Here is a 72089-nt window from a genome sequence, read left to right on the forward strand (position 1 = left end):
GTACAGAAGTTGAACCAGTACTTCAACTTTTACAGCGTAGTTTTTAACACAAATACTTGTACTTCTACTTAAGAAAAGAATGCCAGTACTTTGGCTACCTCTGCATATATGACACACTAGACTGCCTTACAACAAAATACAGCAGATTCATTAATCACTAAAAGATTTGTTTTCTTCTTTTGTTTCATGAAGCTGCTTTTCAGACCCTTTGCTACCAAACATTGTTGCTGACAAACACAAAAACAAAATTTCTTAATTAAATAAAACAGATAATGTTGCTGAATTAAATTCAACTTACATGATACAGTCAGTGTGATGGTATCACTCCACCATGTTATCAAATAGTCCCTTCTGCCCCTGCATCTGTATCCTCCACTGTCAGACTCAGCAGCTCTGCTGATTCTGTGTTCATTGGATGTTGGAGGTGTGTTTAACTTGGCTGGACTCCATTCATACGTCCACTGAGTTCCTCCCTGAATCTCACATCTGACAGTGACTGTCTCACCGCTGAATATCTGAGTCCAGGATGGCTGCAGGATCACAGTGGGCTTAATGGGACCTGTTAACATAAAACACAATGAAAACAAATACAATCATAAACAAACTGTGATATTTATAACATTACAGCAGAATGACTGTAAAACATTTGATTCACAAACTGTTTGGCAGACTGAACACCAGCATCTGTACTCTGCACTGTCAGACTCAGTAACTCTGCTAAATACACACAAAGTCTCATTATGATGTAATCTGCTTCAACAGCTTTTCAACTGTAAATGTTTCAGATTTCCTTTGGCCAGTTATCATCTCTGATTTACTTTCAGCTGCAGCTTTATTCACGTGGAGTCGCCACAGCAGCTCTGCATGTTTGATTTGGCAGTTTTTACATCAGATGCTCTTCCTGACAACCCCAAAGGAATCTGTGTCTCCTCCCAGGATCAAACCTGGAACCTTTAGCTTGTTATGCAAATGTATAAACCAGCATCTACACCATAGAGCCACAGCTACCAGCTTTTATTTATAATCTATAAATCACACATTTTTCACGAGTTAAAGGTGAACAAGAAATTTAAAAAGACAAAGTTTTAAGTTATTAAATAATTATAATAATAATCATTAAAGAAAAGATGAAACTTTGGGCTGAAAAAGAGAAACTTTAGTTTTGTCTCAGGAACAACATGAAGAGCCTGCAGCAGGATTACTCACATATGTTCACTGTGCAGTTATTTATTTATTTTTGGATACACAACTAATTTAAATGGACTCTTCCAGTTGCTCACATCCAGTGTTGAGTCATTACTCAAAAAAAATTATTACACATTACAATACTTTACATATGTTACTTAATTAGTCATCAGAGAAAGTAACTTATGCTACTTTATTTTTGTGTTACTCTATAACATGAACATTGTCACATAATTACTGGTTAACAACACAAACCTGAGGCTACAGTTCTGCACCCTGACACAAACACTCATCCTAATGAGGACACACAAACGAGCTTTTAGTGTTTGAACACAACACAAAGTTGAAATCCAGCTCAAAGAGACTTCAAAGTGATGCTGCAGTGATTCTACTGTAGAAACCTGCACAGGTAGAAACGCTGCAGGCCTGACTGCTTGTTAACTGCTGAAGTTCAGGCTGTCTGCTGTACTGGGGTCAGCTGCACTCAGCTTTAACATCACTCTGCTGCCTTTGTGTTAGCATGCTGTCTGTGCAGATGCTCGCAAAGAGCCCATGTTGTGTTAGCAGCATAATGCTGTTGTTTCTGTCCTGGATGCAGTTTGTTCTTCACCATCGCGCTCCTGTCCTTTCTTACAATAAAAATTAAAGTAATGTCCAAATCTCCACTCCTCTAAAGTTGTAGACCGCTGCTCCTGTTTCCTCCTCCCTGCACAACAGCTGAAAGCAGCTGATTGCAGCAGCAGGAAGAAAAAAAGCAGGTTTAATGTTTCCTTTCTGTGCTGAAGGTAACTGAACCTTTGTAACACAAGTGATGACTGTTTTGACCTGTATGTGATTACTGCTGTAAATGTTGTACAATAAGGTGTTACATTACTGTGGTACTGAAAAATGTAATCTCATTACAATAACGCGTTACTTTGGAACGTATCACCAACGCTGCCCACATCTCCAAGTAATCTTGTGCACAGACAAACAGACAAAACAGCTAACTTGATCTGTCTCTGCTCCCTCTGGACAGAAATACTGTCATTAAACTCACCAGTTTCCTCCACAGTGACTTCATTGCTGTCCTCAGAGAAGAAAGCTGGATCTCCTCTCCGTCCTCTGCAGTGGTACAGACCTCCTTGTGAGACTCTAATATCTCTGTTTGCTTCATTTCCTCTCATGAGCTGAGCTTCAGAAGAGACTGAATCACGTCTGAACCAGTCAAACTTCCAGCCAGCAGAGCCCTCCACAGAGCAGCTCAGTGTCACGCTGCCCCCTGCTGGTATGACCTTTGACCTTTGTGCTGTCAGTGTGGCTCTGGGTTTACCTGCTGTTGATTTTAAAGGAAAAAGTCAAACATGAAATCATTTGCCTCAAGAGGAAATTTCTTACAGTTCTGATCACACATTTATCTACAAACACCAAACAGAAATTGTACACTGTCTACAAAACTACACTATAGATTTCCCTGACTGATCCTTCTCTGTTGTCAAATTATCTTCTCTTTGAACTGCTCATATTTTAAGACCCACCCCCCCGGTGTCTCTCCTTTCTGTTTGCACAGTGAGAAAAACTGCTGTCCTAATCTGCCTGGAGACAGCTGGATCATTGTTGGAGGCAGAAATATTTCTTGTTTCCTGTTCAGACAGATGCATACAGTAAAACATTAAAGTTCAGCATGAACTTTAAGTCCAACTTACCTGAAACTGTCAGAGTGAAGGCATCACTCCATCCTGTAAAGAGATAGTCACTGCTACCCCGACAGCTGTAGGCTCCTCTGTGGGACCCTGAAACTCTGCTGATCCTGTATTCACTGGATGCTGGAGGGCTGTTTGTGTTGGGTGCTCTCCATTCATATTTCCACACCTTTCCTTCACCTTCTTCAATCTCACATCTGAGGCTGATTTTCTCACCGCTGAATATCTGAGACCAGCTGGGATGCAGTTTCACAGCAGACAAAACTGTTCCCAACAAACACACAAAAAACACACACAAAGGAAAAACCTTCATAGTTATCAAGTCTTACTTTGATGTTGATCATAAATGTGTGTTTTATTTCACACACACACACAAAAATACTCACCTTGTTCCTTAATCATAACTGTATCACTGTCCTCAGAGGAGAAAGCTGGATCTCCTCTCCCTCCTCTGCAGTGGTACAGACCTCCTCCTCTAATATCTCTGTTTGCTTCATTTCCTCTCATGAGCTGAGCTTCAGAAGAGACTGAATCACGTCTGAACCAGTCAAACTTCCAGCCAGCAGAGCCCTCCACAGAGCAGCTCAGGGTCACGCTGCCCCCTGCTGGTATGACCTTTGAACTTTCTGCTGTCAGTGTGGCTCTGGGTTTACCTGCTGTTGAGGTTACAAAAGTAAGAAGTTCAAATATAATTTGCTTCAGGAAGGATTATTTTAGTAGTAATAATCAAACTTTAAACATTTACTGAGTAATTTAGTTGCTGGCATCAAAAAGAAAACTTCCTGCATATATGACACACTACACCAGGGGTCTCAAACTCCAGGCATCAAGAGCCCCTGTTCTGCAGGTTTTACATGTGTCTCTGCTTCAAAACACCTGAGTCAAATATAGAAGTCATTAGCAGGACTGGAGAACTTGACTGCGTACTGAGGAGGTAATTCAGCCATTTGACTCAGGCGTGTTGGATCAGGGACACATCTAAAACCTGCAGGACACCGGTTCGTGATGCCTGGAGTTTGAGACCCCTGGTCTAGACTGTCTTAACAACAAACTACAGCAGATTCATTAATCACTAAAATATCTGATTTTGTTTTGTTTCATGAAGCTGCTTTGTTTCAGTCAGTTTGCTACCAAACACTGTTCCTGACAAACACAATGAAGACAAAGTTGTAACAAAACCATTTTTTTGATTAAATAAAACAGATAATGTTGATGAAATTTGTCCAACTTACCTGAAACTGTCAGAGTGAAGGCATCACTCCATCCTGTAAAGAGATAGTCACTGCTACCCCGACAGCTGTAGGCTCCTCTGTGGGACCCTGAAACTCTGCTGATCCTGTATTCACTGGATGTTGGTGGGCTGATTATGTTGGGTGCGCTCCATTCATATTTCCACACCTTTCCTTCACCTCCCTCAATCTCACACCTGAGGCTGATTTTCTCACCAGTGAATATCTGAGACCAGCTGGGATGCAGTTTCACAGCAGACAAAACTGTTCCCAGACACAAAATATGGATAAAAACACAAGTATTTAGACAAACAAAAAAGGGTTAAAGAAGAGAAACATTCACATTCTGTCTCGCTGTCACTGCTTCACTCGATCGTCACACACACACAGCGCTGCCCCGCCCCCTTCTCCTCTCAGCCTGGGGTGCGAGTCGAGTGAAGCAGTGATGGCGTGAGAGTGAGACAGTCAGCCGGGTTCATTCATTCATGCCTGTACAGTTTTGGCCTGGTTACAGCCAACAGTAACCGCTGAATTATAAATAAAGGCGACTTTTGCTGGCAGTCTCTCGCCAAACTTTCATCCTCACTGACACTGCCATATCAAGATTAATGCGAAGTGTATGTACTAATATTGAAAAGTTTTGTGAGATCTCGCAAAACTGACTCTTTTTTTTTTTTTTGTCCTCCCATGTTCCACAGAATGAATCTGTGCATCTAATAAAATTAGATGCACACAACTGATAGAGCACAAAGCCCATTTCATTTATAATACTGTAAATATGGTCATTAATTCACAGTATTTGTGTGAACCCAAATCCTGATGAAAAAAAATAACACAAATACGAATCTAGACAGTTTGGACAAATGTTGGTGGATGGCGCAGTGTTGCCAGATTGGGCAGCTTGTGAACACATTGGGCTGGAAAATTATATAGATATATCTATATAATTGTAATATTATATAGATATATAATTTTACAATAAAAACTTCCTAAAAACCTACCAAATATGGTGAAAAGCAGCCAAAATTTTAGCAACTCACCCAAAGCTCTGTATATTTACGTCCGCCAAGGAGGTTATGTTTTCGGTCGCGTTGGTTTGTTTGTTTGTCTGTCTGTTTGTCAGTAGGATTACTCCAAAAGTTATGAACGGATTTCGCTGAAATTTTGTGGAGTGGTTGGAAATGACAAGAAGAAGAAGTGATCCAGGAATTTTTTTAAGGATTCTTCAGCATTGCGGGATACAGACAGAGCCTTCCCCTTTAAGAATGTAGCCTTATTAGGCTGAGAGACACCACCCACTTTTCTCTGCCCCGTGTGTGTGTGTGTGTGTATGCGGGCTAGTGCGGGAGACGAGCGCGAGGGGAAAAGTGTGTTCGGTGGTGGTGGAAAAAGGAATAAAAGTTCTGTTGCTAAAATCCTTCGACTTGCTGCATTTCTCCGCCTTGCTGAAGCTGACCCACATGGATGAGCAAGTTAGTTACCAGCCACAAGCCAAGCGAAGTAGAAACCAGAGGTCTCCCTACTATGGTTAGGAGCCGCGATCTGGTCGAGGTAACACACTATTGCGGGATAGGGCGTTATTGTTGTCTGGGAAAGATTACTTTACTTTACTTTATTACATTTAGCAGACGCCTTTATCCAAAGCGACTTACAATAGTATTAAAAGCAAAAACAAAACATTAAAAGAGTTAACCATTAAAAAAACAATGGCACATTAAAAATGTATGTCTATACATATCAAGAGTAAATGTCTAGTTAGTGCAGGTATTCTCCAAAAAGCTCAGTTTTTAGGAGTTTTTTAAAAACAGCGAGGGACTCAGCTGCTCTGGTAGAGGTAGGCAGTTTGTTCCACCATCTGGGAACTATGGAGCAGAACAGTCTGGATTGCTTTGGGTGGATGCTGGGTAAAGCAAGGTGACATTCAGTGGAGGAGCGCAAAGGCCGAGATGGAACATAGGCCTTTAGGAGCAAGTGCAAGTAGTGGGGCGCCTGTTCTGTCATTACGTTATAGGCAGTCGTGCAGGCTTTATATTTGATGTGAGCAGCAACCGGAAGCCAATGAAGCTCAATGAGCAGTGGGGTGACATGTGCCCATTTTGGAAGATCGAAGACCAGACGTGCTGCTGCATTCTGGATCATCTGTAATGGCTTAATAGCACAGGCTGGAAGGCCTGTTAGCACTGCATTACAATAATCAAGGCGCGAGATGACCACAGCCTGCACCAAGAGCTGAGCAGCATGTTGCGTTAGAAACGGTCTGATTTGTCTGATGTTATATAGCGCAAAGCGACAGGATCGAGCAACAGAGGCCACTTGGTGTGTAAATGATAACTGGTCGTCAAACATGACTCCCAGATTCCTGGCAACCTTCGCCGGAGAAAGTGAGAGAGAATCGATTGTTAAGGTGAAATTACGTTGGACCGACTGTTTTTCAGGAAACACCAGTATTTCAGTTTTAGAAAGATTAAGTTGAAGATGGTGTGACTTCATCCATGAGGATATATCTGAGAGACAATGAGATATCCTTGCTGAGATCGTAGAGTCATCCGGCGGGAATGAAAGGTAGAGCTGAGTATCATTGGCAAAGCAATGGTAGGAGAACCCATGAGAGGAAATAACTGGGCCCAAAGAGGTGGTATAGATGGAAAAGAGGAGGGGTCCCAGTACTGAGCCTAGGGGGCACTCCAGTGGACAGTGGACATGATGAAGACAACTGTCCTAGCCATGACACTTTGAAGGAGCGTTCAGCAAGGTAAGATTTGAACCATGATAGTGGTGTATCTGAGATACCCATATTGGAGAGTGTCATAGGAGTCGGTCATGATTGACTGTATCAAAGGCTGCTGACAAGTCCAGCAGAATGAGGGCTGAGGACTGTCCAGCAGCTCTGGCCGTTTTTAAGGCTTCGGTCACAGACAGCAGTGCCGTCTCAGTGGAGTGTCCCTTTTTAAAACCAGATTGGTTTTGGTCAAGGTAGTTATTCTGGGAGAGAAAGCCTAAGATCTGGTTATACACTGCCCTTTCTATGCATTTAGAAAGGAAAGTGAGACCGGTCGATAGTTGTCGACCAGGGCAGGGTCGAGAGAAGGTTTTTTAAGTAGAGGTGTCACCTGGGCCTGTTTGAAAGTAAGCGGAAATTCACCGGTGGATAGGGAAGTATTAATTACATGCGTGATGACTGGAAATATTGTAGGTGCGATGGTTTGTAGAAGGTCAGTGGGAATCGGATCCAGAGGACATGTAGTAGGACGGCTATGTGTTAGGACGGCCAGTGCTTCTTTCTCAGAGAGAGGAGTAAATGAAGTGAATGTACTTTCCTTGAATGATGAAGACGGAGGAGCAGAGACAATGGGTAGATCTGTGAACTGACTGCTGATGGCCGGCACTTTCCCAGAAAAGAAAGAGGCGAATTTTTCAGCTGTAAGACACGTAGGCAGAGGAGGAGTTGGATGATTCAACAGCGATCTGAAAGCTGTGAACAATCTTCGAGAATCTGTCAGCCAGCTGAATTTCTCCTTGTAAAATTCAGTTTTGGCAATTGTGAGGTGTTCTGAGAAGGAAGCCAAAAGAAGCTGATAGTTAGATAAATCGGACATGATGCCCTTTTTATGCCATTTCCTTTCAGCAGCCCGGAGTTTGGAACGTAGCTTCCGGAGGGACTCATTTTTTAGCCACGGCTTGCTAGTGTGGATGATACGAGATCTCAAAGGACAGAAACTGTCCAAACAGGAGCTCAGTGTGGAGCAGAGTGTATCTGTGGCAGTGTTAATGCTGAGAGAGGAGAGTGAGCCTAATGAAGGCATAGTAGTGGCAACAAGTGATGAGTACTAATCTACAGAGAGGTTTCTGAGATTGTGACGGAAAGTGACCATAGATGAAAGATTATTTCACAGTATTTAGATACACATATTACAGCGTCAGTGACCCTATGGCCTTGGCGGAGGTTTGCGCTCTCTGAGTGCTTCTAGTTAAATATATATCACACCTGGTGCTATTAACATGAGTTTCAGTGGAGGTTTTGTTGTGTTGGGCTGGCAACTGTCAGTCAGATCTGACAACCCTGGGGATGGGCGGTGGTGATAACCTATTCCGCTTCAGTGCAAATTACGGCAGATGGAAAGGAAAAGGTCAAAGCCATCAGGTGCGCAGTTTAGGAAAAAGAGAAAAGAAGAACAGGAGAAACAAGCAAAGATGAAGGTAAGCAGAAGCTGTGTAATATTTCAGTTTCTTCCATGTTTTTTCAAATAAATTGGCGCCCTGGTGCTAGCCCAGGGCGCCAAACAGGCTAGGACCGCCACTGATGATGTTTGTAATCATCTATTCATCTTTTGCCTTTTCTGCTTATCCAGTCCTTGGTAAACATTTAAAATATTGTGACCTTTCTTTGTTGTTTTAAGTATGTGATATCATATTCTCCAAATTTAATATGAAATGTTAGAATAATTAAAATTCAATGAACATTTGGACACAAGCAGTCTGTATCTGACAATGAGTTCTTAGAGAGAAAAAAATACATACAGACTTGCATTAGAACATAAAACATACATTATTATTATTGCTGTCACACCAATGTTTTGTTAATCTCATTATTCTGTGATTCTTGGGGTCTATTTGTAAGTATATTTGTATTCTCTGTTCTTGCACCTTAGTTTAGTTCTTCCTCTGTACAGTATCTTTCCTGGTATATTGTTCTCTCACTCTGCTGTTTTGTCTCATGTTATGTTTCTTCATGTGTTGATTTACTGCCCAGCCTCCTTTGTGTTGTGTTTCTGTCTGGTTGTGTCTCCAGCTATGTGTCCTCGTGTCTGTCTTGTCTCTCTGTCCTGTTCTTTGTGTCCTTATTTCTCTGTCTGTTATGCATTCAAGACATATCAGTATTTTACTTTACTGTTGCCTACCTGTATAAGGCAGAATGTGGAATATAAAGTATTTTTTCAGTTTTTAATTTTCCCAGTGATTTTACATTATAGTTTAGTTTTAGTTAGTTTTCAGAGTAGTTTTGCTTGTTTTTATTTTTGGTTTAAGTTTTTGTTAGTTTTAGTATTAGTTTTAGTTTTTCATACTTTGTCAGGTGCAAAAATAACTATTGTGTAATAAAAACTCAACAAAAGGTTACTGTTTAAAGAAATATATACAACAACCAACGGTTCACAAGACAGCAGCACTAGGTGCTAAATGTGTGTGATATTAAAGACACACATGAACATCAACAGGGAGAAACATAAAGAAAAACATGAACTCCAAAACTCAATAAAATCTACAGTAAAGTTCAGTGTCAGTGCAAAATAAACTGTTTGAAGGAGTCAAAGCTCAAATCCAGCTGCATCCTGATTTTATCCACCACATGAAGCTGGTCGAAGCTGCTCAGAGAGCTAGCTTGGTTAGATGCTTGCTAATTAGACTTAAGCTGGGTCTGTGCAGCCTCTGTACACAAACCACATTTATGTCTGCGTTTATTCTTGTGTAGCTGGATTATGTGCATTAATTACCTTGTGGTCCTGTGCCGGTGTTTTATATGCAGTGCAAGCTGGCACTTTTTCCTCTTTGAGTGCTGCCTTGTGTGCACTTCTTAGGTGGACTTTGATGTTGTTGGTTGTTTTCCTGACTGAGAAGTCATTTTTCATCATCCGCAACAAGACACTCGCTTCTGTGCTATCGTACTCAAAGAAACTCCACATGAGACCGCTGCCATTACTTTTTGGACCAGCGTGGTGAGCACACACACAGTTGCTCCCAGCTTAAACTACTGGAGCGGAAACAATGATTTAATGTAAAATAATGAAAACGAAGGTCATTTTATGCATAATTTCCGTTTGTTTTAGTTTTGCAAACTCACAATATAGTTTCAGTTAGTTATCATTTTTTCCTTTTAATTATCGTTATTTATTTCAGTTAAGGAAAATGTTTTTTCAGTTTCAGTTTTCATTATTTCGTTCATTTTCGTTAATAACCTTGTTGCACACGCTGTACACTTAACACAACTGATGACCACCTCCATGCATTCTGGCTCTGTCCACCAATACAAAACATCTGGAAAGAAATAATCACAATCAAAACTTTTTGTTTTGATTTCGTTTGAATTAAAAATTTCACAGTTCAGTTGTTTTCGCGGTTTTTATTTAAAAGTCTGTAGCTGATAAGTTATCTATTGTTCGTCCTGTCCCAATGCAAGTGGAGGTTTTTAACGTCTGTGCACCACCTGTCTAAAATGATCCAGTCCATTAAATCGAACGCACCTGTTTTGGAGGTGTTTTTGAGTTGTGCTGTGTTGTTGAATTTGAGCAGAATAACATGAAACACAATCTTTGCTTTAATTGGGATATTTTGTAATGAGCAGACAGACATTAAACGTAGCGGTGAACGTTTTAAAGGTTGACAAAAGCCTCGAGCTCTGAGGGGAGAGAAGTTAGAGAACTGAGGCTCCAGCACAGCACGGACAGTTCAGAAACAATTTGAAATGAGGAAAAAAAAAAAAAAAGCTATTTATTAACTGATTAAGTCATGGTCTAGACTGCTTAGTGCTAGCAGATCTATTGTGACCCAAAGTGCAGCTGTGACTGGTTCTGAATGACGGCTTTACAGCAGACAGCTGCTCCCCTCTTCCAGGTACTGCGTACCTGTGCAGAATCTTTTAGTGGTACGCAGTACCGGACTGTACCGGCTTACTTTCACCCCTGGAAGAACTAAACAGATCTAGCATGCCAGATGTTCCCAGAGTGCACCAGTAGCATCTGGGACCTGTGACGGAGCTTCGACAGCATTCTGAGGATTGGCTGGGGAGAGGGAGGTCTGGACATCTCTGGTTAGACTACATCCTGGACTCAGATAAACAGCAGAAAATGGGTGGAGTCAACTGAATCAGTGCTGGAAGGAGAAATGTTTCCTGTCTAGGCTGATAGGGGCTGACTAAAAAGAAGAGCCAGGAGCTGCTGTCTGTATCACCTAAAACCTTAATAAAAACTGAGGTAGCTTTCAGGAATTTGTTTACATTCCTGCAAAATCTGACATCCATAACATCTGTACAGCTGAATGAATTTTATTTATTATTATTTCTGATTTCATTTAGTTCATTATTATGTATCCAGTCTGTTTGTGTCACCTCGTGCTGCTTAAATTTCCAGCACTGAATAGTTTCCAGTCTAAGAGATTCTCCACCGTAGAGATAAAAGGAGCTGCTGGACTTATTCAAATATTATTTTTACGCATTTATTACTGTTTCAAATACTGGTCTGAAGAATGGATACCCTTCACACTTTGATTAATACAAAATGTTTTACTCAAAAAGAAATTTAAAAACTCACCCTTTTCATGAATGGTGACTGGATCACTTTCTGCTGTGATTAAATTTGTGTTTCTTCTCCATCCTCTGCAGGTGTAGGTGCCTCCTTTAGAGACACTGATCACATTACCTGATCTATCAGGTAATACAAGCTTCTTTTGAGATGAGGTTTCTCTGAACCACTGATATTCTAAGTCAGCAGAGTAGGCCACATAACAGGTCAGTGTCACACTGCCCCCTGCTGGCATGGTTTTGCTCCCAGGTATCAGAATAGTTATCACTTTAAGTTCTGTAATTTTCAAAAGTAAACAAGGAAACAAAAATTAAAATATGGCTCATCTTGCAGTCACAAGAGTACAACACATGTGGACACCTATGGAGGCGAAACATTAAACAGCAAAATAAAAACAACAGAAGTGAATAAAGTGAGATACTAACTACAAAAAGGAATATGATAACTGTCTGTACTGGTGGCTGTTTTTGTTGTGTCAGCAGTCGTTTCTGCTGGATAACATCTCAGTCTGTTAAGATGATCAGATCAGTGGACAAAAAAGAAAACTGTTCTGCATGAAGGCAACAAAATGTACAATAAACACACAATTAGCCTCATGGGTGAGTTAAAATCTACTAGTGTGATCACAATCTTACTATCAATCTTAAAATATTTGTAGATATATTAAATGTTACATACATTATAATATATAAAAATAGTACAGTTAAATCAAATGTAACCCCCACGCGCAAAAAAAAAAAAAAAAAAAAAAGAGGAGTCAGGAAAAGGTAAATTTACAAATATTACACAAATGGGAAGTCAAGAAAACAATTTCTTACCTTCTGTGTTTGCAGAGAGTGTACTGAGCACTGCTAAATATGCTGGAAATAAATAAAAAAAATATATTAACAAAGAATTACATTTGAAAAAGCATTACGATTGACTTTAGCTTGTATAACGGAGCGGCAGCAGAAGAATTTAAACTGAGTCAAAGAACCAGATAGTATTTTGCTTTAACAAACATCTTTAGGTAAAAACAAACAGTTAAATAAATACATAAAAAAAATCACCAGCTGGATCCAATCAAGTTCTCAGACAACCAGCACAAAAATATTTTCCTTAATGAGTGACAGTCAAACAGACAAAATCGATGTACTCACAGAATAACAGCAGCAAAGTGTGCCCCATCATCTCATCCAGCCCTGTGGCCTCTGACCTCCAGCTGATCTCAAAGTGTTCTACTTTGAAAAAACAGAAGTCACTCTTAATGAGAGATGAGGTTTTTCTCTCTCCCTCCTGGAGCTATTATCATGGTCCTGGGTCTCTGATCTACTGCGTCAGTTTTGTCAAGCTTATTGTTCTTTGAGTTTTTTATCTTAGGTTATCTTTTGGGGTTTTAGTCTTTAGTTCTGGTTATGTTTGTGTTTGGTTTACATCTTGAGTAGAGGGTTTTCTTTTTTGTGTTTCAGTTTTATATGGCCTCCCCAGTGTCAATTTGTTTCTTCTTAAGTCTTTGTCTCTGTTCCCCGTTTGTTACTTCCTGTTTTATTTTGGTACTCCCTTGCCTCTTGTGCTTTATGTTTAGTTTTATTTCTCCTTTGACTCTTTACCTAGATTTTCCCCCAACTATGTTCACTTGCTGTAATCACCCTCTTGTGTGTATATATGGTCGTGTTTTGTCCTCAGTAATTCTGCCAGCATAAGTTCTTGACCCTTTTGTCTTTTCTGCCTGAATTAATGGATTCATGACTGGATGTGTGTTTTCAATTCCTTCTGTTTCCTTAAGAGTCTGCACCTGGGTTCTCCTCCCATAAATCCATGACAGGGGTAGAAACAACTTCAGTGACATCAGCTATATGGTTTCAAATGTAAACAGTCATTTGGGCAGCAAAGAGAGGTGTTCTTGCAGAGTTGGTTCACAGCTATGCAAGAGCTACATCTGTTAATCCTGAGTAACACAGGACTGCAGCTTTGAGAAGAGTGATAGAGGAGAAGCAGCAGTGTTAGCTCTACCAACTGTGCACAAAAGAAAGTTGGCTGCATCTCCTGTGGACAAGTGTGAACAAGTTACTCTGTTGTCCAATAAACTTAGACTGCCATTGCTGACCCCTGTGCCAAGACTGGAGGAGCTGTCTGTTTTTCAGCAGTGAACTTTGATAGCAGTGTTCTCAGCATCATCTTAAGAGTACAGCTATGATTAGTAGTACTATGATTAGGAGTATGGTCTGTCTTCTGAATACTGCTGTCGTGTTTCAACTGACTTTTAGTTGGTGACTGATCTTCCCATATTCATTTCCCTCAGATGTACAGCTCGGATGCAGAAGCGGCTTCAACTGTGAAATAGTTTTTTTTATATGTGTATAGTCAGTTTTATGTTAATGATCATGGGTTTTCTATATGGTGTGTCAGCAATCATAGTTGTGTTCACTTTAGCTGCGTTGAGTTTCAACTTTGGTGCCTTTATTTTCAATAAAGTATTTTAAAAGTATTTAATTAATTCATAAGAATTTCATAGGATAAAGTTTTTTTTTCATGTTTTATAAAAATAAATTGTTTTATTTTGCAGCTCGCTCTTTGCACAGATCTGTAAATCATCTCATGTTATTGTGGAATTCTGGTTCAAGTTTTGTTGTGAGCTCAAACACAGGAAACAACTCTGTGTGGTTAAACTGAAACTAGAGAGTTCTTTGTTTCACAGACTAAAGCAATAAATCCGTCATTTAAATTTCTCATGTGATGAAATGCTGAACAATATGACTGTAGTTCATACAGTCATAAGAAACCACCATGATACAGGTGTATATAAAACAAATGAGGAAAATATAGCTGTGACATATATGTCACATCGGGACTTTACACAAAAAATCTTCATTAATAACCTCATGTTGCATATTTGTCACAAAAAGAAATAAAGTAATATTCTGCTGAGGTTATTTGGCTGATGTAAATTTAGAAACAATTGCTGCTCCCCAGTAAATAAAATACACTGCTCAAAAAAAAATAAAGGGATCACTTAAACAACACAATATAACTCCAAGTAAATCAAACTTCTGTGAAATCAAACTATCCACTTAGGACGCAACACTGATTGACAATCAATTTCACATGCTGTTGTGCAAATGGAATAGACAACAGGTGGAAATTATTGGCAATTAGCAAGACACTCAATAAAGGAGTGGTTCTGCAGGTGGGGACCACAGACCACTTCTCAGTACCTATGCTTTCTGGCTGATGTTTTGGTCACTTTTGAATGTTGGTGGTGCTTTCACACTTGTGGTGGCATGAAACAGACTCTACAACCCAAAATGACCTCCAGCAGGCCACAAATGTGCATGTGTCTGCACACACGGTTAGAAACCGACTCCATGAGGATGGTATGAGGGCCCGACATCCACAGGTGGATGTTGGGATTGGCAAATTCGCCACTGATGCCCTGTGCTCTTCACAGATGAAAGCAGGTTCACACTGAGCACATGTGACAGACGTGACAGAGTCTGGAGACGCCGTGGAGAGCGATCTGCTGCCTGCAACATCCTTCAGCATGACCGGTTTGGCAGTGGGTCAGTAATGGTGTGGGGTGGCATTTCTTTGGAGGGCCGCACAGCCCTCCATGTGCTCGCCAGAGGTAGCATGACTGCCATTAGGTACCGAGATGAGATCCTCAGACCCCTTGTGAGATCATATGCTGGTGCGGTTGGCCCTGGGTTCCTCCTAATGCAGGACAATGCTAGACCTCATGTGGCTGGAGTGTGTCGGCAGTTCCTGCAAGATGAAGGCATTGAAGCTATGGACTGGCCCGCCCGTTCCCCAGACCTGAATCCGATTGAGCACATCTGGGACATCATGTCTCGCTCCATCCACCAACGTCACGTTGCACCTAAGACTGTCCAGGAGTTGGCGGATGCTTTAGTCCAGGTCTGGGAGGAGATCCCTCAGGAGACCATCCGCCACCTCATCAGGAGCATGCCCAGGTGTTGTAGGGAGGTCATACAGGCACGTGGAGGCCACACACAATACTGAGCCTCATTTTGACTTGTTTTAAGGACATCAAAGGTGGATCAGCCTGTAGTGTGTTTTTCCACTTTAATTTTGTGTGACTCCAAATCCAGTAATAATAAATTTGATTTCCATTGATGATTTTTGTGTAATTTTTTTTTTTTTTTTGTAAGCAATTCAAATTTGTACAGAACAAAGTATTCATTGAGAATATTTCATTCATTCAGATCCAGGATGTTATTTGAGTTTTCCCTTTATTTTTTTTGAGCAGTGTATATTAATAAACAAGCTTCTACTGCAAAATATATTGACTATACTGTAACTCATTACCATTTTATTTGTTTCTGTAGCATGAATAGCAAAAAGTGGTACAGTGTCCATGATGTGCTAGAAATCATTCAAGGAGATGACAGTGAGTTTGAGGGATATGAAGATACCTCAGATGAAGACCCTGACTATACTCCCAGCAGCAAAGACATTGAAAATGATGAGTCTAGTGAGTCCTGTGATTCAGACGATAGTGAATTAAATGAGGAACCACAACCCAAGATGAATCCTGCCCAGCAAAATACTAGTGTTAAAGAAGGAACGCAGTTTTCTTGGAGAAGGAAACAATTTGAAGCCCCTTAAAGTACCTTCAAAGGTCAGAGTGTCACACCTCCAGATAATCCTTACACCCCTCTGGAGTATTTCTGGAAGTTCATCACACATATGCTTGAGTTACTGAAGGAACAAACAAATCAGTACAGTGTACAAAAATCTGAAAATCACAATAATGTAAACACCACTGTCAAGAAACTGGAAGTAGTGATTGGCCTCTACCTATGCATGGGTCTTTGTCAGCTGCCAGGGAATCATTGCTATTGGGAAAATGACACAAGATGCCCCATGGTGGCAGACAACATGTCACACAATTGCTTTCAGACACTGCTTACATCCCTACATTTCACTGACAACACTGATATATCAAACAGGCAAGCAGAAGATAAGTGTTGGAAGATTCGCCTCTGGCTCAAGATGTTTTGCAAACAATGCCTGGAAGTCACCCCAGAAGAGCACAACTCTATTGATGAGCAAATGGTGTTCTTTAGGGGTACTCACAGCCCAATAAGACAGTATGTGAAAGGCAAGCCCCACCCTTGGGGATTAAAAATTTGGGTGAGCTGCTCTTCATCTGGAATTCTCTTGTGATTTTCTGATCTATGAAGGTGGAACTGGGAAGAAAACCTTACTTGGCATGGGAGGTGATGTTATGGACAAGCTGTGTGAAACTCTGCCATCAAACCAAAACTACAAAGTGTTTGCAGACAACTTTTTCACTTCAGCGGCACTGGTTCTTGAGCTTCTACAGCAGCAGATCTACTTTGTAGGAACAATCAGAAGCAATCGCTTGGCTGGGTGTCAGCTTGAGGATGAGAAAAGTCTTGCCAAGAGAGGCAGAGGGGCTGTTTATGTCAGAGTAGAAAAAAAGGAAAGCATTGCCATTGTCAAGTGGTGTGACAGTGATGTTACCCTGATCTCTTCTTACTGTGCCACCGAACCTCAGGACAAAGCTCAACGCTGGAGCAAATCAGACAAAGCATTTGTGGAAGTCAACAGGCCACACATTGTGAAGGAGTACAACACATACATGGGAGGGGTAGACCTCCTAGATGCATGTGTTGGTAGACACAAGTACCACATGAGGTCACGGAGGTGGTACCTGTACCTGTTTTGGCAGACCATAATGCTGGCCATGGTAAATGCATGGCTGCTCTACCTTCACGACTGTAATCTACTTGGAGTCAACAAGCCAATGAAACAAAGGAGCTTCCAGGCAGAGGTGGCATCAAGCTTAATTCTCTTGCGCTCACAAAGGGTCGACCATCACTCGGCGCCACATCTCCACCTCCACGACCAGAGAGAGTTCGAGTTGGAGTTCCTGAAGATGTTCGCTTGGACCAGGTTTCACACTGGCCTGTGAAATTTGGCAAGCGTGGCCGCTGCAAATTACGCAAGATAAATGCAACCACGACCCTCTGTGAGAAATGTGATGTACGTCTTTGCTTCACGGAGGGAAAATATTGTTTCAAGTGTTACCATTCAGCCTAGGCTAAACTGCCATAAGTAGTGCTAACAACAGTTTGAACATGATGCAGCTGACATAAAAGTTAATGTTTTTGTGCTTTTAATGCACTTTGGTTTTGACCAAGAGTAGTTTATTGGTCACTTTTTCAGTTTTGTTAACAGTTCCACTTATTTGTGAAGAAGACTTCTAATATGTAGCTGTGCACAAATTTTTGTGTTGTAAAGCAACTCTAAGCAGGATTTTGTTGTTGAATCCAAGAGCTAAAGTTTTTATTTTGACACACTGTTGTGGAAATTATAATAAAAAGACAGTATGTGTTACAAAGCAAGAAAAGACTGTCAAGCAAATTCATTTTATATTGAGGATAATATTTACCTTTAATGCCTGATGTGACATATCAGTCACATTTCAGATCTTTGACACTGGGGAGTGGTATGTTGAAAAAAATTGTCAGAAATATTTCATTTGTGATCTGTTCATTCAGAATGATCACCCACATAATTTTCCTCCAAGGAGAAATGGGTGTGGGTTCTTAGACCTGATTTGGCACAACAATCAAACTGAATTTTCTCACAGATTTACTAAGAAACTAGAAAGTATTTCACTTTTTCATCAGTGCAGCTGTTTGAAAACATGTAAGGTGATTTCACAGCTATATTTCGTCTCTCTGTTGATCTCTGATCTTGATATCTGATTTTTTTTCCCCATCTATTTTCATGTTCTTCTGCTGGGGAAAACTGTCATGTGTGAGCATGTGGCAGGCAGAGTGGACCCAAATGCAGGAATGCGAAGGCACAACTGAGTTCGGAAAGAGGCTTTCTTACTAAATAATCCGAAACACAATGCAGAGGCAAGAAGCACGTTAACAAAATATAAGCTGACAGGCAGACAGTGAAAACTGGAACAAAAATCCAAACCTCCATGAGGAAAGATGCAACAAAGAACAGAGGGAAATGCAGACAGTATATATACACAGGGAATGATGAGGAACACCAGGAAACAGCTGGAGAGAACAGGTGGACAGAATCATAGTACTGAAAACACAGGAAGCAAAACTCAACACAACACACAGAGAACAGGACACGAGGAAAATAAAACAAGAAGTGAACAAACAGGAACACAGAAACGCAGACTTGACACATGAGGAGGCACACAGTGAAGACAGGGAGACAGGAACCAAATACTAAAACTATGACACAGAACACGTAACAAAGGAATCACTAAAAAGGAAAACAAAACACAAACTCCAACCTAAAACGCCTGGGTCTATGGACCCAAGATCATCACAAACTCTGGCCAGTGGCTAATTCCTCCAAAACTAACCAGTCCAGCTGTTGAACTTTATGAGAATCAGATTATATGTAACAGATGTTAATACCAACCCCACGCCCCATGTTAGCAGATGATGTGAACGGTCTTGCAGTAACTGGACTACTGCAGGATTTCTGTACTTCTGAACTAATTGACATAATAACATTAACAACATAGATAAGCAGTCCAAAGCTATGAGGGAAAAAGCAGGTTATAATTCATTCTATTGTACTTGAATATTAAGAAGTTTCTACAGAAATTAATTCCTCAGTATTAACTACAGATATATTTCAAAGAATACTCAAAACTCACTCACAGTATTCTGCTCCAATGTGCACAAACTGCAGTTTCACATGTCTCTAGTTCTTCACTACAAAATGGTGCTGCTATTAGTGTTCATTTTTTCCCCTGTGGTCACAGTGTAGGAGAGACAAGAGTGCAACAGTGTGCACGCCTGGCAGAATAACAAGAATTAGACAAACTGTAGAAGTATGTGTAATATTAACAATCAAAAATAAAGCAGTGAAAATGAATGACTGGGCTGGTCTGTTTTGGAGGAATTAGCCAGTGTCCATCATCTAGAGTTTATCATGATCCTGTGTCTGCTGACCCAGCGTTTTAGGGGCGACAGCATAAAATTAAATGTGGAATGACCCACAGCTGTTTGGTGGTGGGGATCTGAAATAGTTATGGTGTCTGATGACAGTAAACTGCACAGAAAGAAGAAAATGTTACAATAATATTTAAAGCAGAGAATTTAAAAACAAATCAGCGTCTCATCTGCAGAAGGATTTGGAGCATTTCACTCATAAATAATATTAATCTAACCAAACATTTCCTCAACATCATGCAATCAAAATAAAAGACTGGAGCGTCCTACCATGTGATCATGTTTCGGTGAAAAGTCACAAAATGAATTATAAACATGATTAAAATCTACTCACGTTCAGTTTCTGTTCACGTCTGCTGAAGCTGTACGACTGAAACAGCTCAAAGAAACACCTGCTGTTCACTTCTGATCAGAGAGGAAACAGCTGCCCACAGCTGTAAGCATCCGGTGGGCAGGCAGACCCAGGGAGGTCAAAGTTCATTCACTACTTTTCAGTATTGCAAAATGCATATAAATCAGATTTTTATATGGTTATAAAACATATTTAATATATTTATTTTTTTATCAAAACAAATGAAAAGCATCATGGGAGAAGCAGCATCAAGTCTCTGACCTGCGGACAGCAGCTAACATCACACGTATGAGATGAATTAAATAAACAGGAACCAGAATTCAAATATTTACTAAAACTCAACACAATGACACATGAAAGTATAAAAATCTAATAGATAGTGATATAAAAGTATACTCATGGTAGTTTATCAGGGTTGTGAGTACAAACTACTCAGCAGACCTGCACTATGATCTTAACTGACAGTGACAATAATGAGGAGACTCAACAACCTGAGCTGCTGCCACTATAGTACAGAGTGTCATCAGCAGCACCTCTGTGGTTTCACTGGCTTCATGTTGTGCGAATATAAAGGAAGGGAGAGAACAGCAGTGATAACTGAAACTCTGCTGTGTTTCTGAGCCTGTGAACTAAATATATATGCACTATATACACAGTAATGCTTTTCTTTTTCATTTCTTATGAACTTCAAGGAAAAGAGTTTTCTCTGTAAATAAACAGTCATGAAACAACAAAGTCACAGTTTCTGCTAATATTGGAAATGTCTGTAAAATACATGCATACTTTCACAAGCAATACAGAAACAAAACATATTTACTAACACAAAGTTGCTGTCCACATTGTACTGCATAGATTAAATGATCTCTTGCATACACTCACAGAAGCAGCTACAATAGTATTTGAGGCCAACAAACCACCAGACAGAAAGTACCTGAAAGGAAACCACAGAGAACCAGAAAGCTAAAATAAACCCTGCAGCCATTAGAAAGTGAGACCAGTGCTTCCCTTAATTACTTTTTGCTGCTTTTAGCACTGACTATTGTTATTGCATCAATAGCCGGGGATCAGTCCACCAAAGCCTCTGCCTTTGGCCACCACCCGATCCCTACGACACTTCATGTGGGTGGTAGGCCTACAGTAGTGTGGGCCCATGTCTTATATTCGGGCTAATGCCCAGCCACCAGGGACTCTCCCTGAAGCCCCGGTAGCCCTTTTCCGGGCAGGTTAAACAGTTCTCTTGGTGATGCTTCCATATGGGAATTATTTGTCATTGTAAAATTGTTCATAATTTTGATGGACAGAATTTCTAGGCGTAACCAAGTGGCAGAAGGCTGCCATGAGAATCAGCACCTCCAAGCCTGAGGCCATGGTCTTCAGCTGGAAGATGGTGGAGTGCCCTTTCTGGCTCAGGGATGAGTTGCTGCCCAGGTGGAGGAGTTTAAGTATCTCGGGGTCTATTTCATGAGTGACGGGAAAAGGGAGCGTGAGATCAACAGATGGACTGGGGTGTGATGGGGACGCTGCACCAGACTTTCGTGGTGAAGAGGAAGCTGAGCATAAAAGCGAAGCTGTCGATTTACCGGTAAATCTACGTCCCTACCCTCACCTATGGTCATGAGCTTTGGGTAGTGACTGAAAGAATATGATTGCGAATACAATTCCTGGCCTCTCCCTTAGAGACAGGGTGAGAAGTGCAGCCATTTGGGAGGGGCTCAGAGTAGAACCGCTGCTCCTCCACATCAAAAGGACCCAGCTGGGGTCATCTGAATAGGATGCCTCCTGGGAACCTCTTGAGTGAGGTGTTCTGGGTACGTCATTGGGGTATCCCTGGATGAGCTGCTGGAGGTGGCTGGAGAGACGGTGGTCTGGGTGTCTCTGTCTAGGGTGCTGCTCCTCCGACCCAGATAAAGCAGAAGATGGATGGATATTTGTTATTGTATGGGTGTACAACAAGACTGGGAGCATCTCTCTGAGCGCTGCATACAGTTAAGATAGAATATAAATACATTTAAAAAATGAATATAACTTAAAATATGCACACAGGTAAAAATGAAAAAAAAATTCAACCGTTTTTTTTTTTTTTTTCTGATTTATTTACTTCAACACTACAGCAGCATACACTGATTGGATTATCACTGAGGGAAATAATCAATGAACCAGGAAGAATAACACTGCCACATATACTGACACCTCTTCCAAAGGATTGCATCATTCCCCTCAAAGAACACAATAAATCATCTATCCATCTATTTTCAGGGGATGGAGGGTGGAATTTATCCTACCTGCCATATTCTTTATAATGTGAAGATCAATTTAAAATGTGGCAAGTTCATTTCAGTAGGATTTAGAGACTGTCTTTTGCTTCATGAATGCTCTCACCAATGCTACTGCAAATACACATGACCACAGGAACTGAAACTAAGGCTGCACCATCAACAGGCCCACAATGTAAATCTGGAGGCATGAGAAAATTGTACTCGCAGCATAACAGAAATCATACTTACAGCATCACTAAAAGATGAATTCTTCTTGCTGCGTACAGTTTATGCATGAGATATATTTGATAAATGAAAGTCCTACATTTAAATAAAAAGGCAGATTAATTTGTCATAAAAGTGACTCTCTGTACTCTGGCTAAATCTCCATGGTAACTCATGCTAAACACATAACATGATGGGGAGCAGGTTGTGTGTTCAGAGTTTAGCTTTAAAACAGAACAGACACCCTTCAACTGATTCTTTTATTTATAGCATGTTTTAGATGTGAGATTTATGCTGTTTTATATGTGCAACTTGTTACATTGTAGCTTACTAAATCACAAATGAAGCGCAGCTATAAAGTGACTGCAGCACAAAGTGTGCATTGTTTCATTTATAGAATTCTAATCTGTCACTGCTGTGATTGCAGCTACTAGAACACACAGCAAGAAAACCTGTTCAATCAATAAAATTCATTTCACTTTGATCTGGTGTCAAATTAAAGCAATTTCTGTGTGTTCTTTATTAGGCTGTACGACAGTCAGCTTTAATGTATCCAATTTAAAGTGTCACAGGTCTAACGTTCACCCATCATGTTAGAAGTAATCATATATTTTACATCTTTATAGACTTTTTATCACCATTTTATCAACATAATCATCCAATAGCACATATATTTCCATGTATATTTGCACGTTTCAATAACTGACTACATCTATTTCTCACTTTCCAAGCAAAATATAAAGAAACGAGTGCTGGCACAGTGCTGTATATCTACAGAGCGATGACTAATGCTCACTCAACAAGAAACAGGAGGGAGCAGAACACAGGTGAAAGTAATTAATACAGGTGAGAAGAATCAGGGAATCAGGAGAAGACAGAGACAGGAAGTCAAACTAACATCCATCCATTCTCTTCCGCTTATCCTGCTCAGGGTCAGGGTCGGGGGGCTGGAGCCTATCCTAGCTGATATAGGGCGAGAGACAGGGTACAACCTGTACAGGTCGCCGGCCTTTCACAGCACTAACACAGAATATGAAAGAAAATTAACCCTCAGAGTGTAACACAAAGTAACCAAGAAAAAAAAAAAAACACAGACACACGAGGACTCAGACTGAAGATGATGGAGCAAAGGGAACACGAGAGATCAAAGGGACTAACACTGAAATATGACAGAGAGGGATACGGTTACTGTAAGGTGCTGGAAACAAGAGAGGAAAGCAATGAAATCAATGCAGGACCTAAAGTTAAAAAAGAAAAGTTATAATGAAGAAATTAAAACAGGAATACAACAAACAAAAATCCAAACTTAGAAATATCAATAAAACCCAAACAAAGCTGAAACTGAAGTATATTAACTAAGAATTTAAGACTCTAAATCTTACTGTCATGACACTAAGATCACCAACACTGAGGAGCAATGGATGAAAACATCATTAATAAAGATTAATTTCAAACCACAATCTTAAGCACTGTTCATTTCTGTTTGTTTTTACTTATTTTTTAATATATCTTCCTCATTTTATTCACATACAGTATAAACACAGATGTTGCCTCCTATAGTTCATAATAGTGTGTTAGATTGTTAATGCTGTGGTTGTGTTGGATTCTAGATGCTGTGTTAACTATTGAACCCAACTCGTCCAGTTTTTTCATTGGAGAGTTTGTTACCTTCATGTGTGACATGAATGAAAGAGCAGACACTGACTGGGAATACAAACTCTACAAGGATGGTCAAGAATTTGTCTGCTATGATGCAGGCACAGACTACAGATTGCAAATTACATCTACAGGTGACAGTGGTGAATATCAGTGCTTTGGTTGCAGGAAGAGATCACGTTATACAAAGAACAGTAACACTGTCTCTGTAACTGTATCAGGTGAGTCTTCAGTGAAAAAGCATAAATTTATGATCTCTGTTCAAATACTCATTCAAGTGTACACAGCACTAAGATATTCACTAGATATACTTTGTAGATAAAATTAAATGAGAAAAAAGAAGCGATATCAGAAATATGTCGCTTCTTTTTTCTCATTTAAGAGCCCTCTTAACCCATCATTGTGTGTCCTTCATTGAACTGTATTAGTCACAACAAAATAAGAGAAATAACTGAAAACAAGATGAAATCACTGCTGAACACCTGAAATGCATTTTTTAAATAACTTTAAGCTTTTATTCAGTTTTATAGCATTTTTTCATCAAATTGTGGCAATATTACTGCATTATATTTTTGTACACTTTGTGAATGGTTATTACTAAATAAAAAGAAAGAAATGAAAAAGTGAAAGTGTTCAGTCACCTTGAGCGTGTCCAGTGCAGAGGAGCGTACAGAGCACTACAATAAAGGCAGAAACTTCAGACATCATCAAACTAAAGACACACTCAAAGATGGCAGAAATAAAACACTTGGGCTTTTAGCAGTGGCTGCTGTGATTGGCTGCATTTTAGATTAAGATGTAAAATGCATCAAATGATCACAGATGAAGAAACAAACCTTTCTTAGATAAACTAAAGCAGCTCCACTCTAATCTGAGTCAGTGCACTAAAATCTAATCCAGGCTACAAACAACCATGTTGATAACAAACATGAGAGTCCTCTGTTCAAATGAACTGAAATGCTCCAAATGACTGATACTCTGTTCTTCTCACTGAAACATGTTTATCAGTCAGTATGAATCAAACTATAGAAGTCAGTGATGTACTCACAGAATAGGCCCAAGTGACCAAAGCACTGCTGGAGAGAGGTTACTGAAACTTGGAGAGAATGGGGCTGGCTTCCTGTTTTGCAGATCACACCGACACTGCAGTGGCTCATCCCCTTGTCCCAGTTTGACTTTTTCATATTAAATTATATATTTTAAATATCACAACAAGTACTCTATTCTACATCAAAAAATATGAGCACAACAAATTTGGGGTAAAAAACTCCAATTCTTAGTAAGCCGTTGTTTTTTTTGTTTGTTTTTTTTTTTTTTCCTTAAATGAAAACCTGCATATGTTGTCAATACAAACAGTGGCAGTAAGAAACATCATTTTAAATAGTTATATAGCATTACTATCACTTTGACCTTCAGCTCAATCTATTGACCTTAAAAGAGGTCAGAGGTCAAAAGTGACATGATATATATTTTAAATCTTTATATGGTGCTTTCTATATGTTGACAATACACACAGCACTTGTAAGAATAATGGTTTCTACGTTATAAGGCTTTTTGTCAATTGTGGACCAATAAATCATTAAGTTGACCTTGAAGACCTCTGTGAACGTAAAACAAATTTTAATGGATTGTTAGAATGACCCCACTTTACACTCCTAAAAGGATTCATTCAAAACTATTTGAGTCGTGAGAATGACACGCACACACACATGTAGACACTATAAAAGATATAACTTCCTTTGTGGATGAACACAGTAACCCGAACAGGGTGCACACCGCTGGTCACCTGGGATAGACTCCAACCCACACTAAGTTTTATGAGCAGATAGGAAAATGAATTAATAGATGAACAAAGTATCAAATGATACTGATAAATAGAGATGTCCTAATTACTTAAGGTAAATCTTCATAGCACGTCATCCTTCCACTGCCTCACACAACATGTGTGTAAAAAACGCTTCATTTTTCATCTTAACTGAAAAATCTGAGCTTCATTGATGTGAAGTATCCCATTACACCAACAAAGAGTCTTTCATCATGTCATGTCCTGGGCCGTTTGCCCAGCGCTTTGTGTTTGGTTCATGTTTTCCGAGTCTGTCTTCCCAGCATGTTTTGATCCTTGTTCCCTTTGTCCCTGTCTTCCCCTGTATTTTAAGGTCTGCGTCTCTGTCCTGAGTCTGTGTGCCAGTTCCCCATGTTAAGTCGTCATGTACCTTGGTTTGTTACTTCCTGTGTTATTTTGGCAGTCTAGTTTCCCTGTGCTTTGTGTTTAGCTTTGCTTCCCCTGTGTAATTAGTTTCATTTGCCTCACCTGTTGTTCCCTGCTGTTTTCTCTTGCCCTGATTACCCAGTGTGTATTTAAGCCCTCAATTTCCATCTGTTCTTTGTCGTGTCGTTGACGTTGTGTGCCCGTGTGTTCCTGTGCTCCCTGTGGTTTCCCTTCGTCTCCCTTCTGAAAGGTTTTTGTATTCTTTCCCCCCATCTTTAATAAACCTTTTGAGTTATGTATGTCTCCGGAGTCCTTCGTGTTTGCCCTTCCTCGCCCGTCTCCTCCCCGGTCATGACACATCACTTTTTCCCATATGGTGAAATACTGGTTTAGTCATAAATTCACCCACAGGAAGTGAGTGAAACAGAAGTGTCACGAAACAGAACTGAGCGTGAGCAAAGATGAAGTCCTGCCCCCATTCTTGGCTTTTTTCTGCTGCTTTAAAGCTAGATGTAACTACTGTATTTATAGAGACTCAGTAGTTGTTGGTGTTTTGTTTTGTTTTTTTGGGGATCAATTGCTGCACAACTGCAAACACAGCAGAATGCTGTAAGCACATTTGTGCTTCTTGTTTTGTTTCTTGATGCATTTTTTTTTTTTTTATAGATATTGAACCGCAGCCCAACAAAGCCACAGAAGTGGAAGTGTGCCATGCTATGTTCCAGCTAGTTTCTTATATAATGAGTGCTGCACATATCGCATACAGCACAGCGTTGCCTGGGGCAACATTACGTTTTTTTCATCTAAACTGAAAAAGCTGAACTTCATTAATGTGAAGTATCCCAGACTCTTACAACAAGTTTTCCCTTATGGTGAAACTGTGGTTTAGACAAATTCACCCACAGGCAGTGAATGAAACAGAAGTGTCACAAAACAGAAATGAGCACAAAGCAAGATGAAGTCCCGCCCCCATTATTAGCCATAAATGCAGCTATAACTGCAGTAATCATTTTTTAGAAGTCAGTGGCTACAAATTGGGCCAAAGAAAATCCAGATTTTATATCTCTTTTGGTTGATTGCATAAAATAACTGTCAGTCTCTGATATTTGAAAACAGAGCACAACTGCAAACACAACAGATTGGTGTAAGCACATTTTTATTTCTTGTTTGCACGTCTTTATAGACATTAAACCACAGCTCAACAAAGCAACAGAAGTGTAAGTGTGCCATGCTGGTTTCTTACAAGATCAGTGTTGCATGTATCACATTTAATTAAATAAAGCAAGCCTTTCCCAACAGTTGCTGTGGCAATCAGATCATTAATATTAGTGAAATACAGCTGTGCTCACTGCATCACGCCTCGGTGGCCAAATGCCACAAAATGTTTTATGGTTCCTCAAAATGAGGTCAAACAACAGCTGCTGTTTTGTGCCCACTTGTTACACTTGTTAATTTAGCAGATTTAAACAAAAATATTTACTGTAATAGTATTTAAATGAATCAATAAATTACTGTAATCCTCAGTGTTTGTATTCCATATTTATTCATATTTAGATAAAAGACAGAATACATTTTTTTTATTTGACTTTTTTATAACACGATGATACAACAAAAGATTGACCACAAAAATTTTTATACATTTATACATTCAACCCATACAGTGTGGATTCTGAATGATCATATCATTCCTTTTACTTAATTTAGAAGATATATAGTATTTTGTGATAAAGTTAAAATATTATTTAATATTTCATACATACTAATTGTACAATGTAACAAATATTTGAAATGAACTTACTGACACAAACACTGCAAGACAATGTAATTAATAAACATTAAGTGTACAAATAAGCATTTGCAGTTACTTCACTTTTATTAATGATGTTTGAGTGATTAAACCATGTCTCTACTGATTATTTACTATTTAAAAACTTTTACATCAAATTGCGTTCATTGCAGTCATTCAGCAATAATGTTAAACCTCAGTATTGATAGAAGAAAAGAAGCCAGAAAAATGGTTCCAGGTATGTGTGGGGTCCACAAGACCTGAGTAGCTGGACGTCACATGTGTGGGTCAATTTGTACGTGACGTTGCAACTGGTTTGGATAATCGGGGGCCCCTGACTGAAATATTACCAGCATTCATAGACTGGGGTACACTGCCAGTCTAAAACCTCAGTGTGCGCTTAAAGTGTCAGTCACTTAGTTATAGTGACTGGAACAGACCATCATCTCTGTGCAAATTCATGGTTTTGTCAAAAACTGATCATTAATTTTGATTTTTCATCTGATATACCTCTATATGAGAGTTTGGGTGTTGGAATAAGTGAAGTAAAAGGTGTGCTACTGAATGTAAATGAATGGATTTTTGGCCTCAGAACCTGTCCCCCAAAACATCTGTACATGGCTATGGTTTTAATGGTACATGAACTGGGCTTTTGAGTCTTTTTTCTTGGGTGGCAAACAATATTGGAAGAAATGATACATAGAAAGTTGCTAATTACATGCTTTAATGCTACAGGAGGCAAATGAACAACTTGTGGTGGCTGAAACTATGTGCTGGTAAAATTTGTTCTCATAGCTTAAACACTTCCACAGATTCCACAGAAAGAATGGCTCAGTTTCCTCAACAGAGCCTGACTGGACCAGTATCACCTGCACAGGTTACCCACCTTGCTGAAGAGTAATACTGAGGCATTAACAAAAACACGCATTCAGTCCATTGCTTTAAAAATGAGCATATTAAATTAATTCTCTCTTTCGGTGGATTCAAAACACCAAACGGCTGTGAAATACACTCCCGGCAGCCTCTACAGTAATTATTATCTATAGAATAGAACTGAAACAAGTGGTTCTAGTGGTTATTTCAAGAGAAAATAGAAACTCAGAGTTTTAGGATCTTTGGTTTGAGCTAAAATATGTTTTCACTTAAAGCAAATCAAACATGAAATGCTCAAAGATTTCAAATGTAAAGATTTGTCAGACAGATTTTTTGACACTTTTAGGGCTTTATAAACATCTCTGAACATGGATTCACATTAATGTAGATGGCGCTCTCCTCTGGGTCATCATGCTGCCCTGATGAGGTGATCAAATGAAAGCATTTAAAAAAACAGACAAATGCAATTTTATCCACATATACATTTAATAATAGTGATCATAACTGTCAATTTAACTTTTTAATCTAACATCTTATAACGTTGTTTTAAACACCATGTAGTGAACTGGAAATAATTATTACTGACTTTAACACGAAACACAGTTATTGTGTAACTGTCAGCTCTCTGTATATCAAACCGTGTACTTTACCATTTTCAGTGTTTTCTGAAGTTCTGGCTGTCTCATAGACAAAACGATCACCTACAGCCAGAGGAAATCACCAAAGTTAAATCATTCACTTAATGTCTGTGACACTAATTTGAACACAAGTATTCTTTAAAGTATTTTTTAATGTCATCTTCTAGCTGACCAGAAATTATAATTTTATTATTGATTTTAATGATAATCCTTACTTTCTAATCCCACAACTGCCACAAACTCTGTATTAATGAAAGTGTGTACTTTACCATTTTCAGTGTTTTCAGAGCCTCTGATTGTCTCATAGACACAACGATCACCTACAGGTCAGAGAAAATCAGTCACCTCATGTCTGTGATACTAATTTAAACACAGTTTCAAACAAGTATTCTTGTTTCCTTCAACAGAGTTCAAACTGCAGCAGATGTAATAATTACAGTCTGGATGCAAAGAGCATCAGAATATTTTAAAGTAGATGAAAAACTAACCATGAAGAAGAGAGGAGTACACTTGCTGCTGATGTTCATCCTGATTGACTGTCTGGTCATTAGCACCTTTTAACAAATATAAAAGAAGACATTTACATTTTTTTTTTACATTATTATATTTTGCATATTGCTGTGACCCATTTCCACTTTATGACCTCAAGATGTTTTTAAATATTTATAGTGCAAAATATCTCAAGTGAAAGTGAAAAAAGACTAACCTCTGAACTTTCTGCAGCAATACAACAGCAGCAGCAGGAAAACAATAAATATAATTCCAGAAATTAGTCCAGTGATCATCAAAACAGGAAACAAAGAGTTTTCAGCTCTGGAATCAGCTATTGTGAAAAAAAAAAGAACTATAAATTAACAGATTGACAAACAAAATACTTTAAGAAAGAATGAAAAGGCTGATGTCAAGTATCATCCATAACAAAATGTAAATTCCTTTTTCAGCATCATTTATGTTTTTTACAGGGTTCATACACTTTTTACAGGGTCAAATTTAGGCACTTTTTAAGCACTTTCAAGGCCCATTTTCTAGATTTTCCTGCACATTAATACTGGGAAACATTCATACATACATTCTCAAAATTATTTCATTTTTAATCACATTAAAAAGATGGTATTATTCAATAAGTCACTTGACATAAAATAACTACTGATAATTAATTCTGAAATCTTTATTCTCCAGATTGTGATCAAATCTGATTTAAAACAGCTCTCCCAATCAAATTAAGCTCCATAGGCTCCGCCCAAATGCTCAAACGTCAGTTTCTTCACAGGTGTAGAATTCAGCTCTGCTTGCCTAGTTTCCTCATGAGAGTGTGAACCTGCAGCTATGGAAGCTTGTTTTAGCCATATATATATAGAGAGATAGATAGAGAGAGAGAGAGAGAGAGAGGAGAGATGAGAGAGAGAGAGAGAGACAGAGAGACAGAGAGAGGGCAGAGGGAGAGAGACAGAGAGAGACGGAGAGACAGAGAGAGAGAGACAGAGAGACAGAGAGAGAGGAAGACCGAACAGAGAGAGATAGAGAGAGAGAGAGACAGAGAGAGAGACAGAGAGAGAGACAGAGACAGATGAGAGAGAGAGATAGAGAAGAAAGAGAAGAGACAGATAGAGAGAGAGAGAGAGAGAGAGATATATAGAGATATATATAGATATACATATACATATATATACTATATACATATATATATATATATATATATAATATATATATATATATATATATATATATATATATATTATATTAAAATGAGAGTCTGAATATATACAATGAACTCTGAATATATTGAATGAAAGTCTGAATATATGGAATGAAAACTGACGTCACGGAAGCTCTTGCGCCACCAAGTGTTTTCGTTACGTAAAGCACATAATGTCGCTACAAGAAATGGCACTATGAGTCAATCTGCAGGGAATTTAGTGGCAGAAATCCTAAATAATGAGTAGCTAATTAACACCCTGGCAAATGCATGAACTGGCCAACATAATGCTAGCAGCAGTGTTCCTAATCATACTACTGATGAAGAGTTTTATTCAGTGAATCTCTCAGGTCAGACAGCTCCTGCGTATCAAGCTAACATTAAGCAGAACATGCCTTCCACATCCACATCTCAGATTCTAGACAGCGCCTGTTGTTGTGGAGGGTGCCTGTGCATGTTCTGCGTAATGTTAGCTGGCATGCAGGAACTGTCTGACCTGAGAGGTTCGCTGCATTTGGTCTTCCACGATGAAACAGTGAAGATGAACTGCAGATTGACTCATAGTGCCGCTTCTTGTAGCGACATTATGTGCTTTACGGAACGAAAACACTAGATGGCGCAGGAGCTTCCGTGACCTCAGCTTTCATTCAATATATTCAGAGTTCATTGTATATATTCAGATTTTCATTCAATATATTCAAACTTTCATTCAATATATTCAGAGTCTTATTTTAATATATATATATAATAATTTCCTAAATTGCATTCCATAATATATATATATATATATATATATATATATATATACATACATATATCCGTCCTCGAGTTGCGGACGACAATGTTTTTTATTTGTTTTTTTGGGGTTTTTTTGTTTTTTAGTGACGAAAACAAGCTTACATATATATATGCAGCAACACAGGCACACAGCAGAAACTCTGCGATGTTTCTTTGTGTGCGGCAGGTGAGTTAGGCATGCAAGTTGTTGAACTTACTCACGAGGAATGAATACCTGCACTCGTGGAATGACATTATTTGCGCAGGTTGTTTTTCTTGTGTGACTTTTGACCTAAATATAATTCCATACTCGTCTTATCCATAATTGGAATTTGCAGTTTTCCAGTGAACACTCATTAAAACTGCGACTCTCTGTCTTCAGGGGAGGGGCGGGGTCACTAATAGACTGACAGGTCACATGCAGACGTGCAGGCCAGGCAGAGAAATTTTCATTTTAGACTTTCGACTCATTTTCTTTTTCCATCTCCTAAGCAATCTATTCAAAAAAAAGGTTACAATTTCAAGCAGTTTCAAGCACTATATCCAAAATACAAGCAATTTTCAAACCTTGAAAACACAACATTAAAATCCAAATATTTTCAAGGATTTCCAGCACCCATACGAACCCTGTTTTAAACAAAACACTCACTGTACAATCAACACTGTACTAGGTCAATATGTTTAAATAAGCATCTATAATAAACGATGACAAAAAAACAATATAATCTTTGATCCTGCTCACCTTTAACTAACATCCAGCTCTGTGGTGACTCTCTTCCTGAGTATTCACACTTGTAGAAACCTTCATCAGACTTTGACACTGCAGAGATCTTCAGCTCCTCTCGGGTATCATTTTGAATAAGTTTGTCATTGTGATAGAAAAACACATTGGAAAGTATTTTTTGTGTCCTCAATCTGCAGCTCAGACTAACAGAAGCTCCTTCAGTCACAGGATGAACAGGACTCACCAGGATAGGAGCATCAGGATCATCTGTGAAGTCAAACAATGTTGTTTCAGTCAGGTTAGCTGATGTTCAAAAAAAAAAAATACAATAGTGAGAATGGACTGCACAACTAATGAAAATCAGGAATCTGATCTTTTCTTCTGTATCTTGAATTTAAAACTAATCAACATGACCAACTACAATGATGTCTGTATGTACCTTATCACCTCGGTAATAGGGTGGGCCAATCTGAATGAAACATTGTAAGAACATCGTCACATGTGCAGCGGTCATTAACATCTATAACTTTTTAAACATTTATTATAAATCCCAGTTCTTTAGTTTTCCTCCATATTAAGTTCATTTCATCATCCCCCTGCAAATGCAATGTTATGTTTTCCGTTTGCGTTGGTTTCACGAGTCACAATCATCGCGTGTCACCCATACATAACTTAACGGTCACCACAATTTGTATCCACTGCAAAATTTTGTTCAAGTAACCACTAAATACAGAGGTGGAGTAATAAATATGTAAATGAATAACTAAATAAACCCAGATCTCCTGTAAATTTTAAAAACCTTTTGAATTGTGATTTGATATGATAATGTAACCTCTTACGCCTCAAATTATTGAATGATTTTTTCCAAATAAAAATTGTCCTCTATTTTAGTAACAAAAAAATGAAGCTAACAAACAACTCTGGAGTTTATCTATTAGAAACACATAAGAGAAAAAGAAGAAGAGAGAACTGAGAATGAGAGGACACCTGAAGAATGGGATAGAAGTTTGCTGGTACTGACAAGAGTGATGAGCAGAGCTGTAGTAACTACAGAGGGATAAAGCTGATGAGCCACAGCATGAAGCTACTGCAGGGGTAGGGAACTCCAGGCCTCGAGAGCCGGTGTCCTGCAGGTTTTAGATGTGTCCCTGATCCAGCACACCTGACTCAAATGACTGAATTACCTCCTCAGTCTGCAGTCAAGTTCTCCAGAGTCCTGCTAATGACTTCTATATGTGATTCAGGTGTGCTGGATCAGGGCCTGGAGTTCCCTACCCCTGAGCTATTGGAAAGAGCTGTTGAAGCAATGTTAAGGAGAGAGGTGATGATCAGTGAGCAGTAGTATGGCTTAATGTTGAGAAAGAGCACCACAGATGTGATGTTAGCTTTGAGAGTGTTGATGGAGAGCTATTAGAGGATAAAGGTCAGAGCTTTGATGTGTCTTTATGGATGTAGAGAAACGATGGGTGCCAGGGGAAGAAATGTGATACTGCATGAGAAAGACTGGTGTGGCAGAGAAGTACATGAGGGTGGTGCAGGACATGTATGAGGACAGCGAGACAGTGGTGGGGTGTGTGGATGGCATTACAGATGGATTCAATGTGGGGGTGGGATCACAGTAGGGATCAGCTCTGAGCCCCTTCTTGTTTGCAACAGTGCAAGAGTGAAAGGAAGGGTTTACAAGATGGTAGTAAGACCTGATATTGTAATATGATGCTGTGGCAGGCAGGGCAGAGGACCCAAATGCAGGGCACACTGGAAAGGGCTAAACTCAGAATTCGGCTTTATTAACTTGAGCGCAATACATAAACAAAACTGGACGGGTGCCAGCAGCACAAGATACTAACTCACTTGAAAACTTAACTTGAGCACAAGGGCACATAACAGGAGGAACAAATGACGATGAGAATACAAAGGACAAGGGGAAAAATGCAGACAATATAAACACATCAGGGTGACAAGACAAGTGGGAACAGCTGGGCGGTGCAGGTGCACAGAATGATGCTAATCAGACAAAGGGAAGCAATACTGAACACAACATACAGAAAACAGGACATGAGGAAAATAAAACAGGGAGTAAATAAACAGGAACACAGAAACACAGACTTTACACATGAGGAGGCAGGCACACTCAGGGAATCAGAACATAACTAAACCAGCACAGGGCTCAGGAACTAAACTAAGAAAGCCTGAAGAGTCAAATAAACTAAAGCTAAGAACAAAAACCCATAACAAGGCAAAACTAGAAAACATACCAATAAAGAATCTGTTAAGGAAAACAAAACTCAAATTTGCAAAACCACAATAAACACTTCTTAACATATATAAGAGACAAGGTTAAAAACAAAAACGCAGGGTCAACAGACCCAGGATTGCGACAGCTATGATGTAAAGTTTGGATTTGATGATTTTCACTGGGAGTGACCTGAAAAGAAAAGATCATAAAATAAAATAAAATGTATTATACCCTGTACAGTGATGTTGACTCCGCTGCTGAATTCTCCTGATCCAGACTCACACCAGTACACTGCAGTACCTGACTGTGATGTGTTGATGTTACATGTGGATCCGTTAATTTCCCTCCAGTTAAAACAATACATGGAGCCCTGCTCAGTGAACTTCTTCACTCTCCACTCAGCAGAGTTTCCCTCACAGGTCAGTGAGACAGAGTCAGAGGTGAAGTGTTGCACTCTGTCAGGACTCACTGTGAGAGACGCTGCTGAATGAACATCTGTGGGAGGGGTCACTTATGGGATGGGATGATAAACCCGGAAAATCTCTCAGTAACAGAAAAAAAATATGTGAAAAAGATTTTTGAGATAGAAACAAACTGACCTGCAGACCAGACAAACTTTGGTTCACTGTGATCAGTGTGATACTCTGGGTCTCCTCTTCCAGCTCTACACACATATCCTGCTGTGTGTGTCTGTCCATCAATGATGTAGGAGTCCTGTGCAGTCCCACTGCCATCAGGTAGCAGCTCATAACTGTAGGATTTCTCTGATAGATCAGGAACAGCTTTATACCAGTAGAAGCTCCATCCTGCAGACGGATGTTCAACCTCACAGTTCAGAGTTACTGAGGCTCCAGGACTCAGCCATGATGGAGACACAGTGAGGACAGGACGGGGTTCATCTGCTCAATAAAGATTTTCTCTCAATGTTTAGTCTCTGAACACTGAATTCAATTTCACAGCAATATTGAATCCCAAATATTTAATATGAACTTTAAGAGTGAGACTACCTAAGCATCTAAAATCTCCCTAATCTCAACATGTACTAACAAAAACACATTTTTACAGCCTGTTTATATTCTCAGGTTAAAGGAGCTTTGACTCTACTTACTGTCAGAAACTGTCAGTGTGACTGAATCACTCCACTCTGTTGTTTTAAGTGAACTTTTCATTCGGCCCTTACAGCGGTAGTTTCCACTGTTGGATGATGAAGCAGATCTAATCCTGTATTCATTTTGATTTGGAGGTTTTCTGTAGCTGTTTCTTTCCCATTCATAATCCCACTCAGTGTCTCCTCCATGGATCTCACATCTGACAGTGATCGTCTCTCCTCTGTATATCTCAGTCCAGTTTGGATGCAGAGTCACAACAGCTTTGTTTGAGGCTGTTAATGTTCAAGAAAGTATAAAGAGGAATCATTTGAATAGTGAAAAGGTTCCACTTACCATAAGAAGTATTTTTGAGGTGGCGCCACTTCTCTGTTCACTGCTGCCTGCTCCTCAATTTTATTTACATTTTAGACATTGAGGGCCTTGGGGTATGGAGAGCCGTTTCATTCAAAATGAAATAAATAAATAAACTAATAAATAAACAAATAAATAAATAAATACTGCAATTGATAAATTATTAATAAATATTCCATGAAATAAATAAATATCCCATGAAATAAAATAAATATTTTTTAAATAAATTTTCATTATTATTTTTATTATTATTTTATTTTAATTTATTTCAAGATTTATCTACTTATTTATTTATACATTTATTTATATATTTATTTCATAATGGAGTTTTATTTTGTGACACTTTTATTTTGTAAAGCTATTTTACGTATTTCGGTGACTTTTATTTTTTTAACCCTTTAGCCGGAGAGAACGTCCGACTGCCGGTGTTACGTCGAGCCGCGTTTCCCCATCAGATACGGTTTCCCCAGCGTCTCTGCGCCGCCCACGCGGCAAAAATCGCGCGTGCTTGTTCAGCGCTCGTAACCACACCGCCGTGCTTGAGCCGCAAGAGAACTACGGACACCGTGAAAGCTCAAACAACGTGTTTCGGCGAAGTTGTCCCACTTTTTGCAAATGCGCTCCCATCAGATACGTGCGCTCTCTCTCTCTCTATGTTTAGATGTTTATCGATAGATAGATAGATAGATACTCCATATAGCCCATGCGGATAGCTCTATATAACCCAAACTGGGTAAACACATCTTGATAGCCTAATAACAGCCATCAGATACCGTTCCCCCTGTGTTAAACTGGGGGAACGCATCTTGATGGCCCAGGGACAGCCTTCAGGATGTGTTCCCCCAGTTTAACACAGGGGGAACGGTTTCTGATGGCTGTTATTAGGCTATCAAGATGTGTTTACCCAGTTTTGGGTTATATAGAGCTATCTGCATGGGCTATATGGAGTATCTATCTATCTATCTATCTATCGATAAACATCTAAACATAGAGAGAGAGAGAGCGCACGTATCTGATGGGAGCGCATTTGCAAAAAGTGGGACAACTTCGCCGAAACACGTTGTTTGAGCTTTCACGGTGTCCGTAGTTCTCTTGCGGCTCAAGCACGGCGGTGTGGTTACGAGCGCTGAACAAGCACGCGCGATTTTTGCCGCGTGGGCGGCGCAGAGACGCTGGTGGGCGGCGCAGAGACGCTGGGGAAACCGTATCTGATGGGGAAACGCGGCTCGACGTAACACCGGCACATCCTTTTCAAACCCCCGCTGGCTTTCGCCGCTGAGTGGAAGTTAAGCACAGATATAACTCACTCAGATGATCTCTAACAGCTGATGTTTGGTTTGATTCAGTGTTTCATTTGTTCCTCAGCAAATCGGTTTGCCTGAAATTAAAGTTAAGCATCATAACTGGATAGATTTATTCAACATTAATGTCTCACTTAATATAGTTGGAAATTAATCATTCTCTCAGCTGTATTCCTTGATGTTGAAATGTGTTATGCTTGTTTTAACAGCTTATTTTGAATTAAAGAATTAAAATTAAACCACAAAATGAGCAAAAGTTTGTTCTCTGTTTAACCAGCTGCTTTACACAGCTGTGTTTCGCACTGTTAGGTTACTAGGCGACATGAGCTACGCTGAGGTGAGGGCAGGTGACGCTGATACGAAGGCTAGACCGTCCAGTTTCACAGCCGCTCACTTCCAGCCTTTGGGCTGCGAAGGACCCGGTCTGCCGCGCAACCATTCCGTCAAGACGGGTAGCAGCTTCTCTCAATGAGTCTGAGATGCTTCTGTTTTCAGAAATTGTAAATCAGTTGAATAAATTTAGAAATAACAGAAGCATTCTGCAAAAGGCCGCCAGAAAAGTGGCATCAATTCTTTTCTTCTTCTCCTGCTTCTTCTCGTGTTCAATAGTGATGGGTCGGTCGCGAACGATCCGGCTCTAAGAGCCGGCTCCTGATAGTGAGCCGTTTCTTTTTCTTTTCATTCTTTCCTTTTTTTTTTTTTGTGGAAGCCATGCGTGATTGGTTTAAATGAATGTCAGCATATGATCGTCTACACTGAGCGGGAGGGGAGGATCCACGGACACATTGCGCTGTGAGTAAACAAACACCAGAGAAGGAGGGGCTCCTGCAAAATGCGCTGTGAGACAGGAAAGAGCCAGATGAAGTTGCACGTTACATAGAGGCTACACGCGAGAACGGTGAGGAAAATGAGTGACGGAAAGCTGGACACATTTTAACCTTATACCTCCAAACATGTCGAAGGAGACACCGCGTACTTCAAAAGTGCCGGCGTTTGCGGACTTCCGGTCACAAATACCGTAATACCACTACATGACTGTGGTGTAATTTCTGAGCTTTCAGGAACCGTTTGAATTTTTTCGATAGCACGAATGGTCGCGGAGTTATGGTGAAAAGCCAGCTGATCAAGTTCCTTTGACCAGCTGACTCTGCGGTGAGACCCTATGTCTTAATCAGCTGTTCACGGCTTGTAAGGTCAGGAAACCCGCACTTCAGCAGCGATCGCCTGGCGTTAAAGGATTATTCTGTCAGTGTAGACTGCAAATTTAAAATTTAATATCAAGCAGGCTGCACAAACAACCTACATAGGTATACTGTATACGAGTTGTTCATCCCTCAGTGTAATTAGAAGAACAAAACAGGGCAGGTCATCAGGCAGGAGAAACAGGATCAACTCCTCAAAGGCCCTTTGTGTTTCTGATTTCCAATATTTTGTTTTATAATTTGTATTTGGAGCACTCTATTATATGTTGAGTATATAAAGAAATGTTTGATATAGGCCTAATGTATGTTTTTACATTAGTAATTCATTTTACACTTTTTTTTTTTTTTTTAAATTAAAATCTAAGGAGCCATTTGGGAGCCTAAAGAGCCGGCTCTCTGAAAAGAGCCGGAATTCCCATCACTACTGTTCAATATTTTGAAAGCTAGTTCCTGTTTTACTCCTCTGGGTCGCTGACCTCTGACCAGTGCCGCCCCACAGATAAAACTCTGCCCTCTCATTTGAATGTAAGAACATGAAATAAAAAGAGCTTCAAATGAAAAACGGGGTTAAATAATAAAAGCTTTACACAATAAAAGTGTCACAAAATAAAACTCCATTATGAGATAAATAAATGAATAAATAAATAAATATATATAAATAAATAAATAGATAAATAATAAATAGATAAATCTTGAAATAAATAAAAATAAAATAATAATAAAAATAATAATAATAATGAAAATTAATTAAAAAAATATTTTATTTTATTTCATGGGGATATTTATTTATTTCATTTTGAATGAAACGGCTGTCCATATTTGGGGGGGCAGTGTGGATGGGCGCTGTTTTTCAGCGCTTATATTACATCTGTCCCTCCAATTTTTTTTTTTTTTTTTTTTTTATAGAGCCTGTCATGTCTGGCACTGTTTGCAAGCAGAATTGTGATCTGAATGCATTGTTGTGCCAAACATATTTATTCTTCCACGATAAGCTCTATAGAGTCTCTATGAGCTTTTCTTGTTAATGTTTTGTGTTTTTGTTGTTTGTTTGTTTGTTTGTTTTATTTTATTTTATTTATTTATTTATTTGTGTACATATACATTTAATTCCAGTTGACAGGCTGGGGGAGAAAAAAAAAAAAAGAGAGAGAGAGAGAAAAGGGAGGAAACAGAAAAAGAGGACAGAGCACCACTACACTAACCAAAACAATTCAAATGCTGCAACTGCAAAAAAACCAGAAAAAAGACAACATACCAAAACAGAACAAGCAATACCTGGAAAAATAACTATGTGGAAAAGGCAAAAAAAATGAAGCATGGTTGTATAACAACAACAATTTTGTTATGCTGTGATTGCGTTAGTGTCTGTGTCATGGAATGCACTTACCAACGAGGTCAGAAAGCCGCCGCTCCGCCCACAAGGAGCCAGAGGCAGGCAGAGAAGGACCCAGGAAATCGGAGCCATCCGCAGCCCATCAAGAGCCATGAAAACCCGCGGCCGCACATTCCAGCGACAACCGCATACCCACCCCAGCAGAGGGGAGAGGGAGGTCCCAGATGGAGCCCCCCCAGTCGAGGGGCAAGGGCCCCAGGAAATTCGAGGCATCAGGAACCGGCCCCCCAGAGGCCAACCCCCCGTGCAGGCCGGCGGCAGGGCCCAGGTGCCCAAGAACCGCCCGACAAACTGCAGAGCCCCCCCCCCCCCCCCCCCCCCCCCCCCCCCCCCCCCCCACGCCTGAGAAGCCGCCACAGCCCCCAGGAGAGCAGGTCGACAACCACGCCAGAACATCCAGCCCGGCTCAGGAACCCCAAGGCACCCACACCCCGGGGAAGCGGGGGACGCAGGAGCGACCACCGAGAAGCAGCCGGGAGGCAAGGCACAAGAAGGCCCAGATTCAGGTCCAGCCATGCACACACGTATGCACACACACTCACCCACATATGCTCATGCACACATTACTGCAAACAGCAAAATTGTGTGTATGTGTGTATATGTATATGCGTTTGTATAGACATGTGAATGTGTGTATGTATGTATGTATATCTTTGAGTATTTTTCTTTCCTTTCTCCCCTTTGCCCCCCCCCCCCCTTTTTCTTTTTTCCCCCTCTTCTCAATCCCTTTCCTTATTGCCTGTCAGACGTGGCATAAATAACTAATAAAAAATAAAAATACAAACATTAACAAGAATAGCCTATAGAAAACTTAGAGCTGTTCTTGTAAAAGCAAATATGTTTGGTACATCATTGCATTCGGATCATCGTTCCAATTGCGAAAACAGCCAGACATGACAGGCTTTAAAAAAAAAAAAAAAAAAAAAAATTTTTTTTAATTTTCTTACATATAAATTACAATCAATGTATTTAACATTATTAAATTTAAACTCACCGACTGTGTCAATCCTGACTGACTCACTGTACTCTGTGTAGTAAACTGGGTCTCCTCTTCCTCCTCTGCACCTGTAGAGTCCTTCCTGTGAGACTCTGATTTGTCCATTTGAGCGGAAAACTGCATCTTGTGTGGTCAGAGGTTCAGAGTGTTTCTCATCTCTGTACAAGTAGTATTTCCATCCAGATGATGATGATGATGATGATGATGATGATGAGTCCACAGAGCAGGTCAGGGTCACACTGCCCCCTAATGGAACAGCTGTGTAATCAGCTGTCAATTCAGCCTTTGGTTTAGCTGCAATTCAGTTTAAAACAAGAACATAACAAAATGACTGAATCAGATTAATTTAAAGAACAGCATGGAAATATGGAAATAATAAATAACTCTGATGATGAAGCTACAACAAATTGTAGTATTGTTGCATTTATGGTGTGAACATGATCAGAGTCAACTACCAGTTGTATGCTCAAAGTTTGAGCTAAATGCCTTCCCGTAGCCACATATGCTTTGCATTCAGGGATGTGCCAGGATAATATAAATGTGCAGAGTACATAAATGGTCGTACAGGCTAGCAACCAGCCATAAAATTAATGTAAATTCTTCATGTTGTTCACTAGACCAGACCACGGCACTTTCTTCCTGCATTTATTTTTGTTACTCCCAACCCAGACACACCTAACTAATGTGCACACTAGATGTTCTCGCATGGTTTGTAACAATACTGAAAAGGTTCCACTTACCATAAGATGTAATGCTTTTTTCTTGTTCTTCTTCTTACATCTAAATTACAATCAGTTTATTTAACATTATTAAATTTAAACTTACCGGCCATGTCAATCCTGACTGACTCGCTGTACTCTGTGTAGTAAACTGGTTTTCCTCTTCCTCCTCTGCACCTGTACAGTCCTTCCTTTGATACACTGATTTTTCCATTTGAAAGGAAAACTGCATCTTGTGATGTCATAACAATATAAGTTTTCTCAAGTCTAGACCAGTAGTATTTCCATCCAGGTGATGATGATGGGTTCACAGAGCAGGTCAGGGTCACACTGCCCCCTACTGGAACAGTTGTGTTAGCAGCTTTCAGTTTGGCCTTTGGTTTAGCTGCAGTTCAGTTTAGAACAAGAACAGAACAAGAAAATGAATCAGAACAATTTAAAGAACTGTATGAAAATATGTCAATAATAAATATCACCAAACCTTAATGGTGGAGTTACAACAAACTGTACCACTCTCACACCAAATTCTCATTTTATCATTTCAGTCTACACTGTCATTTTTATTTAGTTAGTTATATTGACAATCAGTAGTGGATATTTCAGATTCTACTATGTATTTAAAACACTTTACTGATGAGCACTGACAACACAACTGTAGAAGGAATTACATTTTCTACTGCAGTAGTGAACACTTTCAAATCCATTTCAGAAGAAATATGGAAATTAAAATCTCTGAATTTCCCAATTTCTAAAAAAAAATCTTATGCAAATGTAGCGCAACCACACCTATGGAACTGTTTACCCTGCCCAGGATAGGGTCCCTGCGGCCCCACCCTGGATCCAGGCCTGGGGAGGGAGTTCAAAGGAGAGCCTCTGGTGTCCGGGCATTAGTCCGTGGTTCCCGGGTGGATGCAACCTGAAGAGACGACACAGGCCCGTCCTCCTGTAGGCCCACCACCCGCAAGAGGCGTCGTAGGGATCAGGTGCAGTGTGTGTCGGGCGGTGGCCAAGGGTAGAGGCCCTGGCGGACCAATCCCCAGCAATTGAGACTGGCTATTGGGTCATGGAATGTCACCTCTCTGGTGGGGAAGGTTCTGAGCTAGTGCATGAGGTTGAGAGATACCGGCTAGATATAGATGGGCTCTCCTCAACACGTGGCCTGGGCTCTGGAACTAGTCTCCTGGAGAGGGGCTGAACTCTGTTCCAGTCTGAAGTTGCCCTCAGTGAGAGGCAGCGAGCTGGAATGGGTATTCTTGTATCACTTGCTGCCTGTACATCGGAGTTTTCACAGGTACATGAGAGGGTTGTTTCCCTGTGCCTTCAGGCTGGGGAACAGGTACTGACTGTTTGCCCTTGAGGGCCGATTGACATTTCAGAGTACCCACCCTTTTTGGAGTCACTGGACGGGGTGCTCGAGGGTGTGCCATCCAGTGACTCTACTGGGAGACTTCAATGGTCACGTGGGCAATGACAGTGAGAACTGTAAGGGCATGATTGGAATGAATGGCCTGCCCGATCTGAACCCAAATGGTGTCTTGTTATTGAACTTCTGTGCAAACTGCAGTTTGTCCATAATGAATACCACATTTGAACATAAGGATGTCCATATGTACACATGGCACCAGGACACCCTAGGTCGCAGGTCGATGATCGATTTTGTAATTATATCACAGATCTGCAGCCATATGTTCTGGACACTTGGGTGAAGAGACGAGCTGACCTGTCAACTGATCACCACCTGGTGGTGAGTTGGATCAGGTGGCGGGGGAGGATGCTGGAGAGACCTGATGCAGCTAAACGTCTTGCGAAGGTGCGCTGGGAACGCCTGACAGAAGCCCCAGTCTGCGAGATCTTCAACTTTTACCTCTGGCAGAACTCCGACAGCATTCCAAGGGAGGCTGAGGACAGTGAGTCTGAAAGGATCATCTTCCGCACCGCCATTAATGAGGCTGCTTCTCAGAGCTGTGGCTGTTAGGTGGTTGGTGCCTGTCGTAGTGGCAACTCCCAAACCAGATGGTGGTCACTGGAGGTCAAGGGAGCCATCAAGCTGAAGAAGGAGTCCTATCGGGCTTGGTTAGCCTGTGGGACTCCAGAGGCAGCTTACGGGTACCAGCAGGCCAACCGGAATGTGGCTCGGGTGGTGGCTGAAGCAAAAACTTGGGTGTGGGAGGAGGTCGGTGAGGCCATGGAAAGACTTTCAGATGGCATCAAAGTAATTCTGGCAAACTGTCAGATGACTCAGGAGGGGAAAATGGTGCTCTGCACACAGTTTATGATGCGGGTGGAGTACTGATGACTTCAAATGAGGCTATAGTCAGGCAATGGAAGGAATACTTCGAGGATCTCCTTAATCCCACTGACACGCCTTCTGTAGTGGAAGCAGAGTCTGGGGTCAAGGGGGGATGACTCGCCCATCACTGGGGGTGAGGTCACTGAGGTGGTTACTGGTGGCAGGCCCCTGGGGTGGACGAGATTTGCCCGGAGTTCCTGAAGGCTCTTGATGTTGTAGGGCTGTCTTGGTTGACACGCCTCTGCAACATCATGTGGAGATCTGGGGCGGTGCCACTGAATTGGCAGACCGGGATGGTGGTCCCCATATTTAATAAGGGAGACTGAAGGGTGTTCTCCAACTTCCGGGGGATCACACTCCTCAGCCTCCCTGATAAGGTTTATGTCAGGGTGCTGGAAAGGAGGGTCCATCCGTTAGTCAAACCCAAGAGGTTCAAGATTCAAGAGGAACAATGTGGTTTTCGTCCTGGTTGTGGAATGCTGGACCAGCTCTTTATCCTCTCGATGGTGTTCAAGTGTGCCTGAGCGTTTGCCCAACCACTCTACGTGTGCTTCGTGGACTTGGAGAAGGCATTCGACCGCGTCCCTTAGGGTATCCTGTGGGAGGTCCTGCGGGAGTATGGGATGTCTGGCCCGTTATTGCAGGTCATTCAGTCTCTGTGCAACTGTAGCGAGAGCTTAGTGTTGGACTTCGCCGTTTGTCACTGATTCTGTTCATAATTTTTATGGACAGAATTTCTAGGCGTAGCCATGTGGTGGAAGGCTTCTGCCTTGGCGGCCTCAGAATCTCTTTGCTCTTTGTGGATGATGTGGTCCTGTTGCTTCATCAGGTGGTGGCCTCCAGCTTGCAGTGGAATGATTTGCAGCTGAGTGTGAAGTGGCTGGCATGAGAATCAGCACCTTGAAGTCTGAGGCCATGACCCTCAGCTGGAAAAGGGTGGAGTGCCCTCTGTGGCTCTGGGACAAGTTCCTGCCCCAGGTGGAGGCGTTTAATTATCTTGGGGTCTTGTTCCCGAATGATGGGCGAAGGGAACAGGAGATTGACAGGTGGATCAGGGTTGCATCTGCAGTGATGAGGACAATGCACTGGTCTGTTATGGTGAAGAGGGAGCTGACCGTAAAAGCGATGCTGTTGATTTACCGGTTGATCTACGCCCCTACCCTCACCTATGGTCATGAGCTTTGGGTAGTGACTAAAAGAATAAGATCACAAATACAAGCAGCAGAAATGAGCTTCCTCCAAAGGGTGTCTGGCTTCTCCCTTACAGATAGGGTGAGGAGTGAGACCATTTGGGAGGGGCTCAGAGTAGAGCCACTGCTCCTCCACATCGAGAAGAGCCAGTTGAGGTGGCACAGGCATCTGAATAGGATGCCTCCTGGGCGCCTCTTGGGTGAGGTGTTCCGATCATGTCCTATCGGGGTAGACCCAGGACACGCTCGAGAGATTATATCTCTCGGCTGGCCTGGGAACGCCTTGGGGTACCCTCTACATGAGCTGGTAGAGGTAGCTGGGGAGAGGGAAGTCTGGGCTTCTCTGCTTAGGCTGCTGCCCCCGGGACCCAGCCCAGATAAGCGAAAGAAAATGGATGGACTTCACTGCTACATTTATTTAACAGCTGTAACTACAGGTTTCTCACTGCTCTTGAACACAAACTGATATTTTACTCATTTTAAGAAAGGATTTTTTCAGTGTACATATAGTATGTAACAGAGTCTGCTCCTCAGTCCCCAACATGAAAAAGAGACAAATATCAGAATACATGTTCAAGAGGTCATCTTTCTACAACATGTGGCAGCCTAACAGAGAACTGAGAGTGTGTGTAAACAAAAAAAATTAACATAGCTATATAAAACAGAAACCTGATGATAGGGTATTTCTTATGTAGGTGCATCCACTGAGGGAAGCATCCTTTGATGTTTATTAATAAATTGCTTCTAATGGCCAAAAGCACAATATAAAGCCATAATGTTATATTTATTGTATGTAAAATATGCTGAATTCTCGCTGTCTTACTAGGCTTATAAAAGTCATCATTCATCATATCATCTCTCAGAAATTTAAAAACAACATTCAAGTTAGACTGAAAACATAAAAAATTTAAATAAAAGAATATGTTTGTATATGTATATGTTTGTATTTTATACATATCAGAACCGTAAACTTATCACCTGTTGGCAAACCTAATTTCTTACTGTCTGGCTGCATATAGTAAGCAAACAACATTAGCCTAATGTCAGTGTTATGTTAACAGGAGCAAGTTAATTTGAAGACTCCACTTTGACAATGTTCTTATTTTTATATTGTATATTTCCTTAATCTGCTTATGTTACATATAAAGCACCTGAGTAACTCCAGCTGTTTCTAGCTGAATGTAGTTTAGCTAAAAGTAGTTTATACGTGGAGTATTTAACAAAACTGCTGCGGGATCTGTCTGGGTACACCCAGTTGAGGCTGTATGACATGTCATGTTCAGATTCACATTCAAAATTTGGGTTTTATTGTGTATATATGTGTGTGTGTGTATGTGTGTGTGTGTGTGTGTGTGTGTGTGTGTGTGTGTGTGTGTGTGTGTGTGTGTGTGTGTGTAAAAAAACATTAAAGTTGTCATTAATATGAAGAGGACTAATTATATGAACCCAACTCACGTGGCAATAGTAGTTTGAGTGCATCGCTCCATCCGGTTATGAGATAGTCACTTCTACCCCGACATCTGTAGTCTCCACGGTGGGACACTAATGCCCTGCTGACTGTGTATTCACTGGATGATGGAGGGGTGTTTGTGTTGGGTAATGTCCATTCATATTTCCACTTAGTGTCTTCACTTCCGCGTATCTCACACTTGATGTGGATCAGCTCACCAGTGAATATCTGAGTCCAGTTGTTTTGCAGCGTCAGTATGACACTGTTGAGAACTATTCACACCAAAAATAACAGAATAAAAAAAAGAAATGAAAACTAGCATGAAAAATCATGTTAAGTATATAAATGAATGTTACTGTGTTCTGTTTCAAAATGCTGTTTAAGTCAAATACTTTAAAGAACATTTTGAAAATATTTTTTTCTATCTTGGTACTATTGCAGGCTTGACAATGTCAAGGCGGCTGTGCAGCAGGCAGGAGGCAGACCCAAAATGTAGGACTTGGAAGACACAAAAATACTCTGGGATGTAGAAGAGAAGCAGATTATCCAAAAAAACAAAACAAAACAAAAACTAAAGAATTATCAGGAAAACATGGAACAGAGGAAAGCACAACTATGAAGGAGGATCAAGACTGTGAGAAAAAGGTGTAAAAACAGCAGAGAAAAACTAACATAATGACTTAAAAGGAAGTTAAACTAGACAAAAGATACAGAGAACAGTTACCAAAAAACAAAAACAAAACAAAACAAAAAACAGGAAGCGAGTGATAACTGAACGAGAAGACAGGAATAACTTGACCAAACAAACAGAGATGAAGACTGAGCCAAACACAGAAACACCAGAGAGGCTGTCATGATTCAGCTGTGTGAGTCTGGATATGGACCCAGTGTGCAGGACTTGGGAGGACGTGTCCTTGAAAAGAGCTTTAATGTCAGAATTCATCAAAGCAAAAAAAAAAAAAAAAAAAGTTCAGAGCTATTCAATTCAATTCAATTCAATTCAATTCAATTCAATTCAATTCAATTCAATTCAATTCAATTTTATTTATATAGCGCCAAATCACAACAAACTGTCGCCTCAAGGCGCTTTGTATTGTGGGTAAAGACCCTACAATAATACAGAGAAAACCCAACAGTCAAAACGACCCCCTATGAGCAAGCACTTGGCGACAGTGGAAAGGAAAAACTCCCTTTTAACAGGAAGAAACCTCCAGCAGAACCAGGCTCAGGGAGGGGCAGTCATCTGCTGCGACCGGTTGGGCTGAGGGGAGAGAAAGACATGCTGTGGAAGAGAGCCAGAGATTAATATCAATTAATGATTAAATGCAGAGTGGAGTATAAACAAAGTAAATAAGGTGAATGAGAAACAGTGCAATATGTGAACCCCCCAGCAGACTAGGCCTATAGCAGCATAACTAAGGGATGGTTCAGGGTCACCTGATCCAGCCCTAACTATAAGCTTTATCATAAAGGAAAGTTTTAAGCCTAATCTTAAAAATAGAGAGGGTGTCTGTCTCCCGAATCCAAGCTGGAAGCTGGTTCCACAGAAGAGGCGCCTGAAAGCTGAAGGCTCTGCCTCCCATTCTACTCTTAAGTATCCTAGGAACCACAAGTAAGCCAGCAGTCTGAGAGCGAAGTGCTCTGTTGGGGTGATATGGTACTATGAGGTCTTTGAGATAAGATGGTGCCTGATTATTCAAGACCTTGTATGTGAGGAGAAGAATTTTAAATTCTATTCTAGATTTAACAGGGAGCCAATGAAGAGAAGCCAATATGGGAGAAATATGCTCTCTCTTTCTAGTCCCTGTCAGTACTCTAGCTGCAGCATTTTGGATCAGCTGAAGGCTTTTCAGGAAGCTTTTAGGACAGCCTGATAATAATGAATTACAATAATCCAGCCTAGAAGTAATAAATGCATGAATGAGCTTTTCAGCATCACTCTGAGAAAGGATGTTTCTAATTTTAGAAATATTGCGCAAATGCAAAAAAGCGGTCCTACATATTTGTTTAATATGTGCATTGAAGGACATATCCTGGTCAAAAATGACTCCAAGATTTCTCACAGTGTTACTGGAGCCCAAAGTAATGCCATCCAGAGTAAGTATCTGGTTAGACACCATGTTTCTAAGATTTGTGGGGCCGAGAACAAGAATTTCAGTTTTGTCTGAATTTAGAAGCAGGAAATTAGAGGTCATCCAGGCCTTTATGTCTTTAAGACATTCCTGCAGTTTAACTAATTGATGTGTGTCATCTGGCTTCATTGATAGGTAAAGCTGAGTATCATCTGCATAACAATGAAAATTGATGCAGTGCTTTCTAATAATACTGCCTAAGGGAAGCATGTATAATGTAAATAAAATTGGTCCTAGCACAGAACCCTGTGGAACTCCATAATTAACCTTAGTGTGTGAAGAAGACTCCCCATTTACATGAACAAATTGGAGTCTATGAGATAAATATGATTCAAACCACTGCAGTGCAGTACCTTTAATACCTATAGCAAGCTCTAATCTCTGTAATAAAATGTTATGGTCAACAGTATCAAAAGCTGCACTGAGGTCCAACAGGACAAGAACAGAGATGAGTCCACTGTCAGAGGCTGTAAGAAGATCATTGGTGACCTTCACTAATGCTGTTTCTGTACTGTGATGAATTCTGAAACCTGACTGAAACTCTTCAAATAAACCGTTCCTCTGCAGATGATCAGTTAGCTGTTTTACAACTACTCTTTCAAGAATCTTTGAGAGAAATGGAAGGTTGGAGATTGGCCTATAATTAGCTAAGACAGCTGGGTCAAGTGATGGCTTTTTAAGCAGAGGTTTAATTACAGCCACCTTGAAGGTCTGTGGTACATAGCCAACTAATAAAGACTGATTGATCATTTTTAAGATTGAAGCATCAATAATTGGAAAGACTTCTTTGAACAGTCTAGTAGGAATGGGATCTAACAAACATGTTGCTGGTTTGGAGGAAGTAACTATTGAAGTTAACTCTGAAAGATCAACTGTAGCAAAAGAGTCTAAACAAATACCAGCAGTGCTGAAAGCAGCCGAACATGAAGAATAATCTTTGAGATGGTTATGAATAATTTTTTCTCGAATGTCTAAAATTTTATTTGTAAAGAAATCCATGAAGTCACTACTAGTTAACGTGAAAGGAATACTCGGCTCTACAGAGCTCTGACTCTTTGTCAGCCTGGCTACAGTGCTGAAAAGAAACCTGGGGTTGTTCTTATTTTCTTCAATTAATGATGAATAGTAAGATGTCCTAGCTTTACGGAGGGCTTTTTTTATAGAGCAACAAACTCTTTTTCCAGGCTAAATGAGCATCTTCTAATTTAGTGAGACGCCATTCCCTCTCCAGCTTTCGGGTTATCTGCTTTAAGCTGTGCGTTTGTGAATTATACCACGGAGTCAGGCACTTCTGATTTGAAGCTTTCCTTTTCAGAGGAGCCACAGTATCCAAAGTTATACGGAGTGAGGATGTAAAACTATTGACGAGATAATCGACCTCACTGGGAGCAGAGTTTAGGTAGCTGCTCTGCACTGTGTTGGCACATGGCACTGAAGAGCATAACAATGAATGAATTAGATCCTTAAACTTAGTTACAGCACTTTCAGAAAGACTTCTACTGTAATAAAACTTATTCCCCACTGCTGTGTAATCCATTAAAGTAAATGTAAATGTTACTAAGAAATGATCAGACAGGAGGGGGCTTTCAGGGAATACTGTTAAGTCTTCAGTTTCTATGCCATATGTTAGAACAAGATCCAGAGTATGATTAAAGTGGTGGGTGGGCTCCTTTACATTTTGAGAGAAGCCAATTGAATCTAACAATAGATTAAATGCAGTGTTGAGGCTGTCATTCTCAGCATCTACATGGATGTTAAAATCACCCACTATAATTATTTTATCTGAACTGAGCACTAAATCAGATAAAAAGTCTGAGAAATCAGACAGAAACTCTGAGTAAGGACCAGGTGGACGATAGATAATAACAAATAAAACAGGTTTTTGATTTTCCCAATTAGGATGGACAAGACTAAGAGTCAGGCTTTCAAAAGAATGAAAACTTTGTCTGGGTCTTTGATTAATTAATAAGCTGGAATTGAAGATTGCAGCTAATCCTCCTCCTCGACCAGTGCTTCGAGCATTCTGACAGTTACTGTGACTCGGGGGTGTTGATTCATTTAAACTAACATATTCATCCTGCTGTAACCAGGTTTCTGTAAGGCAGAATAAATCAATACGTTGATCAATTATTAAATCATTTACTAATAGGGACTTGGACGAGAGAGACCTAATGTTTAACAATCCACATTTAATTGTTTTATTTTTTGGTGCAGTTGATGAAGCTGTATTATTTATTGTTTTTGAATTTTTATGCTTAAATAGCTTTTTGCTGATTTTAGCTTTGGTTTTTGGTGGTCTGGGAGCAGGCACCGACTCTATGGGGATGGGGTTTTGGGGGGATGGCAGGAGGAGAGAAGCTGCAGAGAGGCGTGTAAGACTGCAACTCTGCTTCCTGGTCTCAACCCTGGGTAGTCAGTTTTTAGGAGGGTTAATAAATTTGGCCAGATTTCTAGAAATGAGAGCTGCTCCATCCAAAGTGGGATGGATGCCGTCTCTCCTAACAAGACCAGGTTTTCCCCAGAAACTTTGCCAATTATCTATGAAGCCCACGTCATTTTTTGGACACCACTCAGACAGCCAGCGATTCAAGGAGAACATGCGGCTAAACATGTTGCTCCTGGTCTGATTGGGGAGGGGCCCAGAGAAAACTACAGAGTCCGACATCGTTTTTGCAAAGTTACACACCGAGTCAATATTAATTTTAGTGACCTCCGATTGGCGTAACCGGGTGTCATTACTGCCGACGTGAATAACGATCTTACCAAATCTACGATTAGCCTTAGCCAGCAGTTTCAAATTTCCATGAATGTCGCCTGCTCTGGCCCCTGGAAGACATTTGACTATGGTCGCCGGTGTCTCTAGCTTCACGTTTCTCAAAACAGAGTCGCCAATAACCAGAGTTTGTTCCTCGGCGGGTGTGTCGCCGAGTGGAGAAAAACGGTTAGAGACGTGAACAGGTTGGTGGTGTACCCGGGGCTTCTGCTTAGGACTACGCTTCCTCCTCACCGTCACCCAGCCGGCCTGTTTTCCCTGCTGCTCGGGATCTGCTGGGGGGGAGCTAACGGCGGCTAAGCTACCATGGTCCGCACCCGCTACAGGGGCCTGGCTAGATGCAGGATTTTCCAGGGTGCGGAGCCGAGTCTCCAGTTCAGAAAGCCTGGCCTCCAGAGCTACAAACAGACTACATTTATTACAAGTACCGTTACTGCTAAAGGAGGCCGAGGAGTAACTAAACATGTGACACCCAGAGCAGGAAAGTGCAGGAGAGACAGGAGAAGAAGCCATACTGGTAGTGAGTCGGCTAAGGGCTAAGCTACTAGCTGAGCTAAGCTAGCGAATTTCTAAAAACAAATAAAGTGAGTAATGTGAATACAGGTGATTCAGCAAAGAGTATGCTATTTAAAGTAGGTGAAGATTACACTAAAATATGTTATTATCCAGATAAATCAAGTTATACAGATATAACAGCTAACAGACAGCAAAACACTGTGCTCCGAAACAGGAACAGGAAGTGATACAATACTGCAGTGAGAGCCAACACCAAGTGACCAGTGACTAGGACTGTGACTCTAAACAAACTGGGAAAGGAACAAATGCAGTCAATCTATTGTGCTATATTATCATGTGAGATCTGAAATAATGGTGCATATAATTGATTAACATTGGCTTCAATGACTTATACAGTATGTAGTGATGTGAGTGTGAAACTGAAGCTTCGATACGTGCTTCGAACCCTGCTCCTTAGACCCACTGTTTCAAAGCTTGCTTCAGGGCGAAAACGATCACGTGACATATGACGTCCGAAGCAGCAACTGTTTCATTCCCGAAATTAATCACCTGACTGGTCCCCCCCCCCCCGTAGTTACACAAGCACACCCACTTAATGCCATGTTTTCCCAGCACTCTGCTCAATAACACAACACACACATTCATCCATCATTATTTGTAAACAGAACCTGATATTGTGATATTTGGTCTTAACGTGTGTGCCTCAAACAATGCAAAGATGCTTCAGATCATTGAGTTTTATGCATGTTTAATTAAAACCATTGCACTTTTCCAGGAGAGGGCAGTATAATTGAAGCTTCGAGTAATTAACCCATTTTCGAAACAACTGGTTCAAGTGGTTCAGTGCTTCACAAAAGCTTCATTTGCTCATCACTACTTATAAGTTCCAGTAATTCTTTTTTCCTGCTGCTCCAGTTCTTCCTTGTTTGAGCAGAAGAGGAGGTGGAGGGTGGAGCTGGTTTAAGTGCCGAGGCCAGTCAAATGGACTCAACCATCTGTTGTGGCCACATGTGTTTTTTTCAAATATAGTTACACTCTGGTTGCCCCTGTGGCATTTAAGCTGGTTTACTCCATTAATATATAGGTTGAGCTGCCTCTTATTTGGGGAGGTCAGTTAGTTCAGTTATTTTGTTAAGCATAGTTTTTTGTGTAAAGTTGTGTTTAGCTGATCTCGTTTTGGGCCCATTGATTTCTTGAGTTTGTATTTACATTACTTTTTGTCTTTTTTGGGTATAATAAAACCCACAGTTTGAAAATACACCTGTGCCTGTTTGTTCTTGGCAGCTTGGTCCCTGATACACTGCAGAATGAAATATCCAGAATATTTTGTTTGAAACAAAATAAACTCACCAGTTTCCTGAATGGTGACTGGACCACTTTCTGTTAAGGTTGAATTCCTGTCTTTTCTCCTTCCTCTGCAGGTGTAGATGCCTCCTTTAGAGATACTGATCACTCTGTCTGATTCATCAGATATTGTGGACTTCTTCTCAGATGAGCTTTCTCTGAACCACTCATATTCCAAATCAGCAAACTCTGTCACATTACAGGTCAGTTTCACTGTGCCCCCTGCTGGTATAGTTGAGCTGTATGCAATGAGAGTGGCCTTGCCAATTTCTGAGAGTTCAAAAAATAAATAAATACTGCCTGTGATTGTTCAGAGAATATTAAAATATATCAGTTATCTGATCCCAACATAGGGTTGGAGTGACATGTTCAACAGTCTGTAGTTTAAACAATTATCAAAACACTGATGCATGAATATAATAAGAAGTCAAATTGTATCCATCTTTCCACACAAAGGCTTGAAGAATAAGTCTCATAACAAGCATTTCAGTTCCACTTTTACTTCCATTTGTTACCCAACTGTTTCTCACTTTGGCACCTCTTGGAAACGACTCCAAAAAACCACACAGCAGACAGTACATCGTGCCAAAAGTGGTGGTGTGGTGAGTCACCACTATTGGTGGCCACTGGTATAATACACGCTAATCGGTCAAAACTCTGATCTGTGAGAAAGGGAATTTAAGTCGTTGATAATGTTTTATTTTTAATGTTTGCCTATTCATTAATTTGCCACCTGTTTATATGTGCACTGTTTCATAACTGGGACTTCAAGCAGTAATGCAACAAATGAATAAATACCATATGATACCTTCTTAGAAAAAAAACAGGAAAGAAAATTTCTCACCTTCAGCATTTCCATAGAAGAGTGTCCTGAGCACTAAAATAAATTAAAAAAACTCATCAGATCCTCTGAAATAAGGTGAAGAGAACCAAGGCACCAAGCAATACGCTCATGTTCATGGATTATATAAAAATAAACACAAATTAATACACCTTTAGTCTGTTACACTCAGAAAAAAAAAAGTTAAACCAGTGATTTACTGTCAAAAAACACCCATACAGAGACCGTCTGTAATGTACTCACTGAAGAACTCCAGCACGCAGAGAAAAGAGCGTCCCATCCTCACATCCAGCACTGCTACACTGCTAATCTCAAAATATTGAAATTATTACTTACAGCACTGAAGTAAGATGGATTATATTGAATGTGAATATAAGACTGCAGTTTTCTCCTCCCTTCTCTTTGTTGGTAACTCTGTCCTTCCTTCCTTCCTTCTAAACACTGAGCTCACACAACTATACTTAGCTTTCAGTTGCAGTTCCTGTCGACTGCAAACATTTCAGCTTGTTTTTTGTACAGCGCTTTACATCTTGCCCACAGAAGTAACTCTGAATATTATCACATTATCACTCTTTCTGAACTCTTTTGCATCCACAACGCCTGCCGTGTGTGCTGGCTGCAGGTTGCATATCCTTCAAGAGAAAATCCATCAATGGCTCACTAATAGCTTCATCACTTCTTCACGTGTTCCAGACAATTTAGCTTCTGCACACGTCTTTGTCAATTTTTACCCCCCAAAGTATTTATTTTTTATCATGTCCCTTGTAGCTGACATCGGGTCTTGTTTGATCACAAAATAATAATGTCTTAATTTTCATACTGATTTCTGCTAAAATCTGCTTTTAATTTCATGATTATTGATACAGTTTGATTAAGGACACATGTCTGAACACTGAAAGATTGTTATAACAAATAACTTCTTAATCTAGCTTTGATTAATCCATATTTTGCACACCTAAAAATGTCATGAAGCTGGTTTGTAGATTACTTCACCCAGAGGTTTGAGAGAGAAAGAAGGGGGTGCTTTCAGGACATTAGAACAAGGAAAATCAGATAAATGCAGATTGAGGTTGCCAAGCAGTGATGTCAGTAATGCTTTAATTAGTAATGTTACTTAGTAATGCATTACTCTAATCTGACCACTTTTTTTCAGTATGACTGAATTAATCCCTCTGTCCACCCTTGTGATTGAATAGCTTTTATATGAAGCAATGATGAACAAATACTTCCAAAATCAAACATCATTTTTTTTCTGTACCCATTTGTAGATTCTTCATGATGGAGATAAGAGGACCTGCTGGACTTCAACTTAGTATATAAGGTCCATTTCTTGGCGTTTCAAATACTTCCTCTGTAGCTGTAGATGCTTCCTTTAGAGACAATGATCAGGCCTTGTGATTCATCACCTGTTACTGACGTAATTTAAGATGAGCTGTTTCTGAACCTCTGATATTCTCAGTCTGCAGAATCCTTCCTATAACAGCTTAATGTCATGTAACTGCGTGGTAGGCAGGATTGAACCCAAACGTAGGACTCAGGAGACAGGACGTGAAACTCTGACAGCTTTATTTGCTGAAGAAACCTGATACATGGCATGCAAACACATAGGAAACTAATGATGGCAATGTGAGAAAGGGCAGGAGAAAACATAGACAATAAATACAAGGGGTAACGAATCGGGAGTGGAAACAACTGGGAAGAACAGGTGGACCGAATGACGCTGAGGAGACAAGGGGGAAGCAAAACTAGACACACACACAAACACACACACACACACACACACACACACACACACACACACACACACACACACACACACACACACACACACACACACACACACACACACACAGACACACAGAGAGCAAGAACAAGGGCTGGTAAAAATACAACAGGAAGTTTGTAACCAGGGAAACAGAAACACAAATATAACACAAGGATGCAGGCACATGAGAGAACATAAACACAAGGGAGCAAGGCACATGCAAGAACACAGAGGGATTAACTAAATTAAGGACTAAAAACTGGGAACATGATTAAATGAAATAAAAGACAGGAAACCAACCAGGATCACAGAAAAATAAGGCAACAAAACCCCAAAAGTCCATAAAATTCAAAACCCTGGCCACAGTTATGAATACCACAAGGTTCTATGTCAGACTGTCCAGGGGCTCAGTGATACCCTACTCCAGATCTGGGAGGACATCTCCCAGGACACCATCCATCATCTCAATAGGAGCATATCCTGTTGTCAAGCATATGCCTGACTAGGCCAGCGATCTAAATGGGAGAGTGACACATATGAGCTGTGTCGAAATTCAGGGGCCGCATTCTTCGAAGGCCACATTTGTAAGCTGATTACGTCACAGCGAGGCGATGAAGGCTGTCCAAATTAAAGATTCCTCCAAATGCAGTCGACAAATGTGTCCTTATTTTCCCAAGTTTGAAGCATGGGTCCGGTGTATCTTTCGTGGCCTACCATTTCCCATGATTCATTGTGCATCAAAACTCAAACACAACAATGGCAGAGGATAGTGGCCAAAAAGTTTGAAATATAACTGTTTTTGTAACACAAAATAAACTTTTATGATGTTTCCAGGCGAGAATTGGCCTACAAATGCAGCCTTCAAAGGATGCCGCCCCTGAATTTGGACACAGTTAGTGACACAAAATATAAGAGACATAAAAGTTAATTTACTTTTGACTTTGAGTAAGTAAGACAGAAAATGTGAACAAACAAAAGAGAAATTACAGGTCACCAAGTAGTGGTCAAACTAAGAAATAAAACAAACAAGGCAGGTAGTGACATGAAGGTTTTGGTAAAAGCATTAAGACAGTGATGTCATAATCAGCTTCATCAGATTTTAGATGAATGTTTACAACAAATTTTAATTTCACTGTAATATTAAGAATCAGTTTGCCCTATTTACATTATGAATAGTTGGTGAAAAGTAAATCATCATCATCATCATCATCATCTGGTGGCTGACCATCAAGCAGAGACGAGTAAAGCTGTGGATGAAGGAAATACTGCCAGTTTAATAAGGAACATGTAAAGTGTGGTTCTAATATTCAAAAGGAGGGAGGAGTGTCATGGATCTGTTTTGTACTCAGTTTATTAAACAAATTCTGAAACAACATCAGTTCTCTTTCTTTCCCTCTGAGCAGTCGCACAGCAGCAGAACAAGAATAAATAATAAAATCCTGCAAACTAGTGATGAATGGCACAAGAAATTAACTGCTTTCAGCTGTGAAACCTAAAATAAGAAATTAAGCACAGTGTATCAGACAGGTCACAAAGTTAACCTCAGCCCTCCTGTAGCTGATCTCGATGTCAGCCCACATCTGCTGATGGCCGACCTGAAACTCTCCTGCTGTACTATCTAAATTTGAAATCTCATGTACTGTTTAAGCTGCTTTAGCCTGCCTAAAGCTATTTGCATCGTTTCAGCCCACCTCCACCCATCTCTGAGTTGTATCCTGTGTCTGTCTCAGGTGAGGTCATAGTGGTTCTTAGTGGTGCTGTTGTGTTGCTGCTATTTCAGGTTGTTTGTGTACCCATGTGGTTAAACATTCTCAGAACAGTAACACTGAGTATTAATTGTGTGACTGTGTGGTTTAGGCCTCTCCATCCTGTGCTCCTGTGAGAACTGTGACTCAGTGGTGTAATAGGCACTCAGTGAAAATCAAGACAAAAGATGAATTGTATGTGCATATTTTATATATCCACACAACACATGATCGACACTGATGATTTAAGAGCAATGGGCATAGTGGAGAATCTGCAAAAACTACTACTACTGCTACTACTACAAGTTGACTGTATAGTTATCCCTTCTCCTGAATTTAAAATAAAAAGAAGAAAAAACCAGGAAAAAGTAGACTGTCTCTGTGAAGTACTTTCAGTGGAATCCAGTTATCTTAGCGTCCAACAGATATCAAGTCCCTTTTTTTCAAGTTGGGAAAATTGTACAGAAATCTTGAACAACTTGACAGTGAAAAACCTGGTCTGGAAACTGGACATCATCATCAGTCCAGGAGCAGTAGCCTGATGACCAAAAGGAAAAATCCAATAAAAAACAGATGTCAAATTAAAGACTAAATAAATACCTTGAAACACCCTGTTCTCATCACCTGTGAAATGAGGAGGAATGACAACGCAAGCCCTGAAGCCCACTGAACAGCTAAAGATGGACCAAACTGTGGCAAAGAGAGCATTCACTCACCTGGCAAACAACTTACTGAGGACTTATGAGGTCATGAAAGCCCAAGATCTTGAAAGTGGATTCTACAAACTCAAAAAGTCAGAAATGTCAGAAAAAGTCTGGAAAATCAACATTGATCTGGAAATTAAACTCATCACTGTTGGGAAAGCTGAAGGCCATATTCTCCAGAACAGAAAAAACATCTTTCCGCCCAAGTGCATGACTTAGTCACTAGGGGAGTTCCACAGGGTTCTGTGCTAGGACCAATTTTATTTACATTATACATGCTTCCTTTAGGCAGTATTATTAGAAAGCATTGCATACATTTTCATTGTTATGCAGATGGTAAATGGACTAGCTCTTATATAGCGCTTTTCTACTCAGTCAGAGCACTCAAAGCACTTACACAACATGTTTACATTTACCCATGCACTCACATTCATACAAGCACTTCCATGTTTATACTAAGCTAAGTGCTTTTAATTAACTAGCATTCACACACATTCGTACTCCGACAGGATGGTCAGAGAGCAACTTGGGGTTAAGTATCTTGCCCAAGGATACATTGGCACGTAGCCTGGAGTAGCCAGGAATCGAACCGCTAACCTTCCGATCAGTAGGTGACCCGCTCTACCTACTGAGCTACAGCCACCCCAGATGATACCCAGCTTTATTTATCCATGAAACCAGATGACACACATCACTTAGTTAAACTTCAGGAATGTCTTAAAGATATAAAGGCCTGGATGACCTCTAATTTCCTGCTTCTAAATTCAGACAAAACTGAAATTCTTGTGCTTGACCCCACAAATCTTAGAAACATGGTGTCAAAACAGATACTTACGCTGTATGGGATTACCTTGGCCTCCGGTAACACTGTGAAAAATCTTGGACTAATTTTTGACCAGGATATGTCCTTCAATGTACATATTAATCGAATATGTAGGACCACTTTTTTGCATTTGCGCAATATTTCTAAAATTAGAAACTTCCTGTCTCAGAGTGATGCTAAACCACATCAATAGCCCCTAAGATAATTAAGTTACAGTCAATTAATCTTTGACGTCTCAGCTGTGAGGCAAAAGAATCCGGCTTTGACATCAGAGGATTCCGGGCATTAATAAACTATTTTATGTGTCATGGTCCTGGGCCGGTGGCCCAGCATTTTGAGTTTCTTTTGCGTAGCCTTCTTTGTCATACTTTTTAGGTTATGTTCCTTAGTGTTTCTTATAGTTATATTGTTTGAGTATGTTTAGTTTCCCTTGTTTTTTGTGCATGTTCTCCTTGTCAAGTTTTCAGTGTTAGGTCTGCGTCTGTTATGTTTAGTCAGTTCCTGTCTTATTTTGACAATCTCATGTTCCCTGTGTTTTGTATCTAGTTTTGCTTCCCCTTTGTTTTTAGGTTCATTTGGTTCACCTGTCGTCCCCTGTTTCCACTTGCCCTAATCCCCTTGTGTGTATTTAAACCCTTAGTCTGCCTTTGTTAGTGGTCACGTCGTCGTCATTATTCTCCCCAGTGTTCCCCTTAAGCTGTGTGTTTTGTTTTTCGTTTTCTCCCAGGCTTCCAGTTGATTTTTGGCCTTGGTTGAGATTTCATATTTTGTATTATTCGAGTTTGATAATAAACCAGTTTAAACCAGACGTTCAACATGTCGAACAAAAACAGGTGAGCTCAGATGATGTCGCTGGCCAAAGACGCTGTGATTGTAACATACCTATTCAGTGTTTATTCAAATGTAATACTCATACTCAATCACACTATTGCCTCATTGCATTGTTATTTAACATCTTCCCTGTCCAGTATGCAATTTAGGATCATTGTCAAACAAAACCAATTTCCATTTTTGTTTCAGAGATGGAATTACTCAGGCAGATCATTTTAAATATAGGATACAAAGAACAAATACATAAAATGTAGCTGGACTGCAGGTTTATTTGAGGAGCTGTCACAACATACATTAAGATGTGTTATTATACATGAAATGCACGTCACATTTGGTCTGTTTCATTTAGCTGTGTAACAACCACTATTGCCAGTAGATGTCACTCCAATCTCATTGTACATTCTGTATAATGACAATAACGGCATTCTATTCTATTCTATTCTATTCTATTCCAAGAGTACTGAATGAAACATCGAGTAGCGAACCAATTTTTAACACAATGGTTCAAAAAGGTTCAGAGTTTCAGAAAGCCTTGTTTTGCCATCACAAGCAGGAGGGTGCCAGAACTAAAACTAAGGAAAAACATGGAATGGGAAGACACACAGCAGAGGGCTCATTGACGATTAAATACAAACACAGGATGACGAGAGGATCGGGAACATGTGGAGACATGCTGGGAATAATTAAGCAGGACAAGACCAGGAAGTGAACTAAATACAAGACAGATGAGACTAAAGGCAGTTACATACTGGAAGCGTTGCATACACATTGGTGGGTGTTTTGAGATGTACAGGTGCTGGTCATAAAATTAGAATATCATGAAAATGTTGATTTATTTCACTAATTCCATTCAAAAAGTTAAACTTGTTATATTCATTCATTACACACAGACTGATATATTTCAAATGTTTATTTCTTTTAATTTTGATGATTATAACTGACAACTAATGAAAACCCCAAATTCAGTATCTCAGAAAATTATAATAATGCATTAGACTTATATAGCACTTTTCAAGGTACTCAAAGACACTTTACAATTTCATTCACATCTCAATCATGCTTGGTGGTGGTAAGCTACTAATGTAGCCACAGCTGCCCTGAGGCAGTCTGACAGAAGCCTGGCTGCCGTGCCTACGGCCCCTCTGACCACCACCGAACACATTTACACTTAGGCAATGTGGGTTAAGTGTCTTGCCAGGGACACAATGACAGCATGTGCTCAGACAGGGACTTGAGCCAGCGACCGTCCTTTTGCAAGGTGAGCACCTACCCACTGTGCCACTGCCACCTGCTATTACTTAAAACCAATACAAAAAGAAAGGATTTTTATAAATGTTGGCCACTGAAAAGTATGAACATGAAACTTATGAGCATGTACAGCACTCAATACTTAGTTGGGACTCCTTTTGCCTGGATTACTGCAGCAATGCGGTGTGGCATGGAGTCGATCAGTCTGTAGTGCTGCTCAGGTGTTATGAGAGCCCAGGTTGCTCTGATAGTGGACTTCAGCCAAGGAAATGCAAAACTGACTTTGATCAGAGAACATAACTTTGGAGCACTCAGCAGCAGTCCAGTCCTTTTGAGTTTTGAGTTAATTAGCTGATTAGAGTGTGGCACCAGGTGTCTTCAATATTGAACCTTTTCACACTATTCTAATTTTCTGAGATACTGAATTTGGGGTTTTCATTAGTTGTCAGTTATAATCATCAAAATTAAAAGAAACAAACATTTGAAATATATCAGTCTGTGTGTAATGAATCAAGATAATATACAAGCTTCACTTTTTGAATGGAATTATTGAAATAAAATCAACTTTTTCATAATATTTTATGACCAGCACCTGTATGCTCACATGTTACTAAATGCAGCGATCTGATTGGTCAGATCTGTTTGTTCGCTTGCGAAAGTCAGAAAAATCAAACTTGATCCGAAAAAAATAAATGCAGCAAAATAATCCTGTGAAATGACGCAGTCGGTGTGAGCGTCTGCATTAAGAACAGGCGAGTCTGAAAAATATTTTTAACACATGAAACATTTGCACAAACTTTACACGTCCACTGTGTAAATGCCTTAAGACTACCAAAGTAAAACAGGAAACACACAGACTACTCACAACACTGGGAATAGAATGCAATACATAAACACATGAGGCCAGGGACATGACAAAAGGACAAAACACTAGAAGAAGAAGAAGAAGAAAGAGCTTTATTTGTCACATACATTTACATGCAGTGAAATTCATTCTCTGCATTTAACCCATCACACACATGGAGTATGTAGTACACACAGCACAGCATGGAGCAGGGGGCAGCCAAAGGGCGCCCGGGGAGCAACCTGGGGGGGTGGGCTTGCTCAGGGACCCACAGTGATGCCAGCCCAAGGATTTGAACCAGGGTCCTCTCAGTGACGAACCCTCTTCTTCTCCCCTAGGCCACCACTCCAGCACTCTAGGACACTAAACACAGATGAAGGGGAAACAGGAACAAAGGGAACCAGGATCTCAAAATGTAAAAAAATAACTCATAAGACAGGAAACTAAGCAGAATAATCAAAACTAAAATCAAACTGGGAAACAAAACAAAACAAAGCAGAAAAACTCAATGGTAAATGGACTAGTTCTTATATAGTGCTTTTCTACTCAATCAGAGCACTCAAAGCGCTTATACAACCTGTTTGCATTCACCCATGCACTCCCATTCATACAAGCACTTCCATCATTAATTAATTAAGCTAAGTGCTTTTTTAATTAACTAGCATTCACACGCATTCATACTCCGACAGAACGGTCGGAGAGCAACTTAGGGTTAAGCATCTTGCCCAAGGATACATTGGCATGTAGCCTGGAGTAGCCAGGATTTGAACCGCTGACCTTCTGATCAGTAGGTGACCTGCTCTACCTACTGAGCTACAGCCATGAAAACAGAACCTAAAAGAACTAAACACAAAATACTGGGCACACGGCCCAGGACCATGAGACTACCAGTTAGCCTATCATGCACATCTTTGGACTGTAGGAGGAAGTCAGAGTACACAGAGTAACCATACAGGCACAGAGGCAACATGACAACTCCACACAGAAAGGACCCAGTAGTAAATGAATACTGTAAGTCAAAACTTCTCTCTATGGACCTGGAAAAGAAATATAAAGATGGATATTTATGTAAATGTTATTGCTCATCACTGAAAAGACACAACATGCTCAGTATGTGTTTATATTACCAGGAGTTGTTTTCCTATACTCTGACTTCAGAATAGATAGTTGCAGTCTGAGACAGTTTACCTGTGAATGGAGAAATAACATTATTTGAAATGTTTAAGCTGTGAAGTCCCACATTTACTATTAAAGAAATTACAAAACATTTAAAATGAGGTATTTTACCTAAAATGAACAGAAAGTTGAAAATTGTCTTGAATGCTAGTTTTAAATACCTTCATCACTGTAGGTTCCATTTGTGTTGTGGAACATTACCAGGGAATACAGCAGACTGTCATCTAAAAGAGACCCATGAATTTAGGAACTGTGATAAGGTGGGTGAAGTGGAATGTAATTAAAATCTGTTTTTACATATAACTATGAATATCTTTCTTTTTTTTTAATTAGTAATTTTTTTTTTTTTTTTTGTAATAATACCAGTCTCCTCGACAAATCACCACCTCGTTGTGGTGGAGGATCCTGTGTTGTCCCAGTGATCTTAAGAGCTACTTTATCCAGGGCTTTAATGCCTGGTAGGGTCTCCCAAGGCAAATTGGTCCTGGGTGAGGGACCAGACAAAGATCAATTCCAGTCAATTCTATAGAAGAACAATCAAGGGAACGGTTTATCCAGCCCAGGATAAGATTATGGGGGTCACACCCTGGAGTCAGACCTGGGGAGGGAGCTTGCAGGAGAGTGTCTGGTGGCCAGGCCTTAACCCTTGGGCCCTGGTAGGGCACAACCCAGAGAAGAGACATGGGGCACTTTCCTGTAGGCCCACCACAAGCTAGAGGCATTGTGGGGGTTGGGTGCAATGTGTGTTGGGTGGTGGCCAAGGGCAGAGACCCTGGCGGGCCACTGTGGTAAAGAGACAGCAGAGCATAAATGCAAAGCTGTCGATTTACTTGTTGATCTACATCCCCACCCTCACCTATAATCACAAGTTCTGTGTGGTGGCTGAAAAAAACAAGATTGTGGATACAAGCAGTGGAAATGAACGGGCTCTGAAGGTTGGCTGGCCTCCTCCTTAGAGATAGGGTGAGGAGTGCAGTCATTTGGGAGGGGCTCAAGTAGAGCCACTACTCCTCCACATCAAAAGGAGCCAGTTGAAGTGGTTCTTGGGTGAGATGTTCCAGGCATGTCCTACTAGGAGGTGGTCCTGGGGCAGAACCAGGACACACTGAAGAGACCCCCCACCCCCACTGGGGTGAAGTGCCTGCGTTCCGCTCATCAGTCAGACCACCTGTGTGTCATTAGTCCCATCAGTCATTGTATAATGGGAACTGCTCCTGGATCCACTCTCCACCAGATGGTCTGCCTTCCAGCTGTGTTAATCAGGCTCACCCTTGGCTTCTCATTGAAACTTTTGATTCTTTGTGAACTGCCATCTCTTGTGTCCTCAGTGGAAACCTTGCTGTCTGAAGACCTTTTACACTACGTTCGCTAACCTCCTGTTCCCATAAGGTGGATCTCTGTCTCAAGATCCTTGCTGAAAATCTACCACTAACCTGCAACCCGCCTACACATCCTCCAATAGTACTCATTTCTTGGACAAAACCAGTATCTTACCCCGCCTCCCCCACGTTTTCATGGAATGCAAGTAAGTTCTCCTGCACACTGCACTTTTGCAAGAAAGACTGGACCACTGGATCAACTTCTGTATCCTCTCCTCCCAAGTGGACACCCATTGCCCTGACTTGGAAAGAACCACTCTGTTCCTTCCAATGCCCTCACAGTCAAGTAAATCTGTTAAAATGATCTTTGTGTCTCTATTGGTTCTGTGTTTGAGTTCAAAAGAATAACAACTGGCCTTTCAGCCATGGCAGCGTGACAAAGACATTGATCATAGTTGCAGTCAAAAATCAGAATGCAAGAAAATATTTGAAATTAAGGAATCTTACTTTGATCATATTAAAACTGACCATTGATTTGAGATGAGAGCACTTCAAGCTGATCATTCTGGTTAACAGCAGAATCTGCAGAAGTAAATTTTGTTGTCTTGCCCTGTGTTCTCCTAAAATGTTGTAACAGTTTGCAATTATTACACATCATCTTGTATTGCAAACTGAAGTTAAACTCAGATTTTAACCAAGTGAAAAAGTCTGACCGTTTGACTTGCTGATAAACCACGAGTGGGATTATAATCATTAAAATTCCACAAACAAAACCAATAATCAGCTGCACGTTGAAAGGAGACTTTGTAGGCCTGGATACTGCTGTAATAAAAATAAATAGAATAAATGGTTTATGTTGTGTACTTGGCATTCATTCTTTCCTAACTTGTGAAAACATCAATATAATAAAAAAAAAAAAAAATCCATCCATGATCACATAAAATACATACTCACCCTTTACTGATATCCAGCTCTGTGGTGACTCTTGTCCTGAGCACTGACACTTGTAAAAGCCTTCATGTGACTTTGACACTGCAGTGATATTCAGCTCCTGTCTGCTGTCATTGTTGATGAGATTATCATTTTGAAAGAAAAGCACATGGGAATTTACAACTGGGTTCCTCAGTTTGCAACTGAGAGTAACAGCTTCTCCCTCAGTAACTGGGTGGACCGGGCTCACAAGGGTAATATTCATTTCTGTAAAACAGCCAAGCAGTTTAAGTATTTAGTAAGACATTGAGAGAAAAAAAGCAGACATTATAATAATAATAATTTAGTAGTCTTTCAGAGGGTACTTCATGTAGTCTTGGTAGTCAACCATGGGGATCCATGTTTCCAGCTTAGCAATGAGCTCATCTTTCAGGTCATGTATGGAAAGTACAGTACAAGACAAAAAAGGGCAACTAAGGCTATTTAAAATAACACCACAACCATTAAAGCTTATCAGCTGGGGAGAAAATGAGGAACAGGTAGCACAAATGAGGCAGGGGAAGTAAAACTAAGTGCCAGACACAAGAACAGGAGGCTACCAAAATAAAATAAAAGTAGCTAAACTCAGAAACATACACACACACACACACACACATACACCTAACACATCACCCCAATCATTTTGGGTGGGAGGAGGGGGTAGGCGGGTCTTCCCACACTCAGGTTTCTTGCACCCTGCTGGGGGTAGGGACTGGCTAGTAGTTTAGGGCTGGGTTGGCTGCTTCTCTGGGGCGCCGCTGGCCCAGTGCTGATGCCCACTTGCCCACACTTAATGTCCATGTATGGTCCGTGTGTATGAGCATGGGTGTGTGACTGGTGTGTATATGTGTGTGTGACTGGTTTGTATGTGTGTGTGTGTGTGGACAGGTGGGCCTGGGTCTATGGCTTGTTGGGCCTTGGCCCCTGTGGGACACGTTTGCGGAGGGCAGGAGTTACCCCTGCCTACCGCTCCCCGCTGCTCCCCACTGATTGTCACTGGGATGTGGGTGCCTGAGGGTCCTGGGGTGCATGGCTGGATGTCTTGGCGTGGCTTCTGGCCTGCTCCCTTGGCGGCTGTGGCCTGTGGGTGGCTCGGGCCTCTTTTGCGTGTGTGTGTGTGGGGGGGGGGCAATTCCTGGGCACCTGGGGCCTCGGGGCTGCATTCTCAGCTCATATTGGGGGGGCCAGCCTGCTGGGGAGGTGGGCTGCTCATTGCCTCTGGCTCTCTGGGCCCTTGCCCGTTGACCGTGGGGGCTCCGTCTGGAGTCTTCTTCCTCTGGGGTGGTTGGTTGCCATTGGGATGTGTAGCCTCGAGTCTTCTGAGCTCCTGGTGGGCCGTGGATTACCCGGGGCCCCTGGGTCTTTCCCTGCCTGCCTCTGGATCCCGAAGGGGGTGGTTGTGGCTTCTTACCCTCATTATACAGTACGTTCCATGACAGAGGAACACATATACATTACTACAAACTACAGTAAGAGTGTGTGTGTGTGTGTGTGTGTGTGTGTGTGTGTGTGATAAAGGCTCAGCCACTTGCACTGTCGTGCACACCGTTCCACCAGTGGAACGCTGTAATAGTCATTGAAAAGTTAACTACCGTACTACACTATAATATGACATAACACAGGGCCTTGAGTAATGCACTATGACTTGGTCATTGCCATTCTGGCAACAGCAAATTTATAACGCCGTGTCTAAGAGTTAAAGTAGGTTCGTTGTGAATCGTCTTTTGAAAAACTGGCCGCCAATCCTTATAGCCTAAAAAATATACATTTTACTCAACTCCATTTTAAAAGCGAAATATGTTAAAGCAATCTATTTCATGATACTTTTTTCACACATTAGACCCGTATCCTAATTCATGATTGTTAGTATGCGGCTGCAAACGAGGAAAAGAAACACTCGAAGTTAAACAGATATTTCTTTATTGTTCAGGGCAGGCATATTTTATAGGCTATATAATGCGATTTTTTTCCCGGTTTCCCGTCTTAACGTTTCCCGGGAAACGGGAAATGGTTCTGATTGCATTTCCCGGGAATCCCGGATCCCGGGATTAAACCCTAGTAGAACCACAAAACTCAGGAAGAAAACAAAGGTGTTAGAAAAGCTTGCTGGAGGCAATTTTTAACTGTACAGAAAAAATACTGGCAAAAGAAGAGAAAGGTGAGGAATAAATCAATTTAATACTGTTTCTCTTCTTTACACATACATTACTGCTGTATTTTTTCAAAAATCTTATCTCACCAGCTAAAATATTTAACTGGTTAGTGTGAAGTAAGATGTGCTTAGAGTAGTATTCAGTAACTATAAAGGATATGTAAAACAACATCAGAATGAAGATGGGAAAGGCGTAAAACACTTACTTTGAAAAGTGATGTTGACAGCGTTGCTGAACTGACCCAGTTTAGACTCACACCAGTACACGGCTGGATTATTGGTAACATTTCTGATCACACAGGTGGATCCATTCATTGTTCCCCAGGAGGAACAGTTTCCAAGGTGGTCTGCTTTAGTAACCCTCTGAACTCTCCACTCAGAAGCGTTTCCCTCACAGCGCAGTGAGACAGACTCATCAGAGAAGTGCTGCACTTGGTCAGGAAACACTTTGATTGTTGCAGATGCTGAATGAGGATCTTAGAAACAAGATGCAATGTGGGGTCAAAACAAGCAACAAGAGATTATGAAATTAGGGAAATAAATACTTCTTGAAATAACTGTGTTAACAGAAACTGTATTATTGATTGTTATGCATTATGGCAATATTACATTCATCACACCTACCCCCAGACCAAACAAATACAGGTTTGCTGTACTGAGTGTAATTCATCGGCTCTCCTCTTCCAGCTCTACATGCATATCCTGCTGTATGCTTCTGTCCATGAACAATGAAGGAACCCTGTGCGGTTCCATTGCTGTCACCAGGTAGCAGCTTATACTTGTAGTTGCTTGAATTTCTGAAAAGAACCCGAAACCAGAAGAACCTCCATTCTACAGACCAGTTTGTAACACTGCAGTTCAGAGTCACTGAGGCTCCAGGACTCAGCCATGATGAAGACACACTGAGAACAGGTTTGGGTTTATCTGTCGGAATAAACATATTCTCTAATGTAGCCATCCTGTAGAATAGTTATATCCTGGATTTGCTTTATTTTACTTTAAAAACACTCAATCAGATAATGCACCATCATCATGGATACTCGTGTTCAGCGCTGTAATGTAGGAATTTTATACTTGTAAACATTAGTGGCCTGCGTTGTATAGCTTTGTATTTCTTTTGTATGTTATAAGACATTAACATAAATGAGAACTGGTAAGTTCTGTGTAGCACCGGTGTCACACCGCTAACTGCGCCACTGGACCAGTTCTAGGCTCTAAGGAGTGGGGAGCAAGAATAACACCACCAGAGACCGCTGCTTTAAGTGGAACAGGCCGGCAATTTACTGAATGCAAAAACACACACATAAAATACAATACATGAAACAAAAATTACCCTGCGGGTTCTTAATAAGGAGGCAAATATAATTGAAAAGGAAAAAAAATAAAGAGTATGTCACTCTTTCTTTTTGCTCTTTAGTTTACCTAGCTTTTTTCAATAAGACTAATTTGAGTTAGTTAAACCAGTCTTTTTTTTCCTAGGTTGCATCTATTTTAAGATTCCTATTTTTCTTCCTGAGTTAACTCAATCTCCTTTCTTTTAGAGGTAAGAAAAATACCTTCAAACACAATTAAATCAAAGTGGACCACAACTATTCAAATCACATTCAGACACATAAACATATGAAAATCAAAGTATGGCACTTTAAATTCAAGTTCAAGTCAAAATGTAAATTCAGGTACTCAGTTCAGTGAAAAGCTTCAGTTTGACTCAGTCCAAAAAGGATAATAATTCAATCAGTTCTCAGTTCTGGTCAGTTCAGTTCGAACTAGTTCCTGATATTCCTACCGCTCCGGCAGCGAATTTCCACACGCAGGAGAATCCCTCCCTAATGCGATGGAGAAGATGAATTGAAGGTCTGGGTCTGGCTCGCCATCTTGAATCCCGTCTGTGAATGTGCACGTCGCACACGGCAAACCAATCCTCGCTCCGACCGAGCTTCCAACCAAGCAAAAAACCTGACCAAACCCGATGTAGCTTAGTTCTCATAAAATCCCTGTCAGTTCCCGACCAGGTAGATTATGTTTTTTTCACCATAATATTAACTTTTTCCTGTTAATTAATCACCGCTCTTCTCTCCGACTCCTCCTCTGCTCTCTCCCTCCGGTCTGTGTACTGCAGCGTCACTCAGGTGCTGCGTCTGTAACGCTGGTTCCTTAAAGGGGCAGTGACGTTATTTTCTGTCTGCAGACTTTTAATCAACTGTTTATTCTTTTTTATGTCAGATTTTAACATGGGTTACATCCTCCCCTCTTTACCTAATGCACGTCCCTGTGCATTTTGAATTTATACTGTCATAACTCTAGGAGTTTTTGGAAAGCTAGGTTCTTCAAGAGAATCTGTAAACACATCACTCAAGGTTTGAAATAAAGACTGAACTATTGTAACCAACGGGTTTCCTAGCTCAGGATAAGTCAGTCTTTTAGTCGGTTTTCTGTCTCTGACAGGTCTTCCCGAACAGTCACTTTCATTTTGGTTGTCCGTTTGACCCAGATCACTTGTGTTTTCTTTGCTCTCCTGAGCAGGTTGAGTAGAAGGATGGACATTATCCAGGTCTTTCTCAGGTAGGCTTCCAATTTCCTGTTCAGCGATTGAGTTTCTCTCTTCAGGATCAGGTAGGTCTTTCTCTTCAGTATCAGGTAAGCCTAAATCATAAGTTTCTACTGGAGGATCTTCAGGGAAAGCTTTGGCTACGTCTGAAGGATCTTGCTCAACAGCAGTCAAGTCAGGTTCTGGTTCATTCCTTTCAGGTAAGTATTCCGTAGGTTCTGAAGTCAGGTTGAAACCTAGTGTTTCCACTCTTAGGTTTCTGTGATAGTGATATCCCTCAGAATCAGATTGGGATTCATCCCCATCAGCTCCATTTGATGTGTCATTTTTAGAATGTTGTCGAGTTCTTGGTCGCCTTACTGCTTTTGGTGGGTTAGTTTCGCTTTCGACCGGGGTCGCAGGAAGGAAACCACATGGCAGCAGGAGGTCACGATGAAGAGTTCTTTGCGGACCGTCTCTTGTCTCAGGTTTCACAACATACACTGGGATGTCTCCGGACTGTCTCAGGACAACATACACGTCGGACTCCCACCTGTCAGCTAACTTGTGCTTGCCTCTGAGACGGACATTTCGAACCAAGACTCTGTCGCCTTCTTTCAAGGTGGAGTTAACAACATGCTTGTCAAACCTTGCTTTGTTGCGATTGGCTGTCTTTTTAGCATTCTCAGTTGCTACTCTGTAACTGTCTTCAAGTTGAGATTTCAGGTTGCGGACATATTGCGAGTGAGAGCCTGGCTGATGATTGACTGGTAGACCAAAGGCTAGGTCAACTGGCAGTCTCGGCTGACGCCCGAACATTAACTCGTAGGGGGTAAAGCCGGTTGTCTCGTTCTTAGTACAATTATAAGCGTGTACTAACGGCCTGACATACTCACGCCAGTGACTCTTCTTCTGGTTTTCAAGGGTGCCCAACATGTTGAGCAGGGTCCTGTTGAAGCGTTCTACAGGGTTCCCTCTCGGATGGTAAGGCGTGGTTCTTATCTTTTGAGTGCCAATGAGCTCACACAGTTCTTTTATTGTTTGAGACTCAAAGTCAGGACCTTGGTCACTGTGGAGTCTTTCAGGAATGCCATAATGAACGAAAAAGTGGTCCCACAAGGTCTTGGCCACTGTCCTGGCTTTCTGATTTGGGGTGGGGACTGCCACTGCATATTTCGTAAAATGGTCGGTAATGACCAAAATGTCTTTTGTGTTACTTGAGTCCGGCTCCACACTGAGAAAATCCATGCACACGAGTTCAAGTGGTCTTGTAGCCACGATGTTGATGAGTGGTGCCGCTTTCTCGGGCATGGTCTTACGTCGTATGCAACGGTTGCAGTTTCTGACTTTATTTTCCACCTCAGTTGACATTTTGGGCCAATAGAATCGCTTCCGGACAAGATCTAGCGTGCGCTCTGTGCCCATATGGCCCATGTCGTCGTGGAGGCTCTCGAGGACTACGGATCTCAGGGCTTCAGGGAGTACAAGCTGGTAGTGAGTCTGAGCACCCTCTTGTCGCCTGCGATACAAAACACCATTTGAGACCTCCAGTTTGTTCCACTCCCTCAATAAGAGACCAAGCTCAGGAAGTTCTTTCCT

General features: G+C 40.7%; 2 protein-coding genes across 2 annotated transcripts in view; both read right to left on the bottom strand.

Annotated features, from left to right (window-relative positions):
- The window catches only part of LOC115797054 (high affinity immunoglobulin gamma Fc receptor I-like), a 9625-nt gene extending 2735 nt beyond the window's left edge, over nt 1-6890 (bottom strand). Inside the window, exons 1-5 of the mRNA XM_030753534.1 lie at nt 6887-6890; nt 4100-4360; nt 2871-3131; nt 2225-2497; nt 299-559 (exon numbers count right to left, since the gene is read on the bottom strand). Coding sequence (XP_030609394.1) covers nt 299-559; nt 2225-2497; nt 2871-3131; nt 4100-4360; nt 6887-6890 — 1060 coding nt within the window. The remainder of the gene's footprint in view (nt 1-298; nt 560-2224; nt 2498-2870; nt 3132-4099; nt 4361-6886) is intronic.
- Nucleotides 6891-27954: 21064 nt separating this feature from the next.
- Nucleotides 27955-54127, bottom strand: LOC115797055 (obscurin-like). Its single transcript, XM_030753535.1, has 12 exons — nt 54085-54127; nt 53553-53816; nt 46787-47053; nt 35888-36160; nt 35379-35678; nt 35011-35274; nt 32562-32810; nt 30053-30157; nt 29835-29900; nt 29616-29666; nt 29359-29409; nt 27955-29127 (listed from the first exon to the last, which is right to left on the bottom strand). The coding sequence occupies exons 1-12, from the start codon at nt 54125-54127 to the stop codon at nt 29051-29053; spliced, it is 2010 nt and encodes a 669-aa protein (XP_030609395.1). The 3' UTR covers nt 27955-29050.
- Between the last annotated feature and the right edge of the window lie 17962 nt (nt 54128-72089).

This window comes from Archocentrus centrarchus, chromosome 18, assembly GCF_007364275.1.
Source record: "Archocentrus centrarchus isolate MPI-CPG fArcCen1 chromosome 18, fArcCen1, whole genome shotgun sequence".
Taxonomy (NCBI): Eukaryota; Metazoa; Chordata; class Actinopteri; order Cichliformes; family Cichlidae; genus Archocentrus; species Archocentrus centrarchus.

Excerpts from the sequence above, each read along its gene's own strand:
- LOC115797055 (XM_030753535.1), bottom strand. The coding sequence starts at position 54,127 with ATGTACTGTCTGCTGTGTGGTTTTTTGGAGTCGTTTCCAAGAG. Across the intron at positions 53,817-54,084 it reads TTTGGAGTCGTTTCCAAGAG|AAATTGGCAAGGCCACTCTC; the intron begins GTGCCAAAGTGA and ends TTGAACTCTCAG. Across the intron at positions 35,679-35,887 it reads CACACTGACAGTTTCTGACA|ATGAACCCCGTCCTGTCCTC; the intron begins GTAAGTAGAGTC and ends TTTATTGAGCAG.